Below are 72,089 nucleotides of genomic sequence, written 5' to 3'. Positions count from 1 at the left end.
GTCATAGATATACAGTGGCTGTGATATCACATGTATAGTAAATGTGATGTCATAATCAGTGGGTGTGATGTCAGATAAAGTGTGTATGATGCAATACACACTGTGCGTTGATGTTGTAAAGAGTGATTGTGATGTCATGTACTCTTCACATGATGTCATACAGATGCCCAGATTGATGTCATACATGGACTGGGTGTGGTGTGATCAAGAGAATGGTTGTGATGAGGCAGATACAGTATCTGTGATGGCACATGTGTAGTTGATGTGATGTCATAATCAGTGGATGTGATGCCATATATACGGGTGTGATGTCATGGGTACAGTGGATGTGATGTCATAAATACAGCAGATTGATATCATAAAGACAGGATGTGATATCATATATAGTGCATATGATCTCATGTTTATACTGGTCGTGATATCATCAATGCAGTGAGTGTGATGACTCAGATACAGTGCATGTGATGTCATGTGTACAGAAGATGTGATGTCATATACAGTTGATGTGACTGCCTACATTTTTGGTGTGATGTGTTGAATAGAGTGGATGTGATGTCATAAATACAGTTGTGTAATGTAATAAACAGATGATGTGATGTTCATATATAGTTCATATGATGCCATATGGGTAGTTGGTGTGATGTCATGCATACAGTGGTTGTGATGACACCGATACAGTAGATGTGCTGTCAGAAATAGTGGATGTGCTGTCAGATATAGTTGCTGTGTTCTCATACACAAAGTGTGTCTGATGTCACATATAGTGGGCATGACATCATAAGCATAGTAGGTGTGATGTCATAGATACAGTGGTTGTGTTGTCACATGTATAATCAATGTGATGTCATACACAGTGGATGAGATGTCATACCTACTGGGTGCAATGTCGTGAACACAGTAGATGTGATGTCATAAATACAGCGGTTGTGATGACACCGATACAGTAGATGTGATGTCAGATATTGCGGGTGTGATGTCAGATATAGTTGCTGTGTTCTCATACACACAGTGTGTGTGACATCACATATAGTGGGCATGACGTCATAAACATAGGAGGTGTGCTGTCATAGATGCAGTGGCTGTGTTGTCACATGTATAGTCAATATGATGTCATAAACAGAGGATGTGATGTCCTACCTACTGGGTGCAATGTAATGAACACAGTGGATGTGATGTCATGAATACAGTGGCGTGATGTCATAAAGAGTGGGTGTGAGGTCATATATAGTGCAAATGAGGTCACACATATGTTGGGAGTGATGTCATACATATACTGGGTGTGATGACAAGGTAGAGAGGATGTGATATCATACTCTGTGTGATTTCAGATATCGTGGTTGAGTTGTCACATGTATAGTTAATGTGATGTGATAATCAGTGGATGTGATATCAGATGAAGTGGGTGTGATGTCATAAGCATTGTGTATTGATGCCAAAAGGAGTGAATGTGATGTCATTTTTTGTGCGCCTGATGTCATGCAGACACCCAGATTGATGTCATACATAGAGTGGGTGTGATGTCATCAAGAAAATGGGTGTGATGACACAGATACAGTTTCTGTGATGTCAGATGTGTAGTCGATGTGGTGTCATAATCAGTGGATGTGAAGTCATATATAAGAGTGTGATGTCATGAGAACGGTCGATGGGATGCCATACATACAGTGGTGCAATTTAATAGAGTGGATATTGCGTCTTATATAGTGCATATGATATCAAACTTATAGTGGGTGTGATATCATCGATACTGTGCGTGCGATAACACAGATATTGTGAATGTCATAGCAGATATAGTGGATGTGATGTCAGATATATTGGTGGTGTTATCATACCCTGTGTGATGTCATATATACTGGGTATGATGTTACAAATACAGTGGCTGTGATGTCACATGTATATTTGATATGATGTCATATACACAGTGTCTAGACTTTCCTGGTGGTTCAGATGATAAAATGTTTGCCTACAATGCGGGAGACTCGGGTTCAATCCCTGGGTCAGGAAGATCTCCCGGAGGAGGAAATGGCAACCCCCTCCAGTGTTCTTGCCTGGAAAATCCCATGGACAGAAGAGCCTGGTAGCCTACAGTCCATGGGGTCTCAAAGATTCAGACGTGACTGACCAAATTCACTTTCTTTCATGTACAATGGATGTGATGTCACATGTAGTGGATGTGATGTCATGAATACAGTGGATTTGATGTCTTAACTACAGTAGTATGGTGTCATAAAGTGTGGATGTGATGTCATATATAGTGCATATGTCATCATACACTAGTGGGTGTGATGTCATACATACAGTGGGTGTGACATCGATACAGTTGGCGTGATGACACAGATACAGTGGATGTGATGTCATATATAGTGGGTGGATGTCATAAGTACTGTGTTTTGATGTTGTCAAGACTGAATGTGATGTCATGTATAGTGCATGTGGTGTCATGCTTAGACCAGACTGATGTCATATGTAGAGTGGGTGTGATGTCATCAACAGAATGGGTATGATGACAAAGATACAATGGATTGGTGTCAGATACAGTGGGTTTGATGTCACACATAGTGGCTGTGTTGTCATACACACACTGTGTGTGATGTCAGATATAATGAATATGATGTCCTAAAATAGTTGTTGTGGTGACACACATATAATGGCTGTGATTCACATGTATAGTGGAGGTGATGTCATGAATACGTGGATATGAAGTCATAAACACAGGAATGATTTCATAAAGAATGGATGGTATGTCATATATACTGCATGTGATGTCATATGTATGTGGCTGTGGTGTCATAAGTACAGTGGGTATGATATCATCGATTCAGTGGATGTGATGACAGAGATACAGTAGATGTGATGTTAGATAAAGAGGTTCTGTTCTCATACACATAGTGTGTGTGATGTCATATATAGAGTGGATATGATGCCATAAACATAGTGGGTGTGATGTCACATATAGTGGATGAAATCATAGATACAGTGGATGCAATATCACATATAGTGGATGTTTTGTCATCAATACAGTCTGTGTGATGTCATAGATATAATTTGTGGGATATCATAGTTTTACTGGTCATGATGTTATATGTAGTGGACAAGATAGCATGTGTTAAAAATAAACTCAAAATGGATTAAAGATCTAAAGGTAAGGCCAGAAACTATAAAACTCCTAGAGGAGAACATAGGCAAAACACTCTCAGACATAAATCACAGCAAGATCCTCTATGAGCCACCTCCCAGAATATTGGAAATAAAAGGAAAACTAAACCAATGGGACCTAATGAAACTTAAAAGCTTTTGCACTACAAAGGAAACTATAAGTAAGGTGAAAAGACAGCCCTCAGATTGGGAGAAAATAATAGCAAATGAAGAAATCGACAAAGGATTAATCTCAAAAATATGCAAGCAACTCCTGAAGCTCAATTCCAGAAAAATAAATGACCCAATCAAAAAATGGGCCAAAGAACTAAACAGACATTTCTCCAAAGAAGACCTACAGAAGGCTAACAAACACATGAAAAGATGCTCAACATCACTCATTATCAGAGAAATGCAAATCAAAACCACAATGAGGTACCATTACACACCAGTCAGGATGGCTGCTATCCAAAAGTCTGCAAGAAATAAATGCTGGAGAGGGTGTGGAGAAAAGGGAACCCTCTTACACTGTTGGTGGGAATGCAAACTAGTAGAGCCGCTATGGAAAACAGTGTGGAGATTTCTTAAAAAACTGGAAATAGAAGTGCCATATGACCCAGCAATCCCACTTCTGGGCATACACACTGAGGAAACCAGATCTGAAAGAGGCACGTGCACCCCAATGTTCATTGCAGCACTGTTTATAATAGCCAGGACATGGAAGCAACCTAGATGCCCATCAGCAGATGAATGGATAAGGAAGCTGTGGTACATATACACCATGGAATATTACTCAGCCGTTAAAAAGAATTCATTTGAATCAGTCCTAATGAGATGGATGAAACTGGAGCCCATTATACAGAGTGAAGGAAGCCAGAAAGATAAAGAACATTACAGCATACTAACACAGATATAAGGAATTTAGAAAGATGGTAACGATAACCCTATATGCAAAACAGAAAAAGAGACACAGAAATACAGAACAGACTTTTGAACTCTGTGGGAGAAGGTGAGGGTGGGATGTTTCAAAAGAACAGCATGTATACTATCTATGGTGAAACAGATCACCAGCCCAGGTGGGATGCATGTGACAAGTGCTCAGGCCTGGTGCACTGGGAAGACCCAGAGGAATCGGGTGGAGAGGGAGGTGGGAGGGGGGATCGGGATGGGGAATACGTGCAAATCTATGGCTGATTCATACCAATGTATGACTAAACCCACTGAAATGTTGTGAAGTAATTAGCCTCCAACTAATAAAAAAAAATAGCATGTGTTTTGTGTGTGATGTCATATAGAGTGGGAGCGTTGTCAAATGTTGTGGGGGTGATGTCACAAATAGAATGGGTGTGATGTCACAGATATAGTGGTTGTGTTCATAGATATTGTGATTTTGAAGTCAAGGACAGACAGGATGTGATGTCAGATATAGTGGGAGTGCTGTCACAAAAAGAGTGGGGGTTATGTCTTATACAGTGGATGTGATGGTATATATAGAATATATGATGTCCAATAGTGGATGTGACATCATAAATACAGTGGGTATGGTATCATAAATACATTAGGCTGATATCATAAATATACTGGGCTTGATTTCATATGTAGTGGATAAGATATCATATATTGTATGTGTGATGTCATATAGAGTCAGTGTGATGTCACATGTAGTTGGTGTCTTGTGGTAAATACAGGGGTGTGATGTCATAGATAGAGTGGAAGTGATATCAGATACAGTGAATATGATGTCACATACAGTGGGTGTGATGCCACTGATAGAGTGGCTGTGATGTCACAGATACAGTGGGTGTGATGGCAGATATAGTGGGTATGATGTCATAAATGCAGTGGGTATGATGACATAGAGTGTGTGACATCATAGTTATGGTGGGTGCAACATCACAAATATGCTGGGTGTGATGTCCTAATAACAGTGGGTATGACGCCATAGTTATAGTTGTTGCGATCTCATAGACACGGTGGGTGTGATGTCACATATATAGACAATGTTATGTCATACACATTGGAATAGATGTCACATATAGTGGATGTGATGTCATTGATGCAGTGGGTTTGATCATAGATATGGTGGGTGTGATGGCACAGATGTAGTGGATGGGAAATATATAGTGAGTGTGATGTTATAAATGTGTGTGATGTCATACAGTGGACGAGATGTCATAAATACTGTGGTTGGGATGTCATCAGTACGGTGTCTGTGATCATAGATATGGTGTGTGTGAAGTAGCAGATAGAGTGGATGTGATGTCAAATATAGTGGTTGTGTTGTCATAAACATAGTGGGTGTGATGTCATATATAGAGCATATGATGTCATACAAAGAGTGGGTGTGATGACACATCCAGTTGATGTGGTGTCAGATATAGTGTGTGTGATGTCAGATATAATGCTTGTGATGTCATAAACATAGTGGGTGTGATGTTATAGATACAGTGGTTGTGATGTCACATGTATAGTGGCTGTGATGTCATATACAATGCATATGATGTCATTTATAGTGGCCTTTTGTCCTAAATTCAGGAGGTGTGATGTCATAAATACAGCGGTGTGACAACATAAAAAGTGGATGTGATGCCATATATAGTGCATAAGATGTCACTCATACAGTGGGTGTGATATTCTCAATACCCTGGGTGTGATGACACAGATACACTGGATATGATGTCATATATAGTGGATGTGGTATAAATACAGTGAATGTGATGTCACAGATACAGTTGCTTGATGTCATAAACAGTTGATGTGATGTCATGTATAGTGAAAGTGATGTCATAGGTATGCTGAGTGTGATGTCATATATACAGTGGATGTGATGTCATTGATACATTGCATGTGGTGTCACATGTATAGTGGTTGTGATGTCATATACAACAGAAGTGTTGCCATATAGTGGCTATTTTGTAATAACTATAGTGGGTTAGATGTGATTAAAACAGTGGGTGTGATATCATAAATACAGAGGGTGTTATATCATAGTTCTACTGGGCATGGTTTCATACGCTGTGTATATCATATGTTGTGTGTGTGATGACATATAGAATGGTGGCAGATCCAGTGGGTGTGATGTCAGATCCAGTGGTTTTGTTGTCATAAACACAGGGAGTGTGATGGTATATACAGTGGATATGATGTCATAAATATAGTGTGCGTGATGTCATAGATACGGTGGCTATGATGTCACATGTATATTTGATATGATGTCATATACACAGTGTCTAGACTTTCCTGGTGGCTCAGATGATAAAGCGTTTGCCTACAATGCGGGAGACTCGGGTTCAATCCCTGGGTCAGGAAGATCTCCCGGAGGAGGAAATGGCAACCCACTCCAGTGTTCTTGCCTGGAAAATCCCATGGACGGAAGAGCCTGGTAGCCTACAGTCCATGGGGTCTCAGAAATTCGGACGTGACTGACCAAATTCACTTTCTTTCATGTACAGTGGATGTGATGTCACATGTAGTGGATGTGATGGCATGAATACAGTGGATTTGATGTCCTAACTATGGTAGTTTGGTGTAATAAAGGGTGGGTGTGATGTCATATATAGTGCCTATGATGTCATACAAGAGTGGGTGTGATGTCATACATACAGTGGGTGTGACATCGATACAGTTGGCGTGATGACACAGATACAGTGGATGTGATGTCAGATTCAGTGAGTGTGATGTCATATATAGTGGTTGTGTTGTCATTAACACATTGGGTGTGATATCATATATAGTGGATATGATGTCATAAACATAGTGGGACTGATGTCATAGATACAGTGCCTGTGACATCACATGTATAGTTGTGAAGGCATTCACAGTGAATATAATGTCATATGTAGTGGGTGTGATGTCATGAATACAGTGGATGTGATGTCATAAATACAGTGGTTTGATGTCATAGAGTGGATGTGATGTCATATGTAGTGCATATGATGTCATAAATATAATGTGTGTGATGTCATACATACAATTTTTGTGATAGCATCGATACAGTTGATGTGATTACACAGTTACAGTGGATGTGGTGTCAGGTACAGTGGGTGTGATGTCATATATAGTGGTTGTGTTGTCATTAACACAGTGGGTGTGATATCAGATATAGTGGATATGATGTCATAAACATAGTGGGACTGATGTCATAGATACAGTGCCTGCGATATCACATGTATAGTTGATGTGATGTCATATACAGTGGATATGATGTCATATATAGCGGCTGTGTTGTCATGAATACAGTGGATGTGATGTCATGAATACAGTGGTGTGATGTCGTAAAGAGTGGATGTGATGTCCTATAAAGTGCATATGATGTCATCCATATAGTGGGTCTCATGTCATAGATAAAGTGGGTGTGATAGCATCAATACTTTGGGTGTGATGACACAGATACAGTGGATGCAATGTCAGATATAGTGGATTTGCTGTCATACATAGTTGTTGTGTTCTCATAAACACAGTGGGTGTGTGCGATATCATAGATACAGTGGCTATGATGTCACATGTATAGTGGATGTGATGTCATATACAGTGGATGTGATGTCTACAAAGAAGAGTTGGTGCACTCACATAAGCATCTGGGAGGCAGGATGTTAGATAACAAAGAGGACAATTAAAGAGGCACCCCTCCCTCATGGCTGAACCGACTGCCTGAGAGCCATGTCCACCAAGTTCACCAAGGCCTTAGCAGTAGTAACTACCCACAAACTGGAAGCAGTATATATTGTGATCAAAGTAACACAGGTCACAGGCTTAAGCATAGGTCTACAACTTGGTAACCAGGGTAATCCTCTCAGTTCTCTTCTACTCACTTTCTACCACTGAAAAAGGAAAGGCGCCACTGCTCTGCAGATTGGACCACCCAACCGGTCCATCTCCCTCCTCCACCTCTTGATGAAGACGCTCCCTCCGCATGGAGCCCCGACGCCCAAAGCAGGCATGTCCACCCAGGGACCCTTGGGGTTGAAGGTTCCTGCTGTCCTCCCTGTGTGTCCACGGGTCCTGGCCGTGGCCAGCTCTGAAGACCTGCGTCCTGTGTCCAGAGACCACCAGAGCAGCTCGCCAAACAGCCCCTTTGGATCTTTGTGGGCACACAGCTCCCTTCCTCTCTCCCGCCTCCACCTGCACTACGGTGATGGTACACTGGGGTTCACAGGGCCTGTGTCAGCTGCAGGCCGGTGGGACCACCCAGCTCCTCCAGGCCATCGGGGGTTGGGCAGCAAGAGCCCAGGGCTCCCAAGATAGGCGGCCAGGCCCAATTGTGGTCCTCACGTGCCTTCTGGCGGCCGTCGTGGGAACTGCCGCTGAGGCTTCTCACGCCCAGGGTAGACATTTTGAAGTGTGGATGGTCGAATTTCCCGATAAGCACCACAAGGCAAGCTCTTGGCTGCAGAAAATTGCGGAGTGCACAAGCGCACAGGCGCTGGACGTAAAAGCACAACCTCACGGGGCACACACATGCAGGCACATGCAGGACGGCCTCACGCTAGAGAATGTGTCTCCTGGATCAGTAGCGCCTCCACCCTGGTGAATGCACTGTTCACCGAGGTCTCTGGGGGAGCTGCGGACCCAGAATTAGCCTCTGGGCAGGAAGGGGCCATCTCCGGGCCCTTGTCTGCAGCCACCTTCTCACAGCCCCACACCCTGCCTCCTACCTGCTCCCAGAACACAGGACTAGTGCAGAGAGTAGGACAGGGAGAGGGGTGCCCGTGACTCGCAGCAGGCCACCCTTCCCTGGACTCAAGGTGGAGGACAGGGCTGCCAGCCTTTCCCCACCTCTGAGGAAAGGGGGCTGTGGAACTCTTGTTGGCCCACCCTCCTTTCCTTGGACATCACACCACCGCCCCCACCACCCCTGGGTGCCCAGACCTGGGCTGGCTGCCATTGGCCAGCAGGGATAGACTGATCTCTGGAAGGTGGGCAAACACCCGAGCCCTGAAATCCTGCACCACAATCCTGACAGCGGCCTTTGACCTCATGACACGACCTTTCTGTGGCTGGCTGGTCCTTGGGATGGCACACATGATCTCTGAACCATCTGGGTGCCTGGAGCCTCCATAGAGCTGCCAGGGATCCTGGAGCCTGGTGTCCTTCCTGCTAAACCTATTCTTCGGACACACCAAATCCACTTGTTCCTGGCGGCTCCCTGAGGTTCCTGGGGGCACCAACCAGCCACAGTCCCTGCCTCCCAGCTCCATCCAGCCCAGGGGGCCACACAGACTGTTCTCAGACCCTGCCAGGACCGCACCACAGCACCGACTCAGGGTACCAGTCCACTGTCACTCCCCTTACCCCTGGAACCCCTCCCCTCCACTGTCCAGAGCAGAGACGAGACTCAGCTCAAACTTTCAGGAAACTTTATTGAAAGGCAATCATATCCACTATATATGACATCAAACCCGCTATGTTAATGACAACACAACCACTATATCTGACATCACACCCACTATATCTGACATCACATCCACTTTATCTGTGTCATCACACCCACTGTATTGATATCACACCCACTGTATGTATGATATCATACCCACTACATGTGTGACATCCTATGCCCTATATAAGACATCAAATCCACTCTTTATGACATCACACCACTCTATTTATGACATCACATCCATTGTATTCATGACATCACAGTCAGTATACTTGTGACATCACAGTCACTGTATCTATGACATCACACCACTAGGTTTATGACATCGTATCCACTATATATGACATCACACACACTGTGTTCATGACATCACAACCACTATATCTGACATCACACCTGCTAATTCTGACATCACATCTACTGTACCTGTGTCATCACACCCACTGTATCAATATTATCTCACTCACTGTATGTATGACATCACACCCAGTATATGTATGACAATATGTGCACTGTATATGACATCAGATCCACTTTTTATGACATCAACCACTGTTTCTTGACATCACATACACTGTATTAATGACTTTACACTCACTATATAGGACATCACGTACACTATACATGTGATATCACAGCCAATGTATCTGTGTCATCATACCCACTACATTGATGACATCACACACACTATTTATGACATCACACTTGGCATATGTATGACATCATCTGCACTACACAGGGCATCATATGCACTCTTTATGACATCAAACAGCGCAATTTATGACATCACATCCACTGTATTCATGACATCAGACCCACTATATCTGAGATCATATCTACTGTATCTGTGTCATCACACCCACAGTATTGATGATATCACACCCATTGTATGTATGACATCACACCAACTATATGTATGACATCATATGCACTATACATGCCAGCGCATCCACTCTGTATGACATCACACCACTGTATTTATGACATCACGTCCAGTACACATGTGATGTCACAGCCACTGTGTCTGTGTCATCACACCCACTTTATTGATGATATCACACACACTGTATATATGACATCACACTCGCTATATTAATGGCAACACATCAAATATATTTTTATTTATTTTTTTTTTTATTTTTTCAGTGGGTTTTGTCCTACATTGACATGAATCAGCAATAGATTTACACGTATTCCCCATCCCGATCCCCCCTCCCACCTCCCTCTCCACCCGATTCCTCTGGGTCTTCCCAGTGCACCACGCCCAAGCACTTGTCTCATGCATCCCACAGGGGCTGGTGACCTGTTTCACCATAGATAACATACACGCTGTTCTTTCGCAACATCCCACCCTTACCTTCTCCCACAGAGTTCAAAAGTCTGTTCTGTACTTCTGTGTCTCTTTTTCTGTTTTGCATATAGGGTTATCGTTACCATCTTTCTAAATTCCTTATATCTGTGTTAGTATGCTGTAATGTTCTTTATCTTTCTGGCTTCCTTCACTCTGTATAATGGGCTCCAGTTTCATCCATCTCATTAGGACTGATTCAAATGAATTCTTTTTAACGGCTGAGTAATATTCCATGGTGTATATGTACCACAGCTTCCTTATCCATTCATCTGCTGATGGGCATCTAGGTTGCTTCCATGTCCTGGCTATTATAAACAGTGCTGCGATGAACATTGGGGTGCACGTGTCTCTTTCAGATCTGGTTTCCTCAGTGTGTATGCCCAGAAGTGGGATTGCTGGGTCATATGGCACTTCTATTTCCAGTTTTTTAAGAAATCTCCACACTGTTGTCCATAGTGGCTGTACTAGTTTGCATTCCCACCAACAGTGTAAGAGGGTTCCCTTTTCTCCACAGCCTCTCCAGCATTTATTGCTTGTAGACTTTTGGATAGCAGCCATCCTGACTGGCGTGTAATGGTACCTCATTGTGGTTTTGATTTGCATTTCTCTGATAATGAGTGATGTTGAGCATCTTTTCATGTGTTTGTTAGCCTTCTGTAGGTCTTCTTTGGAGAAATGTCTGTTTAGTTCTTTGGCCCATTTTTTGATTGGGTCATTTATTTTTCTGGAATTGAGCTTCAGGAGTTGCTTGTATATTTTTGAGATTAATCCTTTGTCTGTTTCTTCATTTGCTATTATTTTCTCCCAATCTGAGGGCTGTCTTTTCACCTTACTTATAGTTTCCTTTGTAGTGCAAAAGCTTTTAAGTTTCATTAGGTTCCATTTGTTTAGTTTTGCTTTCATTTCCAATATTCTGGGAGGTGGGTCGTAGAGGATCTTGCTGTGATTTATGTCTGAGAGTGTTTTGCCTATGTTCTCCTCTAGGAGTTTTATAGTTTCTGGTCTTACATTTAGATCTTTAATCCATTTTGAGTTTATTTTTGTGTATGGTGTTAGAAAGTGTTCTAGTTTCATTCTTTTACAAGTGGTTGACTAGTTTTCCCAGCATCACTTGTTAAAGAGGTTGTCTTTTTTCCATTGTATATCCTTGCCTCCTTTGTCAAAGATAAGGTGTCCATAGGTTCGTGGATTTATCTCTGGGCTTTCTATTCTGTTCCACTGATCTATATTTCTGTCTTTGTGCCAGTATCATACTGTCTTGATGACTGTGGCTTTGTAGTAGAGTCTGAAGTCAGGCAGGTTGATTCCTCCAGTTCCATTCTTCTTTCTCAAGATTACTTTGGCTATTCGAGGTTTTTTGTATTTCCATACAGATTGTGAAATTATTTGTTCTAGTTCTGTGAAAAATACCATTGGTAGCTTGATAGGGATTGCACTGAATCTATAGATTGCTTTGTCACCCACTATATCTGACACTACATCCACTGTATCTGTGTCATCAAACCCAGTGTATCAATTATCCCACTCTCTGTATGACATCACACACACTGTATGTATGACATCGTATTCAGTATGTATGACATCACATGAACTCTTTATGACATCACACCCCTATATGTATGAAATCACACCCAGTATATTTATGACATTATATCCAATATATATGATATCACACATACTGCTTTCATGACAACACAACGACTATACCTGACATCTCACCCACTATATTTGACATCACAGCCACTGTATCTGTGTCATCACACCCACTGTATCAATGACATCACAAGTATGTAAATCATCACACTTGGCATATGTATGACATCATACACACTCTACATGACATCACATTCACAGTTTATGACATCAATCCTCAGTATTTATGACATCACAGCCACTGTATTCATGACATCAGATCTCCTATATATGACATCACATCCACGGTTTATGACATCTCATCCCCTATATCTGTGACGTCACAGCCACTATATCTGTAACATCACACCCACTATGTTTGTGAATTCATATCCACTATATTTGACATCAAACGCACTGTGTTAAGACAATACAACCACTATATCTGACATCACACCCTCCATATCTGTATCTGTGTGATCACACCCACTGTATCAATGATATAACACACACAGTGTGTATGACATCACACATACTATATGTATGGCACAATATGCACTATATATGACATCACATCCATGCTTTATGACATCACAACACTCTATTCATGACATCAAAGCTACTATATCTCACATCACACCCATTATATCTGACAGCACATCCACTGTATCTGTGTCATCACACCCAGATTATCGATCATATAACCCCCATTGTATGTATGATATCACAGCCACAATATGTATGACATCATATGAACTACATATGACACCACATCCACTCTTTATGATATCACACCACTCTATGACATCATACCCACTGTATTCATGTCATCACACACAGTATATCTGACATCGCATCCACTGTAGCTGTGTCATTACTTACAGTGTATTGATTATACCACACCTACTATATGTGTGACATCAAACCTACTATATGTATGACATCATATGAATTCTATATGACATCACACCCACTCTTTATGACATCACAAGACTGTATTTATGACATCACGTCCACTCTATTCATAACATCACACCCACTGTATTTGACATCACATCCACTGTATATGACATCACATACACTATACTTGTGACATCACAGCCACTGTATCTATGACAGGACACCTACTATGTTTATGACATCATATTCAGTATATATGACATCTCACATAGTGTATGAATGACAACACAACCACTGTATCTGACATCACACCCACTGTATCTGTGTAATCACACCCACTTGATTGATGATATCACACCCTATGTATGTATGAAATCAAACCCACTGCATGTATGACACCATAGGCACTGTATATGACATCACATCCACTCTTGATGACATCATACCATTGTTTGTATTTCATGACACCCACTATGTTTATGACATCATATCCACCATACATGATGTCACAAACAGTGTGTGTATGACAACACAAGCTCTATATCTGACTTGAAACCCTTTATATCTGCCATCACATCCACTGTATATGTCATCACACCCGCTGTGTCGAAGACATCACACCAACTATGTAAGACATCACAGTTGGCATATGTAAGCCATCATATGCACTATACATGACATCATATCCACACTTTATGACAACAATCCTTAGTATTTATGACATCACATGCACTGTATTCATGACATCACACGCACTATATATGACATATCATCTACTGTATATGATATCACATTCACTATATGTGTGACATCGCACAATGACTGTATCTATGACATCACACACTCTATGTTTATGACATATCCACTTTATATGGCATCACACATAGTGTTATGACAACACAACCATTGTGTAATATCACAGCCACTATGTCTGACATCACACCCACTGTATCTGTGTCATCACATCCAATGTGTCAATTTTATCAAACCCAGTGTATGTATGACATCACAGCCACTATATGTATGACATCATATGCACTACATATGACATCACATCCTCTATTTATGATATCACACCAGTCTATGATATCAAAACCACTATATCTCACATATTACCCACTATATCTGACATTGCCTCCACTGAATCTGTCTCATCACACCCACTGTATTGATGACATCAAACCAAGTATGTAAGACATCAACTGTGTATGTATGACATCATATGCACTATAAAAGACATCACATCCACACTTTATGGCATCATTCCTCAGTATATGACATCACAGTCACTGTATCATGACATCACACCCACTGTATATGACATCATATCCACTGTATCTGTGTCATCACACCCACTCTATTAATAATATCACACCCTCTGTATATGTGACATCACACTGTGCATATATATTAAAGCATATGAACTTTACAAGCATCACATCCAGTTTTTATGGCATCAAACCACAATAATTATGACATGGCATCCACTCTATTCATGACATTATACTCACTCTATATAACATCGCATCCACTGTATCTTTGTCATCACACTCAACTGTATTGATGATATCGCAATGACTGTATGTATGACATAACACCCAGTATATGTATGAGATGTTGCTGGTCGTAAAGACCTTCTGAACGACCTGGGGTACTCACAGCATTTGGCCTCGTTCCTGTACCTGAAATCATAGAGGAAGGGGATGATTGGTGAGGTGAGGTTATTGTACCAAGCCCTCATAACTCCTTCTCTGTGAGTGGGCCACCGGGGTCACTCACAGAGGTAGTTGTCATCCTGGGGCTCGCTGACCTCTTGGTACACATGGCCCTTTTTTGTAGACTGTACCTCTTTACTCCAGTCTCCTTTCTTCTGAGTTCTACAATGGAGAACAAAAGCAAAGCAAGGCTGGTGGGGTCTGGAGAGTTAGTACTTGTTTTATCAGAAAGTGTGAGATCTCGTACTTGTCCATCTATACACTTTGTTAAAACTTTTTTCACATTTATTTTTCAAACTTTTACTTTTGTATTTTTATGTTTTAGTTGTACCTTATTTATCTATTGGCCACACTGCATGGCTTGTGGGATCTTAATTTCCTGACCAGGGATGGAACCCACACCTCCTGCAGTGGAAGCATGGAGTCTTAACCACTTACCCACCAGGAAGTCCCTTCTTTATACTTTGTTTGTTCTGTCTTTAACTACTGGTTCAGGAGACTGAGGCTCCACACTGACCACAGCTGCCCAGTTCAGTGTTAGCTTCCTGCACTTCCTGTTAGTAGGTTTAATTCCCCAACCTTCTTACTTAGAAAATAGTTCACTGAAACATCTACTCAGAAAATAAACGTTAAGGGCACATGACACGTGAGGGATTAAGCAGAGGTCTGGGCATAAACACTAACACATTATGGTCCCTATTATCACAACTGGATTTATTGAACTACTTGTAGGTGTCAGCACTTTTGCATTTAATATAATGCTTTCAAACACTGTATGAGCGATGTATTCTTATCTTCATTTTACAGAGAAGCAGTCAGGACCGCAGAAAATGTATAAGATTTTCCCAAGGCCCCAGTGCTAACTTCATGTCTCAGATCAGTCCAGCTTAAAGCCACGCCTACCCAAAGTCCGTGCCACACACTTAGGCCATACTTATTAGCTTTTCTACAGGGATTAGAGGAACTAATTAGAGGAACTCCCCAAATTTTCTCTTACCGACTTTTTGTCTGGGGTGCTGTCCAGGGGTCCTTGCTTCTCTGGGAGGTGGTACTAGTTTCTGAGCCTGCTTGGAGCTACTCGTCTTCAGCAATTTTGCTGCTCCCGGCAATTCTTTCAAACTAGAAACCTTATTTAATGGTCCTCTGGACATTGCCTTCTGTGTGAGTAAAAGACAACATGCATTTCTTTAGTTCTTTAGGACTGTATGAAGTGTTTTCACATGCATGACTTTAGTTAATACTTTGAAAATTCTTGGAAATAGCTGGTGGAGGGTGTGGTCTGAACACTGGAGTGTAAAACAAGGACCTAAGTGGGTAGTGAATCAAAACTAGCATTCATATCTTAATGTTCTTTCCCTTCACCTTTCTGCATAAAAGTGAGAGCAAGGCAGGGAGAATAGCTGGAGGTAAGGGTTTATAGAGAAATCTGGTGGATTTTCTATTCATTATTGGAGCTTTGATGGAACAGGAACTATGGATAATTACAGAGGGGACAAAACACATCTGGAAAATAGGGTGACAAAGCAGTGAGATTGAGAAAAGAAAAGACAATCAGCAGAAACTCATTTAGACAATAAAGAAAATGAGTTGAAAGTTTCAGGTTGCCATGTCCTCTTAGAGACAATGTTCGGAATTAAAGTAGCTGGCCTCATCAAATCTGCTTGAACAAGGCTTTATGAATAGTTGGTTCTCCTCAGTTTTCTGATCCATAAGTTGGTATATATTCTAATTCTTAATGTTATAGTGAACATGAAATGTAATAACATTCAACAAATCGTTGTGTGAGCTATTTAATACAGTATGAATTTGAGCCTACGTCCTTCCCATCAATATATCCCCTCAACTGCCTCTATATTTGAATATATACTAAATATAAATATATACTAAAATATAAACATATATATTATATATTAATAAATGTAATTAACAATAATTTAATAATTAGTGGTTATTAATTATAATGATTGATTATATTTATTAATTAATATTAAGTATACTTATAATTAAGTATATTATATTATAGTGTATAATTAATTTTTAACTATAGTTACATTATTTTAAAGTTAATATTAATTGTTAATTGTAATAATTAACCATTATAATTTAAATAATTAATTTATAATAATTTAATAATTAAATATAATTTAATAATTAATTAAATGAATATATAAATATATACTAAAACTGTACTAAATACTATCTTCAGCATTCCTTGACCTTCTTATTCCTAGGTGAATGTTTAAATGTGGAGTCACTCATTCACAAATCATTTAGGGGGCCCTCAGGGACTTTGAGCTGGACCTGGACTTCTGAGAATTAATGGGTATGGGCTAGCTCTCAAAGCTCACAACACAGGGGCAGGCTAAACAAATGATTCTAAACAGGAGAGTTGTCTAATCAGAGCTCAGAGGAAGGACTTGTTACTTTCTCCTACAAGAATGAGCATTTGAATTCATGTCCAGATGTTGAGTTTCTACTCAAAAGCAGGTAACCTATGTGAAGTCCTTCAGTTATTTTCTTATTTGTTGTTTTTAGTCATAAACCTGAGGCTTGTCAGGGCTGCGAGTTGCTTCCTCTTATTGGAGTGGGAGGCTGTGAGGTAGGGATCATGTCACCTTCTTTATCTTGGACCATCCACTCTACAAACTGTCCAGCATGTCCTTAAGCTTCTTCATCTTGGACCGTCCACTTTACAAACTGCCCAACACGTCCTTAAGCTTCCCTTAGTCAGATGTCTTAGCATATCCCTCACTAGCACAGCACAAAAGAACTGAGGTTGAAAACATCTCTCAGATGAATGATATAAAGATGTATAAATAAGATATATGAATAAAGTTTATAGAACTGTGGAAGTGTCAACCAGTTAGGAGAAGGTGATTTGGATTAGATTGCACTACCAGTGATACATAATTAAACATTTTTTTTACCTCAATTTCGTGATCTATAATGGTGATAGCTATATACCTATTTAGAGGTACTGTCAGATTGTTTTAATTTTTAAGTAAGTTTATTCACATAAAATACTTAAAGTCTGAAATATTGTGAAAATAACGTAACAATAGAACAGCCTACTATCGTTGCTGTTCTTACTAACTATAAAGATGGTGATGATATCAGACATTGTGCTCAAGATTCAGGACAGGAGGCAGCAGTCTCCGGGATCTCTGTGTTTTCTCCTATTCTCACCTGGGACTGGATCCATGAGGAGGATTTTTGTCAACAGGATCTGGGAAATACTCACCTTCTGGTGTTTGCTGTGCTCCACTCTGAAGGGCATCCAAGAACGTTTACCTAAAAAATGATGAGAATCAGTGTTTTGGTTGGACATTCTATTTAAGGACACAGGATTCTGAGCCAGAGAGTGACAAGGACAAGGATTACCAAAGGAGGAATGGAAAGTGATTTCTGTATCATCAATTCCTATGCTTCCAATGGGAGCATTACATAATTATCTCAAAATTAAAAAAAATATGAAAATTCATCTGTGCTCCATCTTATGTCAATAAAGTATCTAACAAATTCACTAGCCTTTCATGACAAAAATACTCAACAAAGTAGAAACGGAAGAAAATGACTGCAATATAATAAAGATCATATATGAAAAGTCTATCTCTAACATCATAGTCATCAGTGAAATGCTGAAAACTTCTAAGATCAAGAAAAAAAAGGCAAGGATGCCCACTCTCAACACTTCTATTCAACATAATATTAGAAGTCCTAGCCAGGGCATTAGATTAGGCTTCCATTTGGAAAGAAAGAAGTAAAATTATGTCTGTTCACAGAGGGCATGATTTTATGTGCAGAAAATCTTTACAATTCCACACACACACACACACACAAAAAACCTGCACACAAAGTTGCACAATACAAAATCAACATGCAAATATCTTCCCATGCATGAACAATGACCATTCCAAAAAGGAAAATAAGAAAATAATTCTATTTATTTTTTGTTTTTTAAAGCTATAATCAGGAGCTGAGTTTAAATTTTTAAAAAAATTATTTTTGTTTATTTATTGGTGCCAGGTCTTTGATGCAGCATGTGGGATCTAGTTCCCAGACCAGGGATTAAACCCAAGTTCTCTGCATGGGGACTGTGGAGTCTGAGCCACTGGACCACCAGAGAACCCTGATAACCTTATTTATAATAGTATCAAAAAGAATGAAATAATCGGGAGTGACCTTCTGGAGATAAAAGACTTATACATTGAAAACTACAAAGTATTACTGAAAGGGATCTGACATAAGTAAATAGAAAGGTGTCTCACGGTTATGGATTTGGAGACAATATTATTAAGCTGTTCATACTACCCAAAGCAATTTAAAGCTTCAATGCAGCTCCTATTAATATCCAAATGGAATTTTTTTCAGATATAGAAAATCTATCCTACAGTTAATACGGAATCTCAGAGAACCCCAAATAGGCAAAACAAACTTAGAACAGCAAAGCTGGAGGCCTCTGATTTCAGAACATATTACAAACGTACAGTAACCAAAAGAGCGTAGTTTCGGCATAAAGTGCATGCTTAGTCACTCAGTCGTGTTGACTCCTTGCAACCTTTTGGACTGTAGTCCACCAGGCTCCTCTGTCCAGGGGATTTCTCAGGCAAGAATACTGGAGGGGGTTGCCATTTCCTTCTCCAGGGGATTGTCTTAACTCATGGATTGAGCCCACATCTCCTGTGTCTCCTGCATTGAAGGCAGATTATTCACCTGCTGAGCCACGGAGGAAGCCCACTGGCATAAAGACAGACATACCAATCAGTGGAACAGAATAGACAGCCAGAAGTAAACTCTTGGATACATGGTCTAATGATCTTCATCAAAGGTGTCAAGACATCAGGGAAAGTTTAATCCCTGTAATGAATGGTCCTGGGGAAACAAACTATCCATATGCAAAATAATGAAGATTTTACATCATGAAGAAAAATCAATTCAGACTGGATTAAAGACCTAAATGTAAGACTTGATAAGACTCTTAGAAGAAAATAAAGGTGAAGCTTCATGACATTGAATCAGCAACGATTCCTTAGATCTGACACCAAGTGCACAAGTAGTAACAAAGTAAAAATAGACAAATGAGACTTCATTAACCTTAAAACCTCTGTGCAACAAAAGACACAGAGTGAAACAAGAGGAACAGAGTGAAACAAAGGAAAGGAGTGAACAGACCACCTACAGGACTGCAGAAAACATTTGTACAATATGTATCTGATAAGGGGTTGATAAGCATACACCACTATGAAGACTACCTATAAGCCAGGAAAAGAACCAGATTGACCACGATGGCACCCTGATATCAAACTTCCATGCTCCAGCATTGGAAGAAAACAAATTCTGTGGTTTAAGCCATGCAGTCTGTTTTGTTATGGCAGCCTGAGCTGACTAACCCAGTGGGAGAAGGAACTGAACAGACATTTCTCCAAAGAAGATACACAAATGGCCAACAAACATATGAAAAGATGCTCAATATTACTAATCAATAGGGAAATACAAATTTAAACCACACCATAAATTATCTCATACCTTCTGTGATGGCCAATATGAATAAAAAGACAATAGCAAGTTTGGTAAGGATATGGAGAAATTGGAACCCTTACACACTTTTGTTGGAAATGTAAAATGTTGCAACCTTTATAGAAAACAGTATGGAGTTTCCTCAGAAAATAGGAACTGCTGTATGATCTAGCAATCCAACTCTAGAGTATATTTCCATAAAAATTGAAAGCGAGATCTTGAATATATAGTGTGCACATCTATGGTCATTGCAGGATTATTCCCAATTGGCAAGATGTGAAAGCAGTCTAAATGTTCATTGGTGGATAAACAGATAAAGATTATATATACCTTATATATATATATATATATTATATACACATGCACACAATGGAATGTTTTGAAGCCCTAAAAAAGAATTTTGTTATATGCTACATCAAGGATGGGCCTTGATGATATTATGCTAAGTGAAATGAACCCATCAAAAATGACAAATATTGCATGATTCCACTTTTATGAAGTATCTACAGTAATCAAATCCATGGAAACAGAAAATATAATTCTGGTTGCCAAGGTCTGTGAGGAGGAAGGATTGGAGAATTGTTGCTCAATGGGTATAGGGGTTCAATCATGCAAGATGAAAATTTTCTACAGATCTGTTGTAGAGCAACGTGTACGTAGTTAGCAAGAGTGTACCCTACACTCAGAAATTGTTAAGAAGGTCAATAAAGTTCTATAGAGGTATGGTGAACCGTGGGGCATGTATTCCCTATGAAGTATCTCTCTTCATGTCAAAGCCTATGGTTTTGATGTCTCTTATACTAGTTTTAATAACCAAAGGGAATAGATGGTGGCACAGTGAATGAGAATCTGCCTGCTGATGCAGAGGACACAATGAAATATACCAATCTTTTTTTTTTCAGTCATGCTAATTTTTAATTGAAGTATAGTTGATTTACAATGTTGTGTTCAGTTCAGTTCAGTCGCTCAGTCATGACTGTCTCTGCGACGCTGTGAACCACAGCATGCCAGGCCTCCCTGTCCATCACCAACTTCCAGAGTTTACCCAAACTCATGTCCACTGAGTGGGTGATGTAATCCAACCATCTCATCCTCTGTCGTCCGCTTCTCCTCCTGCCCTCAATCTTTCCCAGCATCAGTGTCTTTACAAAGGAGTCAGCTCTACACATCAGGTGGCCAAAGCATTGGAGTTTCAGTTTCAACATCAGTCCTTCTGATGAACACCTAGGACTGATCTCCCTTAGGATGGACTGGTTGGATCTCCTTGCAGTCCAAGGGACTCTCAAGAGTCTTCTCCAACACCACAGTTCAAAAGCACCAATTCTTCAGGGCTCGCCTTTCTTTATAGTTCAAATCTCACATCCATACATGACTACCGGTAAAAACATAGCCTTGATAGATGGAACTTTATTGACAATGTAATGTTTCTGCTTTTTAATATGCTGTCAAGGTTGGTCATAACCTTTCTTCCAAGGAGTAAGCGTCTTTTAATTTCATGGCTGCAGTGACCACATGCAGTGATTTTGGAGCCCCCAAAAATAAAGTTAGCCACTGTTGCCCCATCTATTTGCCATGACGTGATGGGACCAGATGCCATGATCTTAGTTTTCTGAATGTTGAGCTTTCAGCCAACTTTTCACTCTCCTCTTTCAGTTTCATCAAGAGGCTCTTTAGTTCTTCTTCATGTTCTGCCATGAGGGTGGTGTCATCTGCATATCTGAGTTCATTGATATTTCTCCCAGCAATCTTGATTCCAGATTGTGCTCATTCCAGCCTAGCATTTCTCATGATGTACTCTGCATATAAGTTAAATAACCAGAGTGACAATATACAACCTTCATGTACTCTTTTCCCTATTTGGAACCAGTCTGTTGTTCCATGTCCAGTTCTACCTGTTGCTTCCTGACCTGCATACAGGTTTCTCAAGAGGCAGGTCTTGTGGTCTGGTACCCATCTCTTTCAGAATTATCCACAGTTTATTGTCATCCACAAAGTCAAAGCCCTTGGCATAGTCAATAAAGCAGAAAGAGATGTTTTTCTGGAACTCTGTTGATTTTTCGAGGATCCAGTGAGTATTGGCAATTTGATCTCTGGTTTCTCTGCCTTTTCTAAAACCAGCTTGGACATCTGGAAGTTCACACTTCACGTATTGCTGAAGCCTGACTTGGAGAACTTTGAGCATTACTTTACAAACATGTGAGATGAGTGCAATTGTGTGGTAGTTTAAGCATTCTTTGGCATTGCCTTTCTTTGGGATTGGAATGAAAACTGGCCTTTTCGAGTCCTCTGGCCACTGCTGAGTTTTCTAAATTGCTGACATATTGAGTGCAACACTTTCACAGCATCATCTTTTAGGATTTGAAATAGTTCAACTGGAATTCCGTCACCCCCACTAACTTTGTTCGTAGTGATGGTTCCTAAGGCCCACTCGATTTTAGATTCCAGGATGCCTGGCTCTAGGTGAATGATCACACCATTATTATTATCTGGGTCGTGAAGATCTTTTTTGTAGAGTTCTTCTGTGTATTCTTGCCACCTCTTCTTAATATCTTCTGCTTCTGTAAATCCATCCCTTTTCTGTCTTTTATTGTGCTTATCTTTGCATGAAATGTTCCCTTGGTATCTCGAATTTTCTTGAAGAGGTCTTTCCCATTCTGTTTTACTTTATTTCTTTGCATTGATTGCTGAGGAAGGGTTTCTTATCTCTCCCTGCTATTCTTTGGAATTCTGCATTCAAATGGGTATACCTTTCCTTTTCTCCTTTGACTTTAGCTTCTTTTCTTTTCTCAGCTATTTGTAAGGCCTCCCCAGGGAACCATTTTGCCTTTTTGCATTTGTTTTTCTTGGGTATGGTCTTGATCACTGCCTCCTGTGTAATGTCACAAACCTAATTAGTTGTCAAGTCATTATTCTCCAAAACATACAAAGGGCTTAGGTAGGCCAATATCCAAAAAAGAAAAAAAACTCAATAAAAAAATGGGCAGATCTAAACAGACATTTCTCCAAAGAAGACATAAAAGTGGCTAAAAAAACACATGAAAAAATGCTCAACATCAGTAATTATTAGAAAAATGCACATCAAAGATGGGGGGTAAGGGATGACAGAGGATGAGACGGTTGGATGGCATCACAGACTCAGTGGACATGAGTTGCTAGATCATGGAAAGGGTGTGTGTAGGTATGATGTTATTCTTTTACTCAAGATAATGAGGGAAAGTCTCCCTGAAAGATGGCAATTAAGCAGAGATCAGGAGGAAGTGAGGGAGCAGGCCCTATTGGTACCTAAGGGAAGAGCATTCCAAGCAGAAGGAACAATAAATGCCACAGTCCTGGCAGGGAAATCCACCTGACATGGTTCTGAATGTCAAGGAGTCCTGTCATACTCTGGTTTTGGCATGTTTCAGTGGGCTTAGCACTCATTGAAAGGGGTCTGGTGATGTTGTCTTTGTTTCTCTCACAATTTGTGGTCATCCAAATTATACGATATCTTTTTCAACATGTAAAGAATACATCTGGATTTTATAAATTACATTCATAAGCATTCTTCTATTTCTCCACGAGAGGGCAGAATACCAGACTACACCAACTGCAGTGCAATGGCCTAGTTCAGGAGATACTATTTGCGTGATTGGCTGGCACTTGCAGGACTGTTGTCACTGGCCATCCTTTCCTCACTTCTGTCCTGGAAATGGGCACTGCGGAGATACCACGACCACTCTCCCCGAGTCTGTGGATGCCTCGTGCCTCCTCTTCTGGTTGCTCCACGTCTCACGGTCTGTCGCCTTCACCTCTGTGTCTTCAGCGGGCCAGACACACGCACAAAGACAGGCAACACAACCACGCCTGTGTACACACACTCGTGCAAGATACAGGGAAATAAACACAAACAGAGAACACAGGTGTTTCAGTAGCTGAAGACGCCCATCTCCAGCAATGTGGGAGACGATGTCAGGAGGCTCCATGTCCTGCCCTTTTGGGATCCCTGTCCATTTCTTCCCCAGCCCTTCAGTATTATCACCAGCCACTCTTAAGCCATTTCCAGCTTTGACTGTGTCTTGGTGGTGAGAGGCCAAGCGGTGGATGTGGAAATTCAGAGAAGACTCCAAATTCAGCACAAAAGTGCAATGTGACAGCAGACAGAAGCCCGTTGCAAATGGTGGGGCTTCCCAGGAGAAGGGGTGGGGGTGAATGACCAAAGGAATCTCAAACTCAATGAGCAGCAGGATGCCTGTGGATGGCAGGACCCAGGGAAGGAAGATTCTGACCAAGGAGCTAGATTAACCCTGCCTCTATCAGAATCACATAGGACTCTCATGCTGTAAGCACAGCTGCTTCATGTAGGACTTGGAGATGAAATGACTTGAGCATGACTTGAGGATGAGGTCGTCAATCATCCAGTCTATGTGCATGACACGAATCCAGGCTCCACATCCAGCCTGCATGAGCCTGAGATTCCCCATGTGGGAAACGAGTGTCCTGGCCTCTACACGGCTGTGCCTTCAGGGCCCAGCTGCTGATCCCCTCACAACCCATGTTCTCCCAGTTACCACTCGTTTCAGAACCTTCTACCTGGGTAGTGCTGCAGGGGATCGATCAACAAGTCTTTGTTGATGATCTGCTGGCAACACGAACAAGGCCAGAACTGGGCTGACCAGGCCCCAAACCCTCCCATGAGCAGCCAAGAACTCTAATAGCAATCATCAATTCTGCAGAGGCCCACACAAACTCCACCTCATCAATCCTGTTTGATCCTGGGCAGTTGTGGTCTGACAGCCAGTTGAGGAAGTTAAGGCTGCTGCTGTGCAGCCCATTGGCTGGGAGCTCCCCTTTCATAATCCCAGAGTTAGTGGCCTAGAGGCCAATGACGCACCCTGGAGGAATCCTGTATCCTGGAGGAATACAGGGGAGACAGGGTAGGATCATGCAGAGGGGCATGCACTCCCTCCCCCACCCACTCACACTGCACTGGGAGCTAAGTTGTGACAGCAATGTCAAGGTGGTATTCCTTAATGATCACTGTCTTCCACAAGTAGGGGTTGTTCCAAAAGGAAAATATCAGCTTGCAGCAAGACCAGGGACGGCTCAGCTCCTGCACATTTCAGGACCAGGAAGAGGGAAAAGGTGCAAGCTTCTAGGGGCCTCAGCTTGCCTGCCAGGCAGGCATCAACAGCTTCTGCTACTCCTCTCCGAATGCTCACACCACATGCACAGGGATAACATGATTCCCCCTCATCCTTCCCCATTCAGCTCCCCTACCCACCAGTCCTCTGAGTCTCCCTCACAGACCTTCAAATCCATCATGTCGTTAACCAAGTCTTCATGTTGGTTACTGATAATGGTGGACACCTGGGGGTGGTTCATAAGCTGCTTTACGTCAAGGAGCCAGTCATGTCAACTGCTGGGCAAGGGAGTGCCACGAGCAACAGGGCTTGTCTGGGGCAGAACAAGGACGCTGACACAGGCATCTGCAAGGGCTCTGGGCACTCCTTCGTGCCCAGCCACCCCACCACTGTCCCCAGCCCCTGCCATACCATCAGGCACGCTCATGAGTCTCGGTCCCCCGTGGTCTCCTGCATCTGAGGCTATCTGCATCCGCCTAGGGAGAGTGTTTCTGACTGCTCCTGATTTCTGCCTGGCCTGTGTTTGTTAGGTAGCGCCATGTCACTGTTTAGAATGTCAGGAACGGCAGTCTCTGCGGCACATCTTGTCTGCGGTAAGTGTGTGTGTTGTGTGTGGGTATCATTGTGTGTCCCTGTGTCTGTTTAGCAAGAAAGCCCTGGGTCTCTGGTCTGCTACCTGTCTTCAAAAGGGGTGGCAAGAAAAAAAAAAGGGGGGGGTGGCAAGGATGTGTCTGCAGTCATCTTTCACTCGTAGCATACAAGGACAGCAGTCCCTTCCAGCTCCACAATGGTGGACACCCCCGTGCTTCTGCACTGCACTCGTGGGGAAACCGTCAGGGGCTCTGACTGACTGGGATGGGTTGTGAGACTTCTGCTGTCTCTACTACTTTCCAGGATTATCCACAGTTGCGATGAAAGCTCTCTGGGAATGTTCCTCTGGCCTACTGTCACTGCTAACTCCTGACATAGTGTCCCCGTCAGGAGACTCCTGTGCATCTGTTCTTCAGATGCAGGAGTAAAACAGGCACCAAGAGTCATGCCTCTGACACCCACAGCTGTGGTGGCCCTGCCCAGGCTCTCCTCTCGAGGTGCCTTTGGAGACCGCCACTCCACCAGCCCCTCTTCCCTCAGCCCCCTCACCTTGCCTGTGCCCTCTCCTCAAAACTTCCTCCTGCCACCCCTCCATGTCTTCCTCCTGAGAAGCCGAACCCATGGAGTAGAGGTCAGGATATGACTTTGGCCCAGAAGCCAGGGATGCCCTGGATGATGGCATTTCTTCCAGCCACGTGAGCCTTCTTCCTCTGTTGGTTCTTCCTCCTGATAGGAGCGCAGGTCCTGTGGTCTTTCTCATGCTGAGAGCTCATCTCCGCCTGCAGGGCTGCCACTGAATCTAGTCCCTCCAGTGCAGGCCAGTCACTTGGGGCTCCTGGCCTTGAATGTTCCTGGCTCTACTCCGTTAGCTTCTCCTCACACACCTACGAGGACACCTGCTCCTTCTCCTTGTCAACCACCACCTCCATCTCCTACATAATGTCTACCACCAGCAGCTGGAACCAGCAGTAGCATGATCCCTGCCAATTCTGCCCCCTCCAGGTCCGCGACTTCCACACCGCCTTCAACCTGAGGAGAGCAACCACCTCGCCTGGAACGTGTCCTGGTGCCTGCAACGTCCCTGATGACCCCACGGTGCTGGCAGGCTTCAGGGGCCCTGCCCCCTGAATCCAGGATCACAACTACAAAGTTCCACAGTCCTCCACAGCTCCGGCCTTCTTCTGGCTGTCTCACTCTTCACATGGCCTTGGCCTTGACCCCGAGCTGGGGCAGCAGTTAAGGGGCTGGACATGACAACACGGCAGGTGGCATGCCCAGCCTGTCCACAGGCTGCCGTCACCCTCTGGAGATAGCTTGATTCTTCTGGGGGTGTTCTGAGACTGAAGAAAACGGTGGGGAATGGCCTGGGGCACGGCGCACATTCCAGCCTGAATCACCCAGGCACTCGGGCCCCCTAGGCTGCTGGAGCTGTGAGTCATGCCCAGGTTACTGGGCAAAAATCTCGACCAATCACAGAGAAGGTAGTGGGAGGCACCTTCCAGGGACACGCCCCTAGCCCAGAGGGAATTGCTCCAGGGGGTCCTGGGCTCCAGCGCCCACACGTAGCTGCCTTTGCTCCAGTCAACGTGCCTGTCCACATACTTTCCCTGCCTTGTATCTGGCACCTCCCGGGTGCCAACGGCAATTTACTTGGCCTCCGGAAATTCGAACCACGAGTTCCTTGCTTCCATATCGAAAAAGCACATTCCCGTGTCCCAGAGGACCTTTAACCATTGGGAGCTCTCCCAATGTGTCCAATGAAAGGCAGGGGGGCAATGTGTCCGGTGCATCCAGGGGAGATCCGACTTTGTCAGTCCACACAGTCAGACGATGCTTTCTCAAACTTGAGAGGCCAACACAGGCAATCTCTGCTGAACCACGGCAGGGAACAGGCGTCCTTCCGTCCCTTGCATGACAGACATGAACACTGCACAGGACTAAGGCGACTTGGCCACACTTTGGAGAGAGGCAGAAACAGGGCATGCTCTTCCTGGCATGAAGGAACTCCCAGAACCCTGTTGGAATGCCAGTCAGTGAGATACTAAGGACAGCACTGCATTAAGGGCCATGATTCTTTGGTACTAGAGGAACTGAAGCCTGCCCATTTACCATATAGAGGCCCTTTGCAAGTTGTTCTGTTCTCATCCAGCCTCCACATGAGAACACATCACAGCCTACCCTGTCTCCCCAGCCCTGTTGGGATGGGAGCAGTGAGAGAATCAACCTAATCCATGCTTTGCATAGTCCTGATACCCAAGGGTTGTGCGAAGAATACAAAGAGTGATGTTTCAAACTGGCAAACTCTGCAGGTAGCAGCGGCTTATGCTGCAGTGCCTGTCTGTCTCCCAAAGCTCACAAAAAAGGCAAGGTGTGCTCATGTGCCTGGTCATGCCAGGGAATGTTCCTACACTTGAGAAGGACAGAAAGGTCTCTGTAGCTGGGCGTCCAAGGGCTGTAGGCCCTGCCTCTTCTGTGCCTGGGAATCTACCCCATTCTCTTTTTCATATTCTGTGCATTCTCCCTGACCACTCCCAGTTGCTTTCTTCCAGCCTTTCCTTTCTGGCAGGGATCCAGGGTGCAGCAGCTTGTTTCCAATTACAGCTTGCTTGCTTGGTGAGATCCTTGGGCTCATTTCCCTGGCTTCCATGCTTCAGCTGTCCCATGGTCTGTGTACTTTACACAAGTTCTTTCACGTTTTTGGTGTCCATTCTTCCATCTCCCAGCCCAGCCCGTTCTGATAGCTCATACACAGACACACACATGCAACCTTAAAGGAGACTTGCACATATACAGAACTATAGGTCTACCTATCCAGAATAATGGAATTTATAAGCACCCCTCTTTTTTTTCCTGTTCACATTCCTTCATTCGCTCTTCAATCAAGTCAATGTCCTCTTCGACCTCTATGACTTACCCTGGAAGGTTATACACTCCTTGGATTTGCTCGTGAGGGGAAGCGACCTATAAAGAGGTGGGTGGGTTTGGGAGTTCTCCCCATGGAGAGCGGAGTGATGTGCGCCTGTGTTCTGTGTCCTCCCATCATGTTGGACAGGTTCACAGTGCCCATCACTTTGGCATGCTTCCTTTCCCTGGGCTTTCCTTCCAGGAACCACGCAGAGATGGCCAGGGGTTTTGCACTTGGCTGACTTCAGTTCAGTTCAGTTCAGTCTCTCAGTCGTGTCCCACTCTTTGCGACCCCAAGGACTTGTAGCACTCCAGGCTTCCCTGAACATCACCAACTCCTGGAGCTTCCTGAAACTCATGTCCAATAGTCAGTGATGCCATCTAACCACCTCATCGCCTGTCATCTTTCCCCTTGGACCTTTGATCTTTCCCAGCATCAGGGTCTTTCCCAATGAGTCAGTTCTTCACATCAGGTGGTCAGACATTGGAGTTTCAGCTTCAGCTTCAATCCTTCAATTGAATAGTCAGGACTGATATCCTTTAGGTTTGACTGATTTGATCTCCTTATAGTCCGAGGGACTCTCAAGAGTCTTCTCCAACAACACAGTTGAAAAGCATCAATTCTTCAGCACTCACCTTTCTTTATAGTCCAACTCTCATGTCTATACATGACTAATGGAAAAACCATAGCTTTGACTAGATGGACCTTCGTCAGCAAAGTAATGTTTCTGCTTTTAAATATGCTGTCAAGGTTACTCATAGCTTTTCTTCCAAGGAGCAAGAGTCTTTTAATTTCATGGGTGCAGTCACCATCTCTAGTGATTTTGGAGCACCCCCCAAATAAAGTCTGTCACTGTTTCCAGCATTTCCCCATCTATTTGCTATGAAGTGATGGGACCAGATGCCATGATCTTAGTTTTTGGAATGCTGACTTTTAAGCCAACTTTTTCACTCGCCTCTTTCTCTTTTATCAAGAGGCATTTCAGTTCTTCTTTGCTTTCTGCCATAAGGGGAGTGTCATCTGCGTATCTGAGGCTGTTGATGTGTCTCCTTAATATCTTGATTGTAGCTTGTGCATCATCCAGCCTGGAATTTCGCATGATGTACTCTGCATATAATTTAAATAAGCAGGATGACAATATATAGCGTTGACACACTCCGTTTCCAATTCAGAACCAAACAGTATGAAAAGGCATAAAAGATGTGACATTGAAAAATGAACTCCCCAGGTCAGTAGGTGCCCAATATGCTACTGGAGAAGAGTGGAGAAATAGCTCCAGAAAGAATGAGGAGACAGAGCCAAAGAAAAATGTAACTGATGTTGGAAGGAAAATCTGATGCTATGAAGAACAACATTGCATAGGAACTTGGAATCTTAGGTCCATGAATCAAGGTAGTTTGGAAGTGGTCAAATAGGTGATGGCAAGAGTGACCATTGACATTATAGGAATCAGTGAACTAAAATGGACTTGATTGGGTGGATTAATTCAGATGACCAATATATCTACTACTATGGGCAAGAATCCCTTAGAAGAAATGGCATAGCCCTCATAATCAACAAAAGAGTCTGAAATGCAGTATTTGGGTGCAATCTCAAAAACGACAGAAAGATCTCTGCACGTTTCTAAGGCAAACCATTCAATATCACAGTAATCCAAGTCTATGCCCCAACCAGCAATGCTGAAGAAGCTGAAGTTGAATGGTTCTAGGAAGACCTACAAGACCTTTTAGAACTAACACCAAAAAAGATGTCTTTTACATCATAGGGGACTAGAATGTTAAAGTAGGAAATCAAGAGATGCCTGGAGAAAAAGGCAACATTGGGCCTGGGAGTACAAAAGGAAGCAGGGCAAAGCCTAACAGAGTATTGCCAAGAGAATACACTGGTCATAGCATACACCCTTTGCCAACAACACAAGAGAAGACTCTACACATGGACATCACTAGTTGGTCAATACCAAAATCAGATTGATTATATTGTTTGCAGCCAAAGATGGAGAAGCTCTATAGAGTCAGCAAAAAGAAGACCAAGAGCTGACTGTGGCTCAGATCGTGAACTCCTTACTGCAAAATTCAGACTTAAATTGAAGAAAGTAGGGGAAACCACCAAGCCATTCAGGTATGATCTATGTGAAATCCCTTATGATTATACAGTGGAAGTGACAAATAGATTCAAGGGATTAGATCTGATAGACAAAGTGCCTGAAGAACTATGGATGGAGGTTCATGACATTGTTCAGGAGGCAGTGATCAAGACCATCCCCAAGGAAAAAAAAATGCAAAAAGGCAAAATGGTTTTCTGAGGAGGCCTTTCAAATAGCTGAGCATTGAAGAAAAGCTAAAGGCAAAGGAGAAAAGGAAACCTATAGCCATTTGAGTACAGAGTGCCAAAGAATTAGCAGAGAGAGATAAGAAAGCCTTCCTCAGTGATCAATGCAAAGAAATACAGGAAAGCGACAGAATGGAAAAGACTAGAGATCTCTTCAAGAAAATTAGGGATACCAAGGGAACATTTCATGCAAAGATGGGCACAATAAAGGGCAGAAGTGGTTTGGACCTAACAGAAGCAAAAGATATTAAGGAGAAGTGGCAAGAACACAGAAGGTCTATAAAAAAAAATGATCGTCATGACCCAGATACCCACGATAGTGTGATCACTCTCCTAGAGCCAGACATCCTGGAATGCAAAGTCAAGTGAGCCTTGGGAAGCATCACTACCAACAAACCTAGTAGAACTGATGGAATTCCAATTGAGCTATTTCAAATCCTCAAAGATGCTGCTGTGAAAGTGCTGCACTCACTATGCCAGCACATTTGGAAAACTCAGCAGTAGCCACAGGACTGGAAAAGGTCAGTTTTCATTCCCATCCCATAGGCCATGCCACAGAACGTTCAAATGACCACACAGTTGCGCTCATGTCACACTCTAGGAAAGTAATGCTCAAAATTCTCCAAGTCAGGCTTCAACAGCTTGTGAACCATGAACTTCCAGATGTTCAGGCTAGATTTAGAAAATGCAGATGAACCAGAGAGATCAAATTGCCAACATCGGTTGGAACATCAAAAAAGCAAGAGAGTTCCCAGAAAACATCTACTTCTGCTTTAATGACTACCCCAATGCCTTTCTTCTGGATCACAGCAAAATGTGGGAAATTCTTATAGAGGTGGGAATAGCAGACAACCTTACCTGCCTCATGAGAAATCTGTGTGCAGGTGAAGAAGCACCAGTTAGGACCGGACGTGGAACAACGGACATGGAGCTGACTTAGAGCATCCTTTTCTCACCGTGCACCTCTCAAGATCATTCCTTCCCAATGCCGTGCTCGTCACAGGGCCAGCACGCCCTCCCCGGGGCTGACACCTTCTGAGCGAGGTTCCCCTGCTCTTCCTAACTCTGTACTTTTCTGTTTGCAACTGTTTTCCTTTTCACCCAATTGCTATCTTCCTGTAGCAGGAAAAGGCCAAATCAATGCCTGGTCCCCCAAAAGGTCAAAGAGAATGTGACAGGCCTCTCACTCTGATACAGTGCCAAGAAGAAGGTGCACATGGATCCAGAGGGGCTCTGCCAAAACGAAGCAGTGAACCCACAGCTGAAATGGTAAGCTGGCCTCCCTTCCTGTCGGCTCTATAGTTTACTACTACCAACAGACAGAGAGCCCCACACGAAAGGCACCCTGGCATGTCTGCCTGCCCTACGCCCACAGCTCTCCTCTCCCTTGTACAGGAAGCAGCATTCCTCTCCTAAATGCACCAAGAGGGTTTGATTCCACCAGGCCTCACTGACTTGCTGAATGGCAAGGGTCTCTTTCTGCTGCCCTCACTAGCCTGTGGTAGGTCTGCCTACAACTCAGGCTTTCCCTAACTCTTCTACACAGTGTGGGCCACCGAAATCAGGTAATGGTTGGGCTGGGGGACATCCAAGACACTCACTTAGAATCCAGGGTCCCTGTGAGAGTCACATGGTGCAGGTCTCCTTCAGGAACTCTATGAAGAAAGCAGAGGTTGTGCTCCTGTGAGGCATTCAGGACTCTCCTTCAGGTGCAGACTGACACCTTTAACCCTTTGCCCTCCATGGCCAAGGAGGAAACTGCCAAGAAAGGAGGAAATTAATGTCAAAACTTCTGGAGCAAGCAATGGGGCCTCTTTTGCAGGACTGCTATGCACGAACCCCTGGAGCCTGAAAACCAGCAGGCTCTGAACTGCCAACTGTCTCTCACTGCCCCAGGGTCCCTGCATACAAACGGCCCACCAACCATGCTTCATCGCTGTTCTCTCTCTCACAGACACACACCAGCATAGGGGCACACACATGCACCCCACACCATTGCTTTTCTCACCTTTCTGCATGGCCATTAACCGGGAAGTGCACGGATGGAGGCCATACCCATGCCGTGTCTCTCCTGGGATGCCTGGGCTTGCAAACTGAGCACTTACCTTAGCATGTAATTTGTCTTGCATGGTGCCAATGTGTGCCACCCTGGGAAGGGGAGGGTGCTGGCTGACAGGCTGATGCTAGGCAGCACTAGCCCAGGACCTCCAGCTATCTCCTTCTCACATGTCCGTGGCAGAAGTTAAGTCTCCAGTGAAGCAGGCTCTCTTTCCTTGCCTCCTCCTCCCAGTCTCTACCTTTTTCTCAAGGACCTTGGTCTCTTCACAATCCTGGGTCCTGCAGCAGCCATACCTACCGTTCCCATGGCAGCCAATGCCCCACAGATGGAGGGGTCCACAGGCAGTGGTTTTAAAGCCCCACACCACTTGATCTACTCTGGGTGACTCCTCAAACTCTCTACCCCTGCTTAACAACACACACAGACAAAACAACACAGCAGAAATTGTGAGCTTGTTTATGTCTCTTTCTCTAATTGCAGAGTTGTGGACTCACTGTCAGGAGCTGTCCCTGGCCATCCTTCTTTCGTTGCTGTCCTGGGCATGGGCACCACACAGATGTGTGGACCAGTCTCCCCTAGGCTGTGGATGCCTTGGGGATCCACTTCTGGTTGTTCCACGTCTCATGTTCTGTCACCCTCACCTCTGCGTCTGCAGTGGGCCAGAACCATGCACCACCCACAAACACAGGCGACATGAACACACGCCTGTACACGCTCACGTGTGAAGCACAGGGACAGAACCATAACAGAGAACACATGTTTCAGTGCCTGAGAACCAGTGGTTCACACGAAATACAGAGATTTCCATAGTTCTTATGGGAAATTCCCCATTCTGATCTTCAAATGTGAGACACAGAGAAGCCCAACTTTATGAAAGAGTATTAGCACCCAGATTTTTATATAAGAGATACAGAGAATTCCATATCTCATGGCAGAAAATTGTCTTGGTATATGTGTGAGAAATACAAAGAATTCCATATTTCATGAAGAAACAGTGATGCCCATGTTGGTCATGGCGACCTCATTCAAAAGGACTTATGGCAGGACTGTTAGAGTCAGTGCTCCTGAAGCCATGGCAGGCCACTGTCCACACACGGCTCCACCAGAGACTCCTGAACACTCACTGGCCTCTCTCGTGGCCTCACTGCTCCTTGCTCCTGGGTCCTGGTGCACACAAGGTTGTGTCTGTGCCTTCCAAGTGTCTGTTTCCCTTGTCCTGTGGAAGCTCCGTAACGAAACCCACTGGACTCCAGAATCAAATACGCTGGGAGTTCTCAGTCCCTCTGCTGGATCCACAGGTTGGGAAATCTGTTTTAGGTCCTAGAACTTTCATAACAATGAGAGGACTCCTTTGGGATAATTGTTCTCTAGTTTATGGGCTGTTTGCTTCCAAAACCTACGGGAATCAATAAAAGCAGTGCTAAGAGGGAAGTTGATAGCAATACAAGCCTACCTCAACAAACAAGAAAAACGTCATATAGGCAGCCTAACTCTACACCTAAAGCAGCTGGGAAAATAAGTTAAAAAATCCAAACTCTAAGTTAGTAGAAGGAAAGAAATTATAAAAATCAGAGCCAAAATAAATGAAAAAGAAAGGAATGTGGCAACAGTAAAGATTTACAAAACAAAAAGTTGGTTCTTTGAGAAGATAAACAAAATTGACAAATAATTAGCCAGACTTATCAAGGAAACAAAGGAGAAAAACCAAATCAAGAAAATTAGGAATGAAAAAGGGGAGTTTACCACAGACAACACAGACATACAAAGGATCATAAGAGACTATTATGAGCAACTGTATGGTAATAAAATGGACAACCACAGGATATGGACAGATTCTTAGAAAACTTCAACCTTCCACGACTGAACCTGGAAGAAATAGAAATTATGAACAGGACTATTACAAAAACTGAATTCAAAACTGTGATCAAAAACACCCAAAAAACCACAGCTCAGTGACAGATAGCTTCACAGGTAAATTCTATCAAACATTTAGAGAAAAGCTAATACCTATCCTCTGAAACTCTTCCCAAAATATGCAGAGGAAGGAACACTTCCAAACTCCTTCTATGACAGCACAACCACCCTGATACCAAAGCCAGACAAAGATATCACAAAAAAGATAATAACAGGCCAATGACACGGATGAACATAGATGCAAAAATCATCAACAAAATTCTAGCAAACAGAATGCAACATCACATTAAAAAGATCACAAGTATGATCAAGTCAGATGTATCCAAGGGATGCAAGGATTCTTCAATATATGCTAATTGATCAATGTGATAGGCTATATTAACAAACTGAAAGACAAAATCCAAGGGATAATCTCAATAGATGCAGAAAAAGCTTTTGACCGATTTCAGCACCCTTTTATAAAAACAACTCGTCAAAAATGAGAAGAGACGTAACCTGACTCAACATAGTAAAGGTCATACATGATAAACCCACAGCAAACATTATTCTAAATAGTGAGAAGCTGATTGCATTCCCTCTAAGATGAGGAACAAGAGAAGGGTCCCCACGCTAGCCACTATTATTCAAATACTTTTGGAAGTGCTAGCTACAGCAATCAGAGAAAAGAAAGAAATAAAAGGAATCCAGATTAGAAAGGAAGAGGTGAAACTCACACTATTTGCCGATGACATGATACTGTACATAGAAAACCATAAAGATAACATCAGAAAATAACTAGAACCAATCAGTGAATTTAGTAGTTGCACGATACAAAATCAATACACACAAATCACATGCATTCCTATATATTAACAATGAAAAATCAGAAGGAGAAATTAAGGAATCAATCCCATTTACCATTGCAACTAAAAGAATAAAATACCTAGGGATAATCCTACCAAAAGAGGCAATAAAACTGTATACAGAAAAGTATAAGACACTGATGAAAGATATCAAAGATGATATAAACAGACAGAAGGATATTCCATGCTCCTGGGTTGCAAGAATCAATATTGTGAAAATGACTGTACTACCAACTACAATCTACAGATTCAATGCAATCCCTATCAAATTACCAATGGCATTTTTCATGGAGCTAGAAATAAAAATTTCACAGTTCGTATGGAAACACAAAAGACCCTGAATATGTAAAGTAACCTTGAGAAAGAAGAATGGAACTGGAGGAATCAACTTACCTGATCTCAGAGTATACTACAGAGCTACAGTCATCAAGACAGTATGTCACTGACACAAAAACAGAAGTATTGCCCAGTGGAACAAGAGAGAGAGCCCAGAGAAAAACCCACACACATATGGGCACCTTATCTCTGACAAAGGAGGCAAGAATATGCAATGGGAACAAGACGGCATCTTCAAGAAGTTGTGCTGGAAGAACTAGACAAGTAAGTGCAAAAGAATGAAATTAGAAAACTTCCTAAAACCATACACAACGGTAAACTCAAAATGGACTAGAGACCTAAATGTAAGACCAGAAACTATAAAACTCGGAAGAAAACATGGGCAGAACTCTGAAGGACATAAATCATAGCAACATCCTCTATGATAAACCTCCTAGAATAAAGGAAATAGAAACAAAAATAAATAAGTGGGAGCTAATTAAATTTAAAAGATTTGCATAGCAAAGGATACTATAAACAAGGTGAAAAGACCACCCATGGAATGGGAGAAAATAACAGCAAAGGCAACAACTGACAAAGTATTTAATTTCCAAAACATACAAGCAGTTCATACACATCACTATCAGAGAAACAAACAATCCAGTCAAAAAGTGGGCAAAAGTCCAAAACAGATATTTCTCCAAAGAAGACATATGGATGGCTAATAAACACATGAAGTGATGCTTGACATCACTCATTATTAATGAGTGTTAGTCGCTCAGTCGTGTCCGACTCCTTGCAACCCCATGGACTGTAGCCTGTCAGGTTCTTCTGTCCAAGGAATTTTCGAGGCAAGAATACTGGAGTGGGTTGCCATTTCCTTCCCCAGGGGATCTTCCCGACCAAGGGACTGAACCCGGGTCCCCCACACTGCAGGCAGACTCTCCATCCCCTAAGGCATCAGGGAAGCTCATTATAAGAGAAATGCAAAACAAAACTACAATGTGGTATCACCTCACACCAGAGAGAATGGGCATAATAAAAAAATCCAAACAACAAGTGCTGGAGAGGGTGTGGAGGAAAGGGAAGCCCCGTGCACTGCTGGTCAGAATGTAAACTGATAGAGCTGCTATGGAAGACAGTATGGCAATTCCTCAAAAAACTAGGAATAAAACCACCATATGACCCATCAATCCCACTATTAGTCATACATCCTTCAAATTCCAAAGCTAAAAAGACCCACGCACCCCAGTGTTCATTGCAGCACTATTGACAACAGCCAAGACATGAAAGTAAGCTAGATGTCCATTGACAGAGGAATGGAGAAAGAAGCTTTGGTGTATATATACAATGAAATACTACTCAGCCATAGAAAAACAGGAATGCATCTGAGTCAGTTCTAAGAAGGTGGATGAACCCAGAGCCTATTATACAGAGTGAAGTAAGTCAGAACGAGAAAAACAAATATACATTAACACGCATATGTGGAATCTATGGAAGGATGGTACTGATAAATCTGCTTGCAGAGCAACAATGGAGATGCAGACTTAGAGAACAGACTTAGGCACAAATGTGGGGGAGCAGAGGGAGTGGGTGAGATCAATGGAAAGAGAGTAGCATGGATGCATATACACTAACATATGTAAATAGAGAGCCAATGGGAATTTGCTGGATGACTCAGGGAACTCAAATGGGGGCTCTGTAATAACCTAGATGGGTGGGAATGAGCGGGAAGTGGGAGGGATTCAAGAGGGAGGGGACATATGGACACCTACACCTATGGTTAATTCAGGTTGATGTATGACAGAAATCAAACCAATACTGTAAATAAGAATCAATCAATGAAAAAATATTTTTTCAAAAGCTAAAAAATCATTATTTGGAAATTATTTAGAATGTCACAGTTGAGAGAAAAAAATAAAACTTAGTAAGTGGTCTATTGCCTTCCAGGTTCTGTTCTCTTCATTTGTAAAAAGTATGAGATAAGGGAGTTAATGTCTTCATGATACTGTCTCTGCTGTTCTGTTTATCATTATACAATGGTTATGCCACTTTCCATAATAATGAGCGTGCTCCACTAATGTTAGTCACAGGAAACACATGTTGAGGCCTTCATTTGGACCAGGAACTCTTCTCTGTGATGTGTGCAGGTTGACATGAAACCCCATGGTCTTTCATTCAGTTAGGAGACAGTGTGTTCAATCCATACACAGATTCATACACAGTAAAGTTTCCTGCAGATGGACATGTTGATCTGTCTTTTGATCCAGAGGACACTAGACACGGCACTGTATTCCAGATTGGGGGTCAGATACAACACGTCCCTGTTTCTCTCTTGCCTGGGCACTGATCTGATTCAGCTCTTGCCAGGAAGGTGACTTTGGGCAAATTCATTGACCCGTTAACCGCTATGTGTTTCTGCTTCCCCACCTGCTGAAAAGGATGGTAGCAGTAAAAGTGCTTAACCTCATAGTGTTGCTCTGAGTACTCAAAGATTTTATTATACGTGTACACATGGAGAGCCAACCACGGTTCAGAAGGGTGAGCTTATCTCCTTGCCTCTCTTCACTTCCGTTTCTGCTTGTACTCACATTCCCTTGTCCCTGCCCCACCCTTTCCCCCTCCCAGCCAAACTCCACTCTCTCTCACCTGTGCCCCATCCTCAGACTCTCCATCCAAAAACATGGCTGAAAATCTCATGATTTACCTCAGAAAATATCCATACCATCACCCTTGGATTAAAAAAAGTCATGAAAATTAGCGGAAGAAATCAGAAACACACTAAAACTGGCAGTGTGAAAACTACACAAGAAATAAAGCCTTATTGGTGAAAGTTTGACTATGAACATTTTCATACATTCATCAGATTCAGATTTTCAGAATCCAATACAGGAGAATTATACTTGATAGAAATAATGGCAAAAAATAAAAATAAAAAAACTATGTTATGAGGTTTCTTGGCCTTTAAATATCCCTCTACGAGGTTTTTAAAACTTTATATACTCATGTTCTATTACTGTCCCATGCCCGCTTATTTCCTATCATTATACAGATCATGTGAAGGGGTCATTAGACCTGTAACTTCATAGAGAATATGCACTAAACGTTTCCATACGAGCACACAATGAAACCTCAGTGTTGCATTTAGGCTTCACAATATCCCCATAAGAAGAGGCGAATACTCATTATGCTGAAAAAGAAAAATCCTTCCCCCGTCCCCCCATGCCTAATACACTCTGTTCTTGAGGCCCTGAAGGGCTGAATTGACAGTGCTAGGTCCATGCGGTGAGTCAAAGGTGCTGCTGACACTGCGTCCATGGAACAGGGAAATGTGGAACAGCAATAATATTAACAACAGTAATGACAACAGCTAGAATTGACTGGAACGTACCATATGACAAATATTGTTCTGATGATTTCCCATGTCTTAACATGGTCAGTGTTCTATACTGCCCCATGAAGTAGTTAACTTTACTCCAAGCTAATGGGGCTAATGGAGGAATGAGGCACAGAGACGCTAAGTAACTAGCTCAGTGTCACCCAGCAGTAAGGGAGCCACTGTTCTGGACGCATTGTGGAACATTGTTTGCTTCTATTTATTCAGTCAAGGGTAAGATCCAACGGCTATGGCAAAATATGTAGAATAACAGCTACCACATAACACAAATTTATTTCACATTATGGAAAGACACACTAAATAGAAATCTGATTTCCTCAGAAATCTTTCAGATATAGGCTTGGCAAGACTGGAATCAGAATGTTTTGTAGAAACGATGGTCTGAGAGCCTTGTGAGAACAGCAGACAGAATGGCAGAGAGTCTGCTAGACTGGAGGTCTTGGGTTTGTGTGTCAGAGAAGGCAGTAAACTCCTGTCACCTACACAAGCTCCCAATGGAGACAGAGCATGGAAGTAGGCAACATAAGACCATTCCTCTGCTCTGGTAGTGCCCAGACAAGTTGTCCTTGTCAATCAGAACTGAGGGATTCTAAAAAAAAAAAAGAAAGTAAGAAAAAACTGCAGATTTCACGACCTTCACTCAGAGAATCTCACAGCTACAAGAGTGCCCTAGAATCTGTGAGTTTTCACTCTGCTTGGGAAACTCTCAGGGACTTTATTAAACCCCTTTAGTACCGAGACTGTCAGCAAAATAAGGGAAATAGTGATCAGAACAGATATTAGAAAAAAAATAAAGATTATAGACAAAACCCAAAGTTGGCTCTGTCAAAAGTTCAATACAAATTCATAATCTTCTACTCATATAGACCAAAAAAGTCAAGAAAGCTAAAGACAACACTTACAAATATTGGGAGTAAAATAGGTTTCAGATCCCACAGAGATTAAAAGGATTCTATGACTGATTCTACATAACTACATCTGGCAATTTTGGTGAAAGGAACTAACTAACTACGTTGAGCAAAAAAGAAATTGATAATCTGTTTAAAAACCGAGCTTGTAGTTGAAAAACGTGCAGAAATCTCCAGGCCCATGTGGTACCCCTGGCACAAAAGAGAAAGGGACGGAAAAAGTGGGTAGGGACAGAGAAAAGGTGAATATATTCTAATACAATCAGTCACTCAAGGTATTTGAGCCAAATCCAAGCAATGTGATGAAGCCATTGGTTTTTATTTTCTCATTGTCCTCCTGCTTCCCCGTCCTGCCTCCGTCCTTTGCCCCAGTTGCTTTCGCCTTCTTAAGTCCTGCCCTCCATCAAGACTAGCATGATTATGAGGCATGATTCCCACATTAAAACTGATATCCACTGGCTGACTGACATTCAGCATGGATGCTATCATCCCCTGCAGCTGGTATACTCAAGCTCTCTGTCTCTCATCATACCAGAAGGTTTCACTCCTAATTTCAGGGATAGCTAGGAGAGACTGGGCAGAGCACATGTTGGAGCCTTGAGTCCTTCATCTGTGAAATTTGGATGACCACAAATTGTGGGAGAAACAAGAGACAGCAGCACCAGACCCCTTTCAATGAGTGCTAAGCCCACTGAAACATGCCAAACCCAGAGTATCACAGGACTCCTTGACATTCAGAAGCATGTCAGGTGGATTTCCCTGCCAGTACATTAAAGTGTTGTCTTTATTGTTCCTTCTGCTTGGAATGCTCTTCCCTTAGGTAACACTACGGCCTGCCCTCACTTCCTCCAGATCTCTGCTTAATTGCCATCTTTCAGGGAGACTTTCCCTCATTATCTTGAGTAAAATAATAACATCCTACCTACACACACCCTTTCCGTGATCTAGCAACTCATGTCCATTGAGTCTGTGATGCCATCCAACCATCTCATCCTCTGTTGTCCCCTTCTACTCCGTCTTTGATGTACATTTCTCTAATAATTAGTGATGTTGAACATTTTTTCATGTGGTTTTTGGCCACTTGTATGTCTTCTTTGGAGAAATGTGTGCTTAGATCTGCCCATTTTTGATTGAGTTTTTTTTTTTTTTTTTTTTTGGATACTGGCCTACATAACCCTTTTGTATAATTTGGAGAATAATGCCTTGACAACTAATGAGGTTTGGGACATTACACAGGAGGCAGTGATCAAGACCATAACCAAGAAAAACAAATGCAAAAAGGCAAAATGGTTCTCTGGGGAGGCCTTACAAATAGCAGAGAAAAGAAGAGAAGCTAAAGTCAAAGGAGAAAAGGAAAGGTATACTCATTTGAATGCAGAATTCCAAAGAATAGCAGGGAGAGATAAGAAGCCCTTCCTCAGTGATCAATGCAAAGAAATAGAGGGAAAAAATAGAATGGGAAAGACTAGAGATCTTTTCAAGAAAATTCGAGATACCATGGGAACATTTCATGCAAAGATGGACACAATAAAAGACAGAAAGAAGATGATCTAACAGAAGCAGAAGACATTAAGAAGAGGCGGCAAGAATACACAGAAGAGCTACACAAGAAAGATTTTCATGACCCAGATAAACAAAATGGTGTGATCAAAATCAAAGGATCAAACCCAGAATATATATTCGTACCCAACATAGGAGAAGCTCAATATTCATAATGCAAATGCTAACAAGCAGGAAAGGGGAAATTAACAGTAACACAATAAGAATAGAAGACTTTAATACACCATTCACACCTATGGATAGATCAACCAAACAGAAAATTAGCAAAGAAACACAAATTTAAATGATACAATGGACCAGTTAGACCTAATTGATATCTATAGGACATTTCACCCCAGAACAATGAAATTCACCTTTCTCTCAAGTGCACACGGAACATTCTCCAGAATAGATCACATTCTGGGCCATGAATCTAGCCTTGGTAAATTCAAAATAATCAAAATCATTTTGAGCATCTTTTCTGATCACAATGAGGTAGGATCAGATGTCAACCTCAGGAAAAAAAAAAACTATTAAAAATAAAAACATATGGAGGCTAAACAACGTGCTTCTGAATAAACAACAAGTTACAGAAGAAATAAAAAAGAAATCAAAATATGCATAGAAACAAATGAAAATTAAAACACGAGAACCCAAATCTATGCCATTCAGTAAAGCAGTGCTAAGGGGAAAGTTGATAGCAATAAGAGCTTACCTCAAGAAACAAGAGAAACATCAAATAAATGACCTAACTTTACACCTAAAGCAACTAGAAAAAGAAGCAGTGAAGAACCCCAGGGTTAGCAGAAGGAAAGACAAGATAAAAATCAGGGCAGAAAGAAGTGGAAAAAAGAAAAAAAAAGGAGACTATAGCAAAACTCAACAAAACTAAAAGCCGGTTCTCTGAGAAGATAAATAAAATAGACAAACCACTAGCCAGACCCATCAGGAAAAAAAGGGAGAGGAATCAAACCAGTCAACAAAATTAGAAATGGAAATGGAGAAATCACAACAGACAATACAGAAATACAAAGGATCACAAGAGACTACTAGCAGCAGCAGGAAGAAATGGACGAATTCTTAGAAAGTATAACCTTCCAAAACTGAACCAGGAAGAAAGAGAAAATTTTACCAGACCCATCAAAAGCATGGAAATTGAAACTGTAATAAAAAATCTTCGGACAAACAAAAGCCCATGACCACTTGGCTTCACAGGTGAATTCCTCCAAACAATTAAAGAGCTAACACCTATCCTACTCAAACTCTTCTAAATTATTACACAACATAAACCCCCAAACTCATTTTATGAGGCCCCCATCACCCTAATCCCACAACCAGACAAAGATGCCACAAAAAAAGAAAACTACAGGCCAATATCACTGATGAACATACAGGAAAAATCTTCAACAAATTCTAGCAAACAGAATCCAACAACATATCCAAAAGGTCAGACATCATGACCAAGTGGGTTTATTCCAGGGATGCAAGGATTCTTCAATATTTGCAAATCAGTCAATGTGATAAATTGCATTAACAAACTGAAAGATGAAAACCATATGGTTATCTCCATAGATGCAGAGAAAGCCTCTGACAAAATTCATGCATTTATAATAAAAACACTCCAGAAAGCAGGCACAGAAAGAACATGAATCAACATAATAAAAGACATATATGATAAAATCATAGCAAACTTTATCCTCAAAGGTGAAAAATTGAAAGCATGTCCCTTAAAGTCAGGAACAAGACAAGAGTGCCCACTCTCACCACTACTATTCAACATAGTTTTGGAAGCTTTAGCCATGGCAATGAGAGAAGAAAAAAATTAAAGGGTATCCAGATTGGAAAAGAAGAAATGAAACTCTGTTTGCAGATAACATGATCCTCTACACAGAAAGCCCTAAAGACACCACCAGAAAATGACTAGAGCTAATCAATGAATATAGAAAAGTTGCAGGATATAACGTTAATACACATAAATCCTTTGCATTTCAATACACTAACAATGAGAAAACAGAAAGTCAAATGAAGAAGCAATCCCTTTCAGCATTGTGGTGAAAAGAATGACATACTTAGGAATAAAACTACCTAAAGAAACGAAAGACCTATATATAGAAAACGTTAAGACACTGATGAAAGAAATCAAAGATGACAGAAATAGATGGTGAAATATACCTTGTTCATGGATCTGAAGAGTCAACATAGTGATAATGAATATACTACCCAAGGCACTCGTAGATTGAATGCAATCCCTATCAAGCTATCACTGGTATTTTTCACAGAACAAGAACACATAATTTCACAATGTGGATTGAAATACAGAAAACCTCGAAGAGCCAAAGCAATCTTGAGAAAGAAGAATGGAAGAGGAGGAATCAATCTGCCTGACTTCAGACTATACTACAAAGCTACAGCCATCAGGACAGTATGGTACTGGCACAAAGACAGAAATATAGATCAATGGAACAGAAGAGAAAGCTCAGAGATAAACCCATGCACCCATAGACACCATATCTTTAACAAAGGATGCAAAAATATACAATGGAGAAAAGACAATCTCTTTAACAAGTGGTGATGGGAAAACTGGTCTACCAAATGTAAAAGAAGGAAACTAGAACGCTTTCTAACACCATACACAAAAATAAACTCAAAATGGATGAAAGAATCAAATGCAATACGAGAACGTGTAAAACTGAAGCCTATTATACAGAGTGAAGTATGTCAGAAGGAGAAACACCCATAGAGTATATCAACACATATCTATGGAAACTTGAAATATAATAATGATGACTGCATACACGAGGCAGCAATAGAGACACAGATATAAAGAAGAGACTTTTGGACTCTGTGGGAGAAGGCCAGGGTGAGATGATTTGAGTGACTAGCATCAAAACATGTATGTTATGATATGTGAAATAGATCACCTGTCCAACTTTGATGCATGACACAGGGCACTCAAAGCCACTGTACTGGGGAAACCTTGAGGGATGGGCTGGGGAGAGAAGTGGTAGGGTTTCAGAATGGGCAAGACATGTACTCCCATGGCTGATTCAACTCCTTATATGGCAAAAACCACTACAATACTACAAAGTAAGGAGCCTCCAATTAAAATAAATACATTAATTTAAAAGAAAAAGACCCATGTGCATGTTGTCTATAAGAAACCCACTTCAGACCTAAAGACACATACAGACTGAAAGTGATAGGATGGAAACATATATGCCATGCAAATGGGAATCAAAAGAAAGATGGAATAGCAATCCTCATATCAGACCTTAAACGAAAGAAGATTACAATAGATAAGGAAGGACACTACATAGTGATGAAGGGATCAATACAAGATGAAGACATAACAAATGTAAACATCTCTGCCCCCAACACAGGAGCACCTCAATACATAAGACAGACACTAACAGACATTAAAAGAGAAATTGACAGTGAAACAATCATAGTCAACTTTAACACCCCACTCACACCAATGGACAGATCATCAAAACAGAAAATTAATGCAGAAACACATGTCTTAAATGATACATGAGATGAGATGAATCTCATTGATATCTTCAGGACATGCCATCCAAATGGAGAAGAATACACCTTCTTCTCATGTGCACAGGGAGCATTTTCCAGGAGAGACCACATCTTGGGTCCCAAATCAAATCTCAGTAAAATGAACAAAATTGAAATTGTATCAAGCATCTTTTCTTACCAGAACACTATGAGACTAGATATCAATTAGGAGAAAAAAAGAAAACTGTAAGAAACACAAACACATGGAGATGAAACAACACGTTTCTAAATAACCAACAGGTTGCTGAAGAAGTCAAAACGGAAATCGAAAATTTTCTAGAAAACAAGGACAAAGAAAACACGGCAACTCAAAATCTATGGGAGGCAGGAAAACAAGTTCTAAGAGGGACGTTTATAGCAATACAATCCTAACTCAAAAAACAAGAAAAGCAGCAAATAGACAACCTCAATTGACTCCTAAAACAACTGATAACGAAGAACAACAACAGCAAGAAAAAAACAGCCAAAATTAGTACATGGAAAAAAATCATAAAGATCTGAGCTGAAATAAATGAAAAATAATTGAAAGAAACAAAAGCAAAGATTAATAAGCTAAAAGCTGGTTCTTTGAGAAGATAATATTGACAAACCTTTAGCCAGATTCATCGAGAAAAATAGAAGAATGAAATCAACAAACTTACAAATGAAAAAGGAGAGGTTACAACAGAAAATGCAGAAACACAAAGGCTTGTAAGAGACTATTATGAACAACTCTATGGCAATAAAATGGATAACCTGGAAGAAATGGACAGATGCTTAGAAAAGCTCAATCTTCCAAGACTGAAACAGGAAGAAATAGAAATTATGAACCACTCAATTACAAGCTCCAAATCAAAGCTGTGATCAACAAATTCCCAAAAGGCAAAAGCTCAGGACCAGATGGCTTCACAGGTGAATTCCATCAAACATTCAGAGATGAGCAAATGCCTATCCTTCTAAAACTCTCTCAAAAAAACTGCAGAGAAAGGAACACTTCCAAACTCATTCTACAAGACTACCATCACCCTGATACCAAAACCAGACAAAGACAAGACCAAATAAGAAAACTACAGGCCAACATCACTGATGAACATAGATGCAAAAAATCCTCAGCAAAATTTTAGCACACAGAATTCAACAACACATCAAAAACCATGATCAAGTTGGCTTTATTCCAGGGAGGCAAGGATTCTTCAATATTCACAAATCAATCAATGTGACACACCATATTAACCACAGGAAAGCTAAAAATCATATGATAACCTAAATAGATGCAGAAAAAGCCATTAAATTTTAAAATTTTCAATTATTAAATTAAAAAGAAATAAACTTTAAAAAGAAATAAACTAAAAAAAGGAAAAAACATTGAAATAACTCAAATGTCCATCAACAAGAATAAATAAAACAGGCAATACAAAATTATTTGGCCATCAAAAGAATGGAGTTCTTATAAAAGCTATAACATGCTAGAGCTCTGAAAAGAAAATGTTAATTAAAAGAAGCCAGGAACAAAAGGCTGTGTATTGCATATTCTGTTCGTGTGAGCACGTGTGTCTCAGATTAGGTAATTCTCTAAAAACCGAAAATAGAGGAGTGAATGCAAGGGCCCAGATGAAGGGGGAAATGGAAAATGACTGCCAACTGGAGAGTGTTTCCCATTGGAGTGATGAAAATATTCTAGAATGAGGCTGTGGTTATGGTTATTCAACCTATGAATAAGTTACAAATCAATGAATTATACAGCTTAACTAGTAAATTCATGGTACAAGTACATCATGTCAATGAATCAAACTTTTTTTTTAACTACTGAAATTAACTTCTGTCCAGGAATATTACCCTTCAAAAACAAAGGAGAAGGAGATATTCTCACAGGAACACAAAATTGGGGAATTCATTTTCAGCAGATACCTTGTCCGTAAGAAATGTTAAAAGAAGTTATTTACACAGAATAAGATGATATTTAAGAGAAACTATGAGTTAAGAAAGACTGTTATGTTGAAGTTTGACAGAAAACAACAAAATTCTGGAAAGTAATTATCCTTCAATGAAAATTTAATTGAAAAAATAAACAAAGGCAAATTGAGATGAAGGTTTTCTTCTTATTATTAATTGGTTAAAGATAAATGCTTCTTTGGGTTTCTCTGTTTTTCACTGATTATGAATCTTCATAGTTAAAGTGGGTTTCACGTATACAAGATCCAGTTTCACTCAGTGGTAAAGAATCTGCCTGCAATGCAGGAGCTGTGGCAGGTGCGAATTCCATCTCTGGGTCAGGAAGATCCCCTGCAGGAGAGCATGGAAACCCACCCCAGCATTCTTGCCTGGAGAATCCCCGTGAACAGAAGAGACTGGTGGGCTCACAGTCCATGGGGTGGCAAAGAGTTGGACACGACGGTGCAAGTAAACAACAGCAGACACATATTCATTCCTAATAGAAACTCTGAAGATACTAAAAATAGATGAGAAAATTCTCAGCCTAAACAAAGGAAAACAAACAAACAAAAATCCTAGATTGTAGAGCTGAATTAGAAAAGGTTTTAGGCAATAAAGTATCTCCCAACACTAGTGTAAACATTGTGTTCCACACAAGGGAGAGGAGTCATTTTTAATACTCACTCAATAGAAAAACATTCTAGTTACATTCATAAATTAAAGGAAATGAAAATGTTCAGAAAACATTGTATAAAATCTACTCATCATTTTGTATCTAGTTTTAGCCTCCAACTAATAAAAATAAATAAAAAAACAAACATTAAGGGAATTTTTAAGAAAAAACGTCTGTGAAAATTTAAGCAGCCTCCAAGGAAAAGAGTTGGACACGACTGAGTGACTGAACTGAAGCAGTCTCAATGAATGTAAATTTATTTTCTTTTCTCCATAGGCTCAAAGTAATTGACAATTAAGAATGAATTTCACTTTAACACATATTTTTCAATTTCACCAGGATGTTTTATATACAAATATAAGATTTTTCAAGCTAAAAAAGGTTTGTACCTTGCAGTGACTATTCTGTTTCACTGACTTAGACATAAAGACACATTGTGTGTCTCTATCTTGACCATCTTTGTGGTATCACTATGCATTTAGAATCAACTGTTTGAATGTGGGGTCTGTGAAGTTCTCAGGTCACATACTGTTGAAGCCTAGCTTGAAGGATCTTGAGCATTATCTTGCTAGCATGAAAAATGAGTGCAGTCGTGTGGTAGTTTGAACATTGTTTCGTATTTCCCTTCTTTGGGATTGAAATGAAAACTGACCTTTCTCAGTCCTGAGGCCACTGCCAAGTTTTCCAAACTGGCTAGCCTATTGAGTGCACCACTTTAACAGCACTGTCTTTTAGGATTTGAAAGCTCTCAGCTGGAATTTCATCATCTCCACTAGCTTTGTTCATACTGCTGCTTCCTAAGGCCCACTTGACTTTGCACTCCTGGATGTCTGGCTCTAGGTGAGTCATCACACCATCGTGGTTATCCAGGATAATAAGATCTTTTTTTTTAAATTTACAGTTCTTCTGTGTATTCTTGCTACCTCTTCTCTTCTGTTTTAGTTAGGCCCATAACGTTTCTGGGCTTTATTGTGCCTGTCTTTGCATGAAATGTTCCCTTGGCATGTCTAATTTTTCCTGAAGAGATCTCTAGTCTTTCCCAATCTACTGTGTCCCTGTGGTTCTTTGCTTTATTCAAATCCCTTGTGAGTATACATTGGAAGGGACAAATAGACTCAAGGGTTAGGCCTGGCACACACGGCACCAGAAGACCTATGGATGGAGGTTCCCAACATTGTGCAGGAGATGGTGATCAAAAGCATCCACAAGAAAAAGAATTGCAAAGAGGCAAAGTGATTGTCTGAGGAGGCCTTACAAATAGATAAGAAGAGAAGAGAAACGTAAAGCACACATGGAAAGATATAGCCACTGCCATACTGCCTCCCCCGCCTCCCAATCTGGGGGTCACCGTCTGCTGCTCTCGGTGCCAGGGGGAAGGGACAACCCAGACTCTCCTACTGGGAAGCCACGGACCGGGTGTGTCTCCCTAAGGATGTGATTGTATAAATCATGCACTCACCTTTAATCATCACCTCACACCCTGCATTTGCCAAGAGACACACGGAGGACCGAGGAGACCATGGACCCTGCTATCTGGCCACACCTCTGCAGTCTCCAACGTTCAGTGGACGGGCGGACGGATGACCAGCCCCACAGGACAGGGCTGAGAATAGCCTCCCCAATACCCAGTTCCTAAACACGCCGTTCATCAGCCCCAAGGCGGCTTCCGGTTTAGGCTGGTGACGGCACACGACGTGACTGAGACGCAGCCCCCGTGATGCCCAGCTCCACCCACGCGCCGTCCGGCGGCCTCGACGCAGCTTCCAGTTCAGCCCAGTGACGTCACAGGATTTGAACAAGGAGTGGCCTCCGCAATGCCCAACCCCTCAGTGGGCCGTCCGTCATGCCCGAGGTGGCTTCCAGTTCAGGCTGGTCACATCACAGAACGTGACTGAGATGCAGCCTCAGCACTGCCAAGCTCCAGATGCGCCAGTCCGTTAGCCCCGGAGCAGCTTCCGATTCAACTTGATGACATCGCCAACAAGCCCGAGGGCCCAGATGAAGTCGCCTGCGATGGTGTTGGTATAGCTGGCAGCTGACCCCGGGCACTGGCCCCACACCCATGCACAAAGGTAGTGGAGCCAGGGACCAGGCCGGGCAGATGAGGACAAAGTGCAGTTTCTCCGTGAGGTTGATGCTGGCCATGAACAAAAGAGGGGCTGCAGTTCATGGTGCGAGATGTGGGGTCCGGTGCCCACGTGTGCAGTCACTAACCCATGGAGTCATGTGGCCAACCAAACCATGTGGTCACCGGCTCACATGATTGGTCACCCACCCATGGGGGTCCACCCTGCGAGGTCATGTGGTCACCTGTCCACATGATTACACCCCTCATGCCATCACGCACCCACGTGGTCACCCACTCACTGGGTCAGCAACTCACATGGTAACCCACCCTGCAGGCAGGATCTCAAACCGGTCACCCACCCACACACTTACCCACCCATGCAGTCACCAAGCCACACACCTCCTGCCCATGTGAACAGTAACCCATGGGTCACCTGCCCACGCAGTCACCAAGCTGTGCCATCACCCACCCAGACTCTGGCCTCCTCCATCGTCAGAGATTCAGATGTCCGACAGAGACCCAAGTTCAGACAGCAGGGACTCACAGGGGTGTTGACTGATGAATTTCTCCTGTTACAGAGGGCAGGCGGGCTGGACAGTGACCCCAGAGATGTCCACGTCCTGACCTCGTGTGGTGGACACAAAAATGTCTGCACGGATGTTCACATCCTGTCTACATCCTGACCCCCTGTGGTAGACACAGTAACATACCCAAGGATGTCCATGCCATGGTCCCCAGGTGGTGAACAGAATAACGTCCCCTAATATGTACTGTTCCATTTCTCCTCTTGAACTGAAACCCAGCCCCTTGTGCTAGGACATGCGTGTGATCAGGTGTCCTGGTATGAAGGCGGCACTCACCTTGGTGGCTGCAGCTCTTCATGTGCTCCAGGTAGTGGACGAGGTCTAGGTGCTTCACCTGGTTCCCCCACCAGTAGGGGATACCGGGCCACAGTTCTGCATGCTGACTCATGGATTCCTCGTCCTTGTATGACAGGATGACCTGCTGGCCCCGGGACCACGGCTGGCACAGAGTTGGCACCTCCTGTGGGGAGAATCATCCAGGTGCCCATGAGACGTGTGCACAGGGGTTATTGGGGTGCCTTGTGACACGATGTGTCAGGTATTGGGGGTGTCCCAGAAGCTACAGCAGTGTGTGGATTATTGGGGTGTCTATGAGCAGTGATGGACTGGTTATTGGGTTCTCTGTGAGAAGAGACAGTCAAGGGTGGAATAATGGCATGTCTGGGTAGAGACACTAGTGGGTAGATTACTGGGGTGTCTGAGTGGAGAAGGTGATGAGTGAGTTATTGGGGTGTCTTGAGCAGTGACTGGTAGATTTTTGGGGTGTTTGAGTGGAGACAGTGGTGGGTAGATTACTTGGGTGTCTTGAGCAGTGATGGGTCAATTATTGGGGTACATACCTGAGTGGAAACAGAGGTGGGTGGATTATTGGGATTTCTGATAGGAAATGGCAGGTGGAATACTGGGGCAACTTGAGGCGTGATTGATGGATTTTGGGAGTGCCTGAATAGAGACCGGGCAGGGTGCATTATTGGGGGTGCCTGTGACCAGTGATGGGCTGGTTACTGGGGTGTTTGAGTGGAGACAGTGGTGGGTGGATTACTTGGGTTCTGTGAGCGGCGTCACCTAGTATCTGAATCAGCCTCATGCAGCGAGCAGATAGTTGGATTACAGTGAAACCAAGTGCTCCCGCTGCCAGGAACATGGGGAGCCTGTGTCCCCTGCACACCCCACGGAAACACAGCATGTCCCCAAAGATGTTCTTGATGCAGCCCATCAGGTACTCATGTGGGTCCTCCATCATGCCCTTGGAGTTCCTGCATGCCAGGATGACCACCTCCTGGGGATGGTTCTCCAGCCACTCTGAGATCTCCGTGAGGGCGTTCTGGACGAGGGTGGAGGAGAGGGGCCTTGTAGTGAGACACAGAGGGGCGTGGGTGGGGACTTCTCCCTGCACAGCCCCTCTACAGATGGGTTGGGGGTCTTCACACACAAAGACATAAAGCATGGTGCCTGCTCCCAAGGGACCCAGCCTCTTCTGAGTGGCAGTGGGGAGCTGTGGCATTGCTCTGGGGTGTGTGTGTGTGTGTGTGTGTGTGTTTCTGTGTGTGTATGTAGATGCTCTGGTAGGTACAGGTGCACACGCATGTATGCATGTGTTCAGGGTCTGTGTGTGCACGGATATGCATGTGTGTGTGTGTGTGTGTGTGTGTGCACAGCAGCAGAGAGCAGTGCTTGTAATACTGTGTGAAGTCTGTACTCCAGGGAGCGTGGGAGGCCAGCGGCCAGAGTGAAACATTAAGTGACGTGTCCCGCAGCCAAGAGAATGGACTGGACACCCCAAAACTGGTAGACACAGGAAAATATGTGTCAGGGACCTGGTTTAGCCAAATTCTGGGAGACACTCCAGAGTCCTGGGGTACAGCTGTGGGTTCAGAAATGCATGTTGGTCAGGAATTCTGAGTGCCTGATGCCAGAGGTCAGCCCTCTCCTGCCAGAAGTGGACGTCTGTCTGTACCCTTAGAGATCAGTGTCTTCTAACTGGAGTGGACCTGTGTTGTCCCCTTAAAGTTCAGCCTCTCCTGCCTGAAGTGACCGTGTGTCCATCTGAGTGGATGTGTGTCCATTCCCTTAGAGGTCAGCATCTTCTAACTGGAGTGGACCTGTGTTGTCCCCTTAGAGGTCTGCCTCTCCTGCCTGGAGTGACCAGATGTCCATCTGAGTGGACGTGTGCCCATCCCCTCCGAGGCCCTCCATGTCCTGCCTGGACCAGACGTGGGTGTCCCTGGCTGGCGGACCCCCATCCATACCCTCTGCCCCTGCCCCCACCTCCACGAGGGCCGTCGTGTACACCATGTGGCCAGGGTGCAGGTTCCCCTCGGTGCCCTCCTCTGTGTGCACCATCTGCAGGTCCTCACGCCCAGCATCCAGCTGCTTCATGATGCTCAGCACCTGCACACAGAGCTCGGTCACCTGTGCTGGGCACAGAGGGCGGCCCCCCGCTCAGGGGCTGGGCATGCACTGAGGATGCCCAATGAGGGCCACATCGTCCACTGTGAAATCAACAATGTTGGTGCTGCCCTGCTTCTGGGAACAGGGTTGAGGCCTTGCTTCTGGGAACAGGGTCTCCAGGGTCACTGGTCACATGGAGCACACAGCCCAGGTCCAGATTGTGGTCTTGGGGGCAGTGTTCTTGCAGAGTCCAGCCTCACCCTCCTCTCAGGCAGTCCCTGGGTGGAAGCACCCTGTGGGTTCAACAGCCCAGTCTCCAAACACCCAAGCTGGACCCTTGGACATGAGGACACACAAGACCCATGGTATCAGAGTCATCCTATTATAACTTTCCCCCCTCCACAGTAATAGTCCCCCACTACAGTAAGGGTCCTCCTTGATTATGAATCCCCTGTCCACAGTAAGGCTTCCCTGGTGGCTCAGCTGGTAAAGATTCTGCCTGCATTGTGGAAGACGTGGGTTCAGTCCCTGGGTTGGGAAGATCCACTGGAGAAGGGAAAGGTTATGCACTCCAGTATTCTGGCCTAGAGAATTCCATGGCCTGTCTAGAGTCAGACATGACTGATCAACTTTCACTTTCTCCACAGTGACATCCCCTCTACATGGTCATAGCCCTATTTATTGTTGTATCTCCCCTCTATCATATTAGTCAGCTCTCTACAGTAATGTTGCCCCTTGTACAAATAAAGTCCTACCTCTATGTAATCACCCCCTCTCTAGAATAATAGTCCTTCTCCCTGAAGAGCTCATCCTCCTGTAATACTCCCCTTTCCTCGTCACAATAACCTTTCAGAATAAAAGTCTCTTCTCTAATCCGAATAGTCAACGAGATGCAAGTAGAACACACAGCAAAACAGTATGTCAGAACCCCAAGCACCACGCCATGGGGACCCCTGTGGATGTGTGTGCCCCGCCACATAGGGCTCCTTTGGTGTGTCTGTGTCACCATCCTGGGGACACCTGAGGGTGTGTGTCTGTCTTCCCCTCACAGAGGAGACCTCCCCATAATACAAGTCACCTGCCTCCTGGGTGTCCTTTCCACAACTCTCCACCTAGCACAGGTCACCTGCCCACTCCCGAGTCGTCCTGTCTCCACATCCCTGGACCTCTGTTCCATCATAATCCGGGTCAGGGTGTCACAAGCGCTTCATCTTCCCATTTGCACTGGCCTGAGATGGTGGTGGGTTCACTGTGATGGGAGGAATAATGTCCCATCGCCTGTGGACACCAATCCTGTACTTGCAAGACACTCTCCCATCTCCCAGGCACATAGGTGTGGGTCACCTGTCCTCTCTTCCTTTTCTCTGAACCCCAGCTGTCTGGTTTCCCAGTGCAGATTCAGGAGTGCTCAGCAGTAGTGCCACCCAGCCGCGAGGCCTCGGACAGCACCCCAGGGAGCAAGCCGGGTGCCCCTGCACACCCTGATGGCGCTTCCTCCTGTGAGTCAGCCGCCCCCTCTGAGTTCTCAGCCCACTCAGGTGAGCAGGTGGGGCGTGTGCCGGTGAGGTCAGGTTCTGCCCCCGCTGGCCCACAGTGAGACACTGGAGGAGGCCCCATGTGACCTCATGAGGTAGACTGAGGTAGAGAACCCACCTGGGCCCAGGTGCCCCCAGGAGCAGGGGCCCACCTGGAGGGGACAGATGGCTGTCAAGCACAGCTCTTGCCTTGTGTAATTGCTTCCTCCTGGGAGATCCCCGGCTGCTGGAATCCTTCTCAGGGGATCTGATGGGCAGAGAGCCAGGGCTGGAATATGGGCAAACCTCATTCCTGCTTGCATCAGGTGCCTGCAGCCTGGCATTAAGAGCTCACACCCAGAGGAGGGAGTGAGCAGTAGGGCGTCCACCAGAACTTGGGGGTCCTGCAGGACTGGGGTCCCTCTGCTCTGAGTGTCCCTTGGTGCCAGGGTCTCTCTGTTCTATGGCCCTCCAGGGCAGGGTCGCTCCATCCTGGGGGGCCTCAGTGCCGTGGTCTCAAGTGGTATGGTTGCCAAGGAGAAGTGGGCTGTGTGCGGGGTGGGGGACACGGGTGGTGGTCTTTCAAGGGGTGTTGAAGGTCATTTGCTGCAGCAGCACCTAATTTAATCCTTGTAGAGGTGGATGGCAAGTGCCTGTGTGTAGCTGACAATATTCATATGAGTCTGCTTTTTCTTTTAATTTGGATTGGGTGGGGGCACTGTGACTTCCTTTCCCATTTTTTCCCCATGTTTTATCCTCATATTTTTTTTTGTCCATCATGACTCTCTACAGAGAACACAGTACCATTTTCTGCTACTAGTTTATGTTAATATTAGTTTTTGCTTTTTCTTTTATTTTGGATGGAGAGAATCTATTATTTTCTTTCCCTTTTTTTTATCCTTATGTTTTCTTGTTTTTCCATTATGACTCCTTGTAGAGGACACAGTACATTTTCTGCTACAAATTTATATTAGGGCTTCCTTGTGGCTCAGTTGGTAAAGAATCTGCTTGCAATGCTGATGACATGGGTTCGATTCCTGGGTTGGGAAGATCTCCTGGAGAAGGGAATGGAAACCCACTCCAGTAATCTTGCCTGGATAATTCCATGGACAGAGGGGTCTGGTGGGCTACAGTCCACTGGATAGAAAAGAGTTGGAAACAACTGAACAACTTTCACTTTTCAATTTATGTTAGTTATTTTTTGCTTTTTCCTGTCTTATTTGTGTGGCAGACAGATGTTTCTTCCTTTCGTTCTCCCCGCTTGATTCCTTCTTGCCTTTCCTAGTACTGTTTCTGGGGGTGGACACAGACCTTTGTGGGTCTTGTGTGTCCTCATGTTCAAGGGTCCAGCTTGGGTGTTTGGAGACTGGGCTGTTGAACTCACAGGGCGCTTCCACCCAGGGACTGCCTGAGAGGAGGGTGAGGCTGGACTCTGCAGGAACACCCCCCCCCCCAAGACCACAATTTGGACCCGGGCTGTGTGCTCCATGTGACCAGTGACCCTGGAGACCCTGTTCCCAGAAGCAGGGCCTCAATCCTGGCAGCACCAACACTGTTGATTTCACAGTGGACGATGTGGCCCTCATTGGGCATCCTCAGTGCATGCCCAGCCCCTGAGCGGGGGGCCGCCCTCTGTGCCCAGCACAGGTGACGGACCTCTGTGTGCAGGTGCTGAGCATCATGAAGCAGCTGGATGCTGGGCGTGAGGACCTGCAGATGGCGCACACAGAGGAGGGCATCGAGGGGAACCTGCACTCTACCACATGGTGTACACGACGGCCCTCGTGGAGGTAAGGGTGGGGGCAGGGCGTATGGACGGGGGTCCGCCAGCCAGGGACACCCACATCTGGTCCAGGCAGGATGTGGAGGGCCTCTGAGGGGATGGGCACACGTCCACTCAGATGGACATCTGGTCACTCCAGGCAGGAGAGGCAGACCTCTAAGGGGACAACACAGGTCCACTCCAGTTAGAAGATGCTGACCTCTAAGGGAATGAACACACATCTACTCAGATGGAAACACATCCACTCAGATGGACACACGGTCACTCCAGGCAGGAGAGGCTGACCTTTAAGGGGACAACACAGGTCCACTCCCGTTAGAAGACATTGATCTCTAAGGGGACGGATACACTCCTCCTGGCAGGAGAGGGCTGACCTCTGGCATCAGGCACTCAGAATTCCTGACCAACATGCATTTCTGAACTCACACCTCTAGCACTGGCCTCTGGGGTGTCTCCCATAATTTGGCTAATCCAGGTTCCTGACACGTCTTTTCCTGTGTCTACCAGTTTTGGGGTGTCCAGTCCATTCTCTCAGCTGCTGGACAAGTCACTTAATGTTTCCCTCTGGCCTCGGCCCCCAGTGCCCCCACCACAGAACCTAATGACCCTTGGAGGTTCCGGCCTGGGCCTCACTGTGAATGTACCCTGCTGGCCTCCCATGCTCCCTGGAGTACAGACTTCTCACAGTATTATAAGCACTGCTCTCTGTTGCTGTGCACACACACACACATGCATATCTGTGCACACACAGACCCTGAACACATGCACACATGTGTGTGCACCTGTACCTACAGGAGCGTGTACATACACACACAGAAACACACACACAGAGACCCCCCAGAGCAATGCCACAGTTCCCCACTGCCACTCAGAAGAGGCTGGGTCCCTTGGGAGCAGGCGCCATGCTTTATGTCTTTGTGAGTCAGGACTCCCCAACCAGTCTGTAGATGGCTGTGCTGGGGGAAGTCCCCATCCACGCCCCTCTGTCTCTCAATACAAGGCCCCTTTCCTCCACCCCCTCCAAGAATGCCCTCCTGGAGATCTCGGAGTGGCTGGAGAACAACCCCCAGGAGGTGGTTATCCTGGCATGCAGGAACTTCGAGGGCATGATGGAGGACCTGCACGAGAACCTGATGGGCTGCATCAAGAATATCTTTGGGAACATCCTGTGTCCCCGTTGGGTGAGCAGGGGCCACAGGCTCCCCATGCTCTTGTCAGCGGGAGCACTAGGCTTCACTGTAATCCAACAATCTGCTCGCTGCGTGAAGCTGTTTCAGACTCAAGGTGATGCTGCTCACAGAACTCCAGTAATCCACCCACCACTGTCTCCACTCAAACACCCCAGTAACCAGCCCATCACTGGTCACAGGCATGCCCAATAATCCACCCTGCCCGGTCTCTATTCAGGCACTCCCAAAATCCATCAATCACGCCTCAAGTTGCCCCAGTAATCCACCTGCCATTTCCTATCAGAAATCCCAATAATCCACTCACCTCTGTTTCCACTCAGGTATGTACCCCAATAATTGACCCATCACTGCTCAAGACACCCAAGTAATCTACCCACCACTGTCTCCACTCAAACACCCCAAAAATCTACCAGTCACTGCTCAAGACACCCCAATAACTCACTCATCACCTTCTCCACTCAGACACCCCAGTAATCTACCCACTAGTGTCTCTACTCAGACATGCCATTATTCCACCCTTGACTGTCTCTTCTCACAGAGAACCCAATAACCAGTCCATCACTGCTCATAGACACCCCAATACTCCACACACTGCTGTAGCTTCTGGGACACCCCCAATACCTGACGCATTGTGTCACAAGGCACCCCAATAACCCCTGTGCACACGTCTCATGGGCACCTGGATGATTCTCCCCACAGGAGGTGCCAACTCTGTGCCAGCTGTGGTCCCGGGGCCAGCAGGTCATCCTGTCATACAAGGACGAGGAATCCATGAGTCAGCATGCAGAACTGTGGCCCGGTATCCCCTACTGGTGGGGGAACCAGGTGAAGCACCTAGACCTCGTCCACTACCTGGAGCACATGAAGAGCTGCAGCCACCCAGGTGAGTGCCGCCTTCATACCAGGACACCTGATCACACGCATGTCCTAGCACAAGGGGCTGGGTCTGTGTTCAAGTGGATAAATGGAACAGTACATATTAGGGGACGTTATTCTGTTCAACACATGGCGAACAGGGCATGGACATCCTTGGGCATGTTACTGTGTCTACCACAGGGGGTCAAGATGTAGACAGGATGTGAACATCCGTGCAGACATTATTGTGTCCACTACACGGGGTCAGGACGTGGACATCTCTGGGGTCACTGTCCAGCCCGCCTGCCCTCTGTAACAGGAGAAATTCATCAGTCAACTCCCCTGTGAGTCCCTGCTGTCTGAACTTGGGTCTCTGTCGGACATCTGAATCTCTGACCGCTGCAGAGGCCAGAGTCTGGGGGGCGATGGCACAGCTTGGTGACTGCATGGGCTGGTGACCCCATGGGTTATTTGTCACATCACAGGAGATGTGTGGCTTGGTGACCCTGTGGGTGGGTGACCATGTGGGTGGGTGACTGGTTTGAACTCCTGACAGCAGGGTGGGTTACCATGTGAGTTGCTGACCTGGTGAGTGGGTGACTGCGTGGGTGGGTGATGGTGTGAGGGGGTAATCATGTGGACAGGTGACCACATGACCTCGCAGGTTAGTGACCCCATGGGTGGGTGACCACGTGGGTTGGTGGCCACTTGGAGGGATCACCACATTATGAAGTGACCCCGTGGGTGGGTGACCAACCATGTGAGTCGGTAACCACATGGTCTGGTTTGTCACATGACTCTGTGGGTTAGTGACTTCACATGTAGGCGGCTGACCCCACAGCTGGCACCATGAACTGCATCCCCTCTCTTGTCCCAGGCAGGCTGTTCATGGCCGGCATCAACCTCACAGAGAACCTGCAGCTTGTCCTCATCCACCTGGCCTGGTCCCTGGCTCCACTACCTTTGCGCATGGGTGCGGGACCAGTGCCCGGGGTCAGCTGCCGGCTATACCAACACCATCGCAGGCGACTTCATCTGGGACGTTGGGTTTGTTGGCGATGTCATCAGGTTGAACCAGAAGCTGCTTCAGGGCTGACAAATGGCACGTGTCTGGAGCTGGGCATCACGGAGGCTGTGTCTCAGTCACGTTCCTGTTACCAGCATGAAACGGAAACCGCCTAGGGGCTGACGGACGACGCACTGAGGGGCTGGGCATTGCGAGGCCACTCCTGGTTCACATCCTGTGACGTCACTGGGCTGAACCGGAAGCTGCTTCGAGGCCGCCAGATGGCGCGTGGGTGGAGCTGGGTGTCACGGAGGCTGCGTCTTAGTCACGTCCTGTGCCGTCACCGGCCGAAACCGGTAGCCGCCTTGGTGCTGATGGACGGCATGTTTAGGAGCTGGGCATTGCAGAGGCTATTCTCAGCCCGGTCCTGCGGGGCTGGTCATCCATCCGCCCGTCCACTGAACGATGGTGACTGCAGAGGTGTGGCCAGGTGGCAGGGTCCATGGTCTCCTCGGTCCTCTGTGTGTCTCTTGGTGAATGTAGAGTGTGAGGTGATGATTAAAGGTGAGTGCATGATTTATACAATCACATCCTTAGGGAGACACACCCGGTCTGTGGCTTCCCAGTAGGAGAGTCTGGGTTGTCCCCTCCCCCTGGCACCGAGAGCAGCAGACGGTGACCCCCAGATCGGGAGGTGGGGGAGGCAGTATGGCAGTGGCTATATCTTTCCATGTGTGCTTTACGTTTCTCTTCTCTTCTTATCTATTTGTAAGGCCTCCTCAGACAATCACTTTGCCTCTTTGCAATTCTTTTTCTTGTGGATGCTTTTGATCACCACCTCCTGCACAATGTTGGGAACCTCCATCCATAGGTCTTCTGGTGCCGTGTGTGCCAGGCCTAACCATTGAGTCTATTTGTCCCTTCCAGAGTATACTCACAAGGGATTTGAATAAAGCAAAGAACCACAGGAACACAGTAGATTGGGAAAGACTAGAGATCTCTTCAGGAAAAATTAGACATGCCAAGGGAACATTTCATGCAAAGACAGGCACAATAAAGCCCAGAAACGTTATGGGCCTAACTAAAACAGAAGAGATGAAGAGGTAGCAAGAATACACAGAAGAACTGTAAATTTAAAAAAAAGATCTTATTATCCTGGATAACCACGATGGTGTGATGACTTACCTAGAGCCAGACATCCAGGAGTGCAAAGTCAAGTGGGCCTTAGGAAGCAGCAGTATGAACAAAGCTAGTGGAGATGATGAAATTCCAGCTGAGAGCTTTCAAATCCTAAAAGACAGTGCTGTTAAAGTGGTGCACTCAATAGGCCAGCCAGTTTGGAAAACTTGGCAGTGGCCTCAGGACTGAGAAAGGTCAGTTTTCATTTCAATCCCAAAGAAGGGCAATGCCAAACAATGTTCAAACTACCACACGACTGCACTCATTTTACATACTAGCAAGATAATGCTCAAGATCCTTCAAGCTAGGCTTCAACAGTATGTGACCCGAGATCTTCACAGACCCCACATTCAAACAGTTGATTCTTAATGCACAGTGATACCACAAAGATGGTCAAGATAAAGACACATGATATGATTTTATGTATGTTTAAGTCAGTGAAACAAAATATTCACTGCAAGGTACATACTTTTTTGGCTTGAAAAATCTTATATTTGAATGTAAAATATCCTGCTGAAATTGAAAAATATGTGTTAAAGTGAAATTCATTCTTGTCAATTATTTTGAGCCTATGGAGAAAAGAAAATAAATTTACATTCATTGGGACTGCTTCAGTTCAGTTCAGTCACTCAGTCATGTCCAACACTTTTCATTGGGTGCTGCTTAAATTTTCACAGACTTTTTTTCTTAAAAATTCCCTTACAGTTTTAACATCTTAATTAGATATAAAATGATCAGTAGATTTTATACTATGTTTTCTGGACATTTTCATTTCCTTTTATTTATGAATGTAACTAGAATGTTTTTCTATTGAGTGAGTATTAAAAATGACTCCTCTCTCTTGTGTGGAACACACTGTTTACACTAGTGTTGGGAGATACTTTATTGCCTAAAACCTTTTCTAATTCAGCTCTACAATCTAGGATTTTTGTTTGTTTGTTTTCCTTTGTTTAGGCTGAGAATTTTCTCATCTATATTTAGTATCTTCAGAGTTTCTGTTAGAAATGTGTGTCTGCTGTTGCTTACTTGCACCGTCGTGTCCAACTCTTTGCCACCCCATGGACTGTGAGCCCACCAGTCTCTTCTGTTCACGGGGATTCTCCAGGCAAGAATGCTGGGGTGGGTTTCCATGCTCTCCTGCAGGGGATCTTCCTGACCCAGAGATGGAATTCGCACCTGCCACAGCTCCTGCATTGCAGGCGGATTCTTTACCACTGAGTGAAACTGGATCTTGTATACGTGAAACCCACTTTAATTATGAAGATTCATAATCAGTGAAAAACAAAGATACAGAAGCCCAAAAAAGCATTTATCTTTAACCAATTAATAATAAGAATAAAAACCTTCATTTCAATTTGCATTCGTTTATTTTTTCAATTAAATTTTCATTGAAGGATAATTACTTTCCAGAATTTTGTTGTTTTCTGTCAAACTTCAACATAACAGTCTTTCTTAACTCATAGTTTCTCTTAAATATCATCTTATTCTCTGTAAATAACTTCTTTTAACATTTCTTACAGACAAGGTATCTGCTGAGAATGAATTCCCCAATGTTCTGTTCATATGAAAATATCTCCTTCTCCTTTGTTTTTGAAGGATAATATTCCTGGATATAGAAGTTAATTTCAGTAGTTTAAAAGAAAAAAAAATACGTTTGATTTATTGAAATGTTGTACCTGTAGCATGAATATACTAGTTAAGCTGTATAATTCATTGATTTGTAACTTATTCATAGGTTGAATAACCATAACCATGGCCTCATTCTAGAATATTTTCGTCATTCCAATTGGGAAACACTCTTTTGCTGGCAGACATTTTCCATTTCCCCCTTCATCTGGGCCCTTGCATTCACTCCTCTATTTCCGGTCTTCAGAGAATTACCTAATCTAAGACAAACGTGTTCACATGAACAGAATAATGCAATACACAGCCTTTTGTTCCCAGCTTCTTTTAATTAACATGATCATTTCAGAGCTCTAGCATGTTATAGCTTATATAAGAACTCCATTCATTTGATGGCCAAATAATTTTGTATTGCATGTTTTATTTATTCGATCACCAGTTGATGGTCATTTGAGTTATTTCAATGTTGTTTTCCTTTTTTAAGTTTATTTCTTTTTAAAAATTATTTTTTAATTTAATAATTGTAAAATTTTAAATTTAATGGCCTTTTCTGCATCTATTTAGGTTATCATATGATTTTTAGCTTTCCTGTGGTTAATATGGTGTGTCACATTAATTGATTTGCGAATATTGAAGAATCCTTGCATCCCTGGAATGAAGCCAACCTGATCATGGTTTTTGATATGTTGTTGAATTCTGTGTGCTAAAATTTTACTGAGGATTTTTGCATCTATGTTTATCAGGGATATTGGCCTGTAGTTTTCTTATTTGGTCTTGTCTTTGCCTGGTTTTGGTATCAGGGTGATGGTAGTCCTGTAGAATGAGTTTGGAAGTGTTCCTTCCTCTGAAATATTTTTGAGAGAGTTTTAGAAGGATAGGCATTTGCTCATCTCTGAATGTTTGATGGAATTCACCTGTGAAGTCATCTGGTCCTGGGATTTTGTCTTTTGGGAATTTCTTGGTCACAGCTTCGATTTGGAGCTTGTAATTGGGTGGTTCATAATTTCTATTTCTTCCTGTTTCAGTCTTGGAAGATTGAGCTTTTCTAAGCATCTGTCCATTTCTACGAGGTTATCTATTTTATTGCCATAGAGTTGTTCATAATAGTCTCTTATAATCCTTTGTGTTTCTGCATTTTCTGTTGTAATTCTCCATTTTCATTTCTAAGTTTGTTGATTTCATTCTTCTCTCTCTGTTTCTTGATGAGTCTGGCTAAAGGTTTGTCAATTTTGTTTATCTTTTCACAGAACGAGCTTTTAGTTTGTTGACCTTTGCTATTGTTTCTTTGATTAATTTTTCATTTATTTCAACTCAGATTTTTATGATTTCTTTCCATGTACTAATTTTGGCTATTTTTTTGTTTTGTTTTTCTTTATCAGTTGTTTTAGGAGTCAATTGAGCTTGTCTATTCAATGCTTTTCTTGTTTTTTGAGTTAGGATTGTATTGCTACAAACTTCCCTCTTAGAACTTCTTTTCCTGCATCCCATAGATTTTGAGTTGTTGTTTTTTCATTGTCATTTTTTTCTAGAAAATTTTCGATTTCCATTTTGACTTCTTCAGCAACCTGTTGGTTATTTAGAAACGTGTTGTTTCATCTCCATGTGTTTGTGTTTCTTACAGTTTTCTTTTTTTCTCCTAATTGATATCTAGTCTCATAGTGTTCTGGTAAGAAAAGATGCTTGATACAATTTCAATTTTGTTCATTTTACTGAGATTTGATTTGGGACCCAAGATGTGGTCTCTCCTGGAAAATACTCCCTGTGCACATGAGAAGAAGGTGTATTCTTCTCCATTTGGATGGCATGTCCTGATGATATCAATGAGATTCATCTCATCTCATGTATCATTTAAGACATGTGTTTCTGCATTAATTTTCTGTTTTGATGATCTGTCCATTGGTGTGAGTGGGGTGTTAAAGTTGACTATGATTGTTTTACTGTCAATTTTGCTTTTAATGTCTGTTAATGTTTGTCTTATGTATTGAGGTGCTCCTGTGTTGGGGGCATAGATGTTTACAATTGCTATGTCTTCATCTTGTATTGATCCCTTCATCACTATGTAGTGTCCTTCCTTATCTATTGTAATCTTCTTTCGTTTAAGGTCTGATATGAGGATTGCTATTCCATCTTTCTTTTGATTCCCATTTGCATGGCATATATGTTTCCATCCTATCACTGTCAGTCTGTATGTGTTTTTAGGTCTGAAGTGGGGTTCTTATAGACAGCAGGTACATGGGTCTTTTTCTTTTAAATTAATGTATTTATTTTAATTGGAGGCTCCTTACTTTGCAGTATTGTGGTGGTTTTTGCCATATATTGAGCTGAATCAGCCATGGGAGTACATGTCTTCCCCATCCTGAAACCCTTACTGCTTCTCTCGCCATCCCACCCCTCAGGGTTTCCCCAGTACAGCGGCTTTGAGTGCCCTGTGTCATGCATCAAAGTTGGGACAGGTGATCTATTTCACATATCATAATATACATGTTTCGCTGCTAGTCTCTCAAATCATCTCACCCTGGCCTTCTCCAACAGTGTCCAAAAGTCTCTTCATTATATCTGTGTCTCTTTTACTGCCTTGCATATGTGGTCATCATTACCATCTTTCTAATTTCTATATACATGTGTTAATATACTTTATGGGTCTTTTTCCTTCTAACATACTTCACTCTTTATAATAGGCTCCAGTTTCATCCACCTCATTAGAAGTGATTCAGATACGTTCTTTTTAATAGCTGAGTCATGTGTATCATGGTTTTCTTTTCCATTTGTATGTTGAAGGACATCTAGGTTGCTTCCATATCCAAGCTATTGTAAACAGTGCTGTGATGAGCATTAGGGTACTCATGTCTTTTTCAGTGCTGGTTTCCTCAGTGTGTATGCCCAGCAGTGGGATTTCTGGGTTGTTTGGCAATTCTGTTTCCAGTTTGTTAAGGAATCCCCACACTGTTCTCCATAGGGCCATTCTAGTTTGCATTCCCACCAACGGTGTAAGAGGGTTCCCTTACTCTGCACCCTCTGCAGCATTTATTGTTTGTAGACTTCCTGATAGCAGCCATCTTGACCAGTGAGAGATGATCCCTCATGTGGTTATGATTTGCATTTCTCTGATAATGAGTGATGCTGAGCATCTTTTCATGTGTTTGTTAGCCATTTGTATATCTTCTTTGGAGAAAAGTCTCTTCAGTTCTTTGTCCCGTTTTTTTTGACTGGGTCATTTACTTTTCTGGTGTGGAGCTGCTTGTATATTTTTGAGATTAATTCTTTGTCAGTTGCTTCATTTGCTATTATTTTCTCCCATTCTGAAGGCTGTCTTTTCACCTTTCTCATACTTTCCTTCGTTGTACCCAAGCTTTTAAGTTTAATCAGGTCCAGATTGTTTAATTTTGCTTGTATTTCCATTACTCTGAGAGGTGTGTCATAGACGATCCTACAGTGATTTATGTAAGGGAGTGTTTTGAATATGTTCTCCTCTAGGAATTTTATAGTGTCTAGTACTGCATCTTTCGTCAATTTTGAGTTTGTTTTTGTGTACAGTGTTAGAAAATGTTCTAGTTCCCTGCTTTTACATTTGGTAGACCAGTTTTCCCATCACCACTTGTTAAAGAGATTGTTTTTTCTCCATTGTATATTTTTGCATCCTTTGTTAAAGATACGGTGTCCATGGGTGCATGGATTTATCTCTGAGCTTTCTGTTTTGTTCCATTGATCTATATTTCTGTCTTTGTGCCAGTACCATACTGTCCTGATGGCTGTAGCTTTGTAGTATAGTCTGAAGTCAGGCAGATTGATTCCTCCTCTTCCATTCTTCTTTCTCAAGATTGCTTTGGCTCTTCAAGGTTTTCTGTATTTCAATCCACATTGTGAAATTATGTGTTCTTGTTCTGTGAAAAATACCAGTGATAGCTTGATAGGGATTGCATTCAATCTACGAGTGCCTTGGGTAGTATACTCATTATCACTATGTTGACTCTTCAGATCCATGAACAAGGTATATTTCACCATCTATTTCTGTCATCTTTGATTTCTTTCATCAGTGTCTTAACGTTTTCTATGTATAGGTCTTTTGTTTCTTTAGGTAGTTTTATTCTTTTCACCACAATGCTGAAAGGGATTGCTTCTTCATTTCACTTTCTGTTTTCTCATTGTTAGTGTATCGAAATGCAAAGGATTTATATGTATTAATTTTATATCCTGCAACTTTTCTATATTCATTGATTAGCTCTAGTCATTTTCTGGTGGTGTCTTTAGGGCTTTCTGTGTAGAGGATCATGTTATCTGCAAACAGTGAGAGTTTCATTTCTTCTTTTCTAATCTGGATACCCTTTAATTTTTTTCTTCTCTCATTGCCATGGCTAAAGCTTCCAAAACTATGTTGAATAGTAGTGGTGAGAGTGGGCACTCTTGTCTTGTTCCTGACTTTAGGGGACATGCTTTCAATTTTTCACCTTTGAGGATAAAGTTTGCTATGATTTTATCATATATGTCTTTTATTATGTTGATTTGTGTTCTTTCTGTGCCTGCTTTCTGGAGTGTTTCTATCATAAATGCATGAATTTTGTCAGAGGCTTTCTCTGCATCTATGGAGATAACCATATGGTTTTCATCTTTCAGTTTGTTAATGCAATTTATCACATTGATTTGCAAATATTGAAGAATCCTTGCATCCCTGGAATAAACCCACTTGGTCATGATGTCTGACCTTTTGGATGTGTTGTTGGATTCTGTTTGCTAGAATTTGTTGAAGATTTTTCCTGTATGTTCATCAGTGATATTGGCCTGTAGTTTTCTTTTTTTGTGGCATCTTTGTCTGGTTGTGGGATTAGGGTGATGGGGGCCTCATAAAATGAGTTTGGGGGTTTACATTGTGCAATAATTTAGAAGAGTTTGAGTAGGATAGGTGTTAGCTCTTTAATTGTTTGGAGGAATTCACGTGTGAAGCCAACTGGTCCTGGGCTTTTGTTTGTCCGAAGATTTTTTTTTATTATTACAGTTTCAATTTCCATGCTTTTGATGGGTCTGGTAAAATTTTCTCTTTCTTCCTGGTTCAGTTTTGGAAGGTTATACTTTCTAAGAATTCGTCCATTTCTTCCTGCTGCTGCTAGTAGTCTCTTGTGATCCTTTGTATTTCTGTGTTGTCTGTTGTGATTTCTCCATTTCCATTTCTAATTTTGTTGACTGGTTTGATTCCTCTCCCTTTTTTTCCTGATGGGTCTGGCTAGTGGTTTGTCTATTTTATTTATCTTCTCAGAGAACCGGCTTTTAGTTTTGTTGAGTTTTGCTATAGTCTCCTTTTTTTTCCTTTTTTCCCACTTCTTTCTGCCCTGATTTTTATCTTGTCTTTCCTTCTGCTAACCCTGGGGTTCTTCACTGCTTCTTTTTCTAGTTGCTTTAGGTGTAAAGTTAGGTCATTTATTTGATGTTTCTCTTGTTTCTTGAGGTAAGCTCTTATTGCTATCAACTTTCCCCTTAGCACTGCTTTACTGAATGGCATAGATTTGGGTTCTCGTGTTTTAATTTTCAGTTGTTTCTATGCATATTTTGATTTCTTTGTTATTTCTTCTGTAATCTGTTGGTTATTCAGAAGCACATTGTTTAGCCTCCATATGTTTTTATTTTTAATAGTTTTTTTCCTGATGTTGACATCTCATCTTGCCTCATTGTGATCAGAAAAGATGCTCAAAATGATTTTGATTATTTTGAATTTACCAAGGCTAGATTCATGGCCCAGAATGTGATCTATTCTGGAGAATGTTCCATGTGCACTTGAGAGAAAGGTGAATTTCATTGCTTTGGGGTGCAATGTCCCATAGATATCAATTAGGTCTAACTGGTCCATTGTATCATTTAAATTTGTGTTTCTTTGCTAATTTTCTGTTTGGTTGATCTATCCATAGGTGTGAATGGTGTATTAAAGTCTTCTATTCTTATTGTGTTACTGTTAATTTCCCCTTTCCTGCTTGTTAGCATTTGCATTATGAATATTGAGCTTCTCCTATGTTGGGTACATATATATATTCTGGGTTTGATCCTTTGATTCTTATGTAGTGTCCTTTGTCTCTTTACACAGCCTTTCTTTCAAAGTCTATTTTATCTGATATGAGTATTGATACTCCTGCTTTCTTTTGGTCTCCATTTGCATGACATACCTTTTTGCAAACGTTTATGTTCACTCTGTATGTGTCCCTTGGTATGAGGTGGGTCCCTTGTAGACAGCATGTGTAGGGGTCTGCTTTTGTAACAATTTTACAATACTTCCTTTGTTGTGTAGCTATCCATTTGCTGATGCCTCTGTCCAGTCATCAATTGACCTTTTACCTTGGTGCATTTTCTGGTAAATTGCAGACATCAGTGTGTCTCTCTGTAAGTATTTCAGCAAGCCTGCCATTTAGTAGTGAGCTGTGTTTGTTTACAGCAATTTTCTTTGGATATAAACTTTATATACAACAAAATGTCCCAATCTTTTTTTTTTCCAGTCATGCTGCTTTTTAATTGAAGTATAGTTGATTTACAATGTTGTGTTCAGCTCAGTTCAGTTCAGTTGCTCACTCGTGACTGACTCTTTGCGGCCCAGTGAACCGCAGCATGCTAGGCCTCCCTGTCTATCACCAACTCCCACAGTTTACCCAAACTCAGGTCCATTGAGTTCGTGATGCCTTCTAACCATCTCATACTGTGTCATCCGCTTCTCCTCCTGCCCTCAATCTTTCCGAGCATCAGTGTCTCTACAAAGGAGTGAGCTCTTCGCATTAGGTGGCCAAAGTCGTGGAGTTTCAGTTTCAACATCAGTCCTTCCAATGAACACCCAGGACTGATCTCCCTTAGGATGGACTGGTTGGATCTCCTTGCAGTCCAAGGGACTCTCAAGAGTCTTCTCCAACACCACAGTTTAAAAGCACCAATTCTTCAGGGCTCACCTTTCTTTATAGTTCAAATCTAACATCCATACGTGACTACTGGAAAAACCATAGCCTTGACTAGATGAACCTTTGTTGACAATGTAATGTCTCCGCTTTTTAATATGCTTTCAAGGTTGGTCATAACCTTTCTTCCAAGGAGTAAGCGTCTTTTAATGTCATGGCTGCAGTGACCATATGCAGTGATTTTGGAGCCCCCAAAAATAAAGTCAGCCACTGTTTCCCCATCTATTTTCCATGAAGTGATGGGATCGGATGCCTTGATCTTAGTTTTCTGAATGTTGAACTTTAAGCCAACTTTTCACTCACTCCTCTTTCAGTTTCATCAAGAGGCTCTTTAGTTCTTCTTCACATTCTGCCATAAGGGTGGTGTCATCTGCATATGTGGGTTTATTGATATTTCTCCCGGCAGTCTTGATTCCAGATTGTGCTCATTCCAGCCTAGCGTTTCTCCTGATGTACTCTGCATATAAGTTAAAAAAGCACGGTGACAATATACAGCCTTAACCTACTCTTTTCCCTATTTGGAACCAGTCTGTTGTTCCATGTCCAGTTCTACCTGTTGCTTCCTGACATGCATACAGGTTTCTCAAGAGGCAGGTCAGGTGGTCTGGTATTCCCATCTCTTTCAGAATTTTCCACACTTTATTGACATCCACATAGTCAAAGGCCTTGCCATAGTCAGTAAAGCAGAAATAGATGTTTTTCTGGAACTCTGTTGATTTTTCGAGGATCCAGTGGGTATTGGCAATTTGATCTCTGGTTCCTCTGCCTTTTCTAAAACCAGCTTGGACATATGGAATTTCACAGTTCAAGTACTGCTGAATCCTGACTTGGAGAATTTTGAGCATTACTTTACTAGTGTGTGAGATGAGTGCAATTGTGTGGTAGTTTAAGCATTCTTTGGCATTGCCTTTCTTTGGGATTGGAATGAAAACTGTCCTTTTCCAGTCCTATGGCCACTGCTGAGTTTTCTCAATTTGCTGACATATTGAGTGCAACAGTTTCACAGCATCATCTTTTAGCATTTGAAATAGCTCAACTGGAATTCCATCGCCTCCTCTAACTTTGTTCATATTGCTGCTTCCTATGGCCCACTCGACTTCAGATTCCAGGATGCCTGGCTCTAGGTGAGTGATCACACCATTGTGATTATCTGGGTTGTGAAGATCTTTTTTGTAGAGTCCTTCTGTGTACTCTTGCCATCTCTTCTTAATATTTTCTGCTTCTGTTAGGTCCATACCATTTCTGTCCTTTATTGACCCCAATTTGCATGAAATATTCCTTTGGTATCTCTCATTTTCTTGACAAGATCTCTAGTCTTTCCCATTCTATTGTTTTCTTCTATTTCTTGGCATTGACTGCTGAGGAAGGCTTTGTTATTGCTCTTTGCTATTCTTTGGAACTCTGAATTCAAATGGATGTATCTTTCCTTTTCTCCTTTGCTTTTAGCTTCTCTTCTTTTCACAGCTATTTGTAAGGCCTCCTCAGACAGCCCTTTTGCTTTTTTGCAAATCTTTTTCTTGGGGGTGGTCTTGCTCCCTGTCTCCTATACAATGTCATGAACCTCCATCAATAGTTCATCAGGCACTCTGTCTATCAGATCTAGTCCCTTAAATCTATTTCTCATTTCCACTGTATAATCATAAAGGATTTGATTTAGGTCATACCTGAATGGTCTAGTGGTTTTCCCCACTTTCTTCAATTTAAGTCTGAATTTGGCAGTAAGGAGTTCATTATTGTTCATCACATTATTGGCTGTGATCTGGTCATGTTTTTGCTGATTGTATAGATCTTCTCCATCTTTGGCTGCAAAGAACACAATCAGTCTGATTTCGGTGTTGAACATATGGTGATGTCCTTGAGTAGAGTCTTCTCTTGTGTTGCTGGAAGAGGGTGTTTGCATGACCAATGCGTTCTCTTGGCAAAATTCTATTAGCATTTGCCCTTCTTCATGCTGTACTCCAAGGCCAAATTTGCCTGTTACTCCAGGTGTTTCTTGATGTCCTACTGTTGCATTCCAGTCCCCTATCATGAAAAGGACATCTCTTTGGGGTGTTAGTTCTAAAAGGTCTTGCAGGTCTTCATAGTACCATTCAACTTCAGCTTCTTCAGTGTTACTTGTCGGGGCATAGACTTGGATTACTGTGATGTTGAATGGTTTGCCTTGAAAACGAAGAGAGATCATTCTGTCATTTTTGAGATTGCATCCAAGTACTGAATTTCAGAGTCTTTTGTTGCCTACGATGTCTACTTCATTTCTTCTAAGGGATTCTTGCCCACAGTG

General features: G+C 43.0%; 2 pseudogenes; one reads left to right on the top strand and one right to left on the bottom strand.

Annotated features, from left to right (window-relative positions):
- Positions 1-50,632: 50,632 nt before the first annotated feature.
- Positions 50,633-54,918, bottom strand: LOC133052934 (PI-PLC X domain-containing protein 1-like; annotated as a pseudogene).
- A 54-nt stretch (positions 54,919-54,972) lies between these two features.
- LOC133052933 (PI-PLC X domain-containing protein 1-like) lies at positions 54,973-60,176 on the top strand (annotated as a pseudogene).
- Positions 60,177-72,089: the final 11,913 nt, after the last annotated feature.

The sequence above is a fragment of the Dama dama genome, chromosome X, assembly GCF_033118175.1.
Source record: "Dama dama isolate Ldn47 chromosome X, ASM3311817v1, whole genome shotgun sequence".
NCBI classification, from domain to species: domain Eukaryota; kingdom Metazoa; phylum Chordata; class Mammalia; order Artiodactyla; family Cervidae; genus Dama; species Dama dama.
Note: the sequence above shows the minus strand (reverse complement) of the source record. Positions and strands in the feature narration are given on the sequence as shown.